General features: G+C 38.0%; 1 protein-coding gene across 1 annotated transcript; it reads right to left on the bottom strand.

The window, feature by feature from the left end:
* Positions 1 to 31,351: 31,351 nt before the first annotated feature.
* Positions 31,352 to 57,190, bottom strand: LOC102040506 (coiled-coil domain-containing protein 169). The gene is given in 9 exon segments (XM_005426353.1): positions 31,352 to 31,454; positions 34,776 to 34,852; positions 38,175 to 38,228; positions 38,427 to 38,525; positions 51,898 to 51,938; positions 52,035 to 52,145; positions 52,594 to 52,676; positions 54,058 to 54,224; positions 57,131 to 57,190. Coding segments are annotated over 9 exon segments (795 nt in total).
* Positions 57,191 to 58,547: the final 1,357 nt, after the last annotated feature.

Below are 58,547 nucleotides of genomic sequence, written 5' to 3'. Positions count from 1 at the left end.
CAGGTAAAAGACAAAAAAAAAGATCACAGATACCAATCCTAAATATTGCTAAAAAAACCTAAGGTAATATACAGGCAGTGAAAGTTTTGTGTCTGAAAGAGCAGACTGTTTTAATTAGCAGTTTTAATGGAATAATTGTGACTCTTGTGGTAACATGACTTAAGGTAAAATTGGATCAAAGTATAATATTCCACAGTCATCACAGATTATGTCAGGGATGCACAGACAACTAAATCAGCATACACAGAGGAAAAAGAATGACAGTTGGAGACTCTCTGAGAGGAACTAAACAGCCAGTAAATGGAGAAGGAATCTAAATGTAGCTGACAGTCTTCTCATCTTCCCCCAGAGAAAGAACTTAAATACTTAAAACTGGACTCAGACTTTAGAAACCTAAATACAAAAGTGAAATCATCCCAACATACTACCCTTCTGGACAGGTCCAGACACCTCCAGTTCTACTGTACCAAACCAGAATTAGCCCAAAATTCTTCAAAAACTTGACCTTGAAAAGTCTTCAGCCAGTCTAAAAGACAATGATCTGGGATCATTCAAAATTAAATAACTTTAAGAGCTGCTATTTTAGAATTACTTGTTAAAAATGTAAGGCAAAAGCTCTGGGCTGGCGTAGATTGACATTTTCTGTAATTTTAAAAGTCTCTGGATTGTCAGCTCAGTCCTTTGATAATAAATAGAGCCACTGTAATCTATAGGGTAACCATGTTTGTGGGGGAAAATTAATGAGGTCTAGAAGAGAGTAGGGTAGCTGGTCAATAACTCTTTTTCTGCTTGTCCATGTATGTAGTTACATTTTGAAGGTTTAGGTGCAGTCAATGTGAAATAAATTCACATATAGCTTTACAGAAAAATTTTGATAAAAAGATGCTGTTTCTATTAATAGCCATAAAGAAGTCAAAGAGAAATCCTAAGATTACATTGAAATAAGTGTTGATAGAAAGGAAATTGGTATAAGAAAGTTAATCCATATGCTCTTAGGTAGTAACAAAAGAAAAACTAATTTGCCATGAAAGTGAAATTCAGAGTCTTCTGTTTTGAACAACTAATTAATTTTGCTTTAGTACACAGAAATTTAGTGTAAAATATCCCTTGAAAATTTATAAGAAAGGCTATTTTGCATCGACAGAATTATTCCTCATTTAAGCTTTAAAGAACTGTAAATTGTGTATAGTTTGTTTGTGAAGCTTCAATAAAGGAAGTTATTTTGAAAAAGTAGCATTTTTTTAGGGTTAACAATTAATTGATGATATTGTAGTAGATAGTGGCATTAAAACGTGTCTTTTCTTTCTTTTTTGTTTTTTTTTTTTGGGTGGTGTAGGCCTAGCGGAAACTGTCTCCAAACAGTTCCTGTTTTCTTTCCTTGGTTTAATTTTACCAGGGTTATTACATTAAGAATTATCCAAACAACAAAAAACCCACTTCTAAGTTTCAAAGAAAAGGTTGCTGTTCTTTTTAATGCTTTGGCGTGCCATTGTGGAAGCAATCAGACATTAAGAAGATATGTGAAGCTTCCGTGGACTCAGAAGCTGTGACAGAAAGTTTCAACCATTTTTCAATCTTGTTAATTCCACAATTATCAGAGAGGAGGAAGGTCTTCTCTTTCATTTGTCAGCTTCCTTTTAAAGTATTTCTAATTCTTTTATTAAATTTCTTTTGTAAGAGATCTCTCACAGTTATGTCAAAATTTCCATGATAAATCAAGGTTTCCCTGTAAAGCCAGGAGACAAACACTCATTTCTCAGTCTGTAACACTGCTGTCTGCTGTGATGGTAACATCTCACTTTTCTAAGTGGCAAGTTATTTTGAGATTGAAGAGCAACCAATGTCAAGGTGGCAGAGAAAGATTCAGCTAAGCTTTTTTTTGGTCACTGAGTCTGCCTTCATTTGTCCTCTGTGGAATCTCACAGTTCTCCTATCCTTCAAGTAGTCTTGGAGTTGAAGCACTCTATCATCCATGACTTACCGAAAAGGATTGGGTGAGTTTGAGCAGTAACCTGTGAAGTGTCACACAGTGAAGCAGGTCCTGCCTCTCCTCTTTATCTCTGTCTGTCCCTCATGCATTTGTGCAGTGTAGCACTTCGCTTTCCTAGTCTGACTATCATGTTCCCCAGAGGATATCTTAGCTCTGCAGTTCCTCTCTTCCCTCCCTTCCTCCCTCTGCTCAATCACATGCTATAAGGTGCCAGACACAGCCCACACCATACCCCAATCTGTACTGCTCTCTCATGCACAGGAGAAAATACTTCAGGAATGTACAAAGATGTGAATCCTTGTTAAAAACAAAATATGATTTATTTTGAAGAAGAAATAAAGCTCTTAGAAAGATTCTTTTTAACAATCTACAGATATGTTTACATTACTTTAAGGCACAAAATTTTGTGATAGTCATCCATGAAGCCTCAGTTTTATCCAAATATATCAAGAAATGTTGACTATGTCTCAGTTTTGTCCTTGCAAACTTGTTTTTGCCTCTGGCTTTCAGGGTCCTTTTTCTGTCTTGCTACCATTCATTCAGCCTGTGTTCTTAAGCTATGACTCTTCTAGCCTTGCCTTCTCAGCAAGGGTCTTCAGGACCTATGGCTGTGCTCACTGACCCTTAACAGCTTATATGTCTGTAAGAGTAGCTACACTGAGTTTCTTTTCTGCCTGTTTCCTCAGGCACAGTGCTGCCAGATGTCTGAATATAGCAAACATCCCATTAACCAAGAAAAACACATAATCTCTCTCGGAACAGCACTAAATTTAACATGGTCATTAAAAAAATGCTGCTAGGGATTCATTTCATAGACCTGCTACTATTCTACAGCCTACAAAACAAAAGACTAGCATGCCATCTTAATTACACCAAATAATTATGAGTTGCAATCAGAGACTCTTAAGATACATTTACTCCAGAAACTGAGGGAAGCATATGAAAATGGGAGGGAATTAAAATGAAGTTGATCATAAAGCTGAGATTTTCCTTACTATGCATGTTACCATGTCAACCTGAGTTATGCAGCATCACATTTGAGATCTATTCAAGACCCCTTCAAAAGCTTAGCAACTAACCAGGATATTATAGATGGATTTTCAGCTGATTTTGACATATTTTGCATGATAAATGCTACTTAACCACATTCTTTTTCTGGTTTAATATCAAATACAACTGAGCAAATGTTTAATTATATCCATGCAGATGGTTTATTATGTAATAGATAATTACTTGTCCTACTTTTTAAGTACTAAACCATTCAGAAAACATGAGGCACAATCATTTTAAGACAGCAAGTAACTTAATATAAAGTATTATTTCTTGCACATAGCAGAGAAGAACATGAAACCTCAATATCCTGTATGTGTATAAGTCTCAGATGGTTTAATGGGGATTCTTTTATGTTACTGTGTGAATACTTCCCCTGTTCTAGCTGCCTTCTTAATGTCTTAATGTCTTAATGGAAAGCATAGCTTTCCACTGCTGTCTGACAGTGGCCTAAAGACTTTCATTGAAAATTGAACCAATGTCAAGTTTGACAGCTAATCTTTCAGAAAATGCACCTTTCTTTATTTTTAAGTACTTAAATATATATATAATGTTCTTTATAATTTAAAATACGTTACATGTGTTATGAGAAGTATTAGTTACAGTTTCAGCATAGATTTGAGCATTATATAAGCTGGTACACAACAAAAGTTGTCTATGAAAGAATTTCAACATTTTTACATGTTTCCCATGTTAGTTGATCTACTTAAATGTTTTGAGGAACAAAAGATGCAAAAAAATATGACTTAAAAGAAAAACAAAAGTACCAGCCTGAAATTGTTTATATTTTCACTCTTAGTGAACAACCTGGACTTATTTTTGTAAAACACTGCATTAAACCTGCAAAAGGGAATAACTCCAGAAGTTATAAATCCATTGCACGATATTGTGGTAATCACTTAGCTAGATGATAGTCACCAAGAATGTAAATTTACCATCAGGTGCAGAAAGTTCCTTCACTCTTAAGACAGATGCTGAAATAATTGTTCTCAGAGCAGCAGAGCAAATGGAGTTTAGCCAGTTGCACATCTTGCCTCTGTTGTTTCTTTGATGTCCAATGGTGAGAGAGTTTCTTAATCTTTTCCTCAGCAGTGACACAAATACTCTTTCTCTCTAGTCAGGTGTTTTATTAAATAACATTTTCAGGAATTCAAAAAAGATTTGTTCTCTCCTCTTCTCCAATTTGATTACAGTTTCCAGTGCCTGCAGATGATCAGGAGGCAGTTGATGGACGTAACTTGTTCAACAAGGGCAGCAAGTTGGCAGTGATCCTCCAGAAAGTGTGAAGAGTCTCTGTGGAAGAATGGTTGGTTCATACCTTATCACTGCCAAAGACATGCTGAAAGTTCAGATAGGTGCTCAGTTTGACAGTGTTTGCTCCTTAATTTAGAGCACACTAATTTTTAATTGAGGCTCACTGAATTTTATGAGTTTCATATCTTCAGCTAAACCACTAGAGAAAATCTCTGTCTCAGCAAATGTCTTCCAGACAGATCCATTTACGCAATCCCTGCATGTTCCTTGGGCAGCTCAGCATATTCCCCAAGCATCCATAATCTCAGTAAGAAAATTGTCTTCCTATGCTACTTCACATTCCAGAATGAAAGTAGGACTAAAGAATAATCAACACTCCCCTCTGGCTCATTTAAGTTCTGTTACATTTGCACATAGATAACATGCAGGAACATAACCATACTGCCTACTCACTCAAACATGTAATTCCTGGGCTGTGGTTTCCAGGGATGCCATCTTTTATCTAATCCCTGATGATGCTGGATACAGAAATAGTCCAGCAGAAGGTGGGTATCTGAACCCAGGATTACTTATGTTGCTTTCCGTTTTTTGCCTTTCCACTGGCAAACAAAAATAGGGAGCAAGAGGGAGAAAGAGGCAAAGGGCAAAGGTGGATTATAAAGGAATAAAAAAAATCAGAATCATAATTACTTTTCAGTTGTGTGAATAGTTTTGAAAAATGTACCTATAGCAAAAGCTGTGCTTTTGTCAGGCTTATGAGACAAAAATAATATTGTTAGAAGTTGATAGCTTTATTTTGCAAGGGAGCTGAAGTGACCCTATACAAACTAAGGCTGAACTCCATATTAAGATGAATCCTTGAATATCTGGTTTAAAAAATGCTTTTTTCTCCTTTCTCATTAAACAGGGATTGCTTTATTGTTGCTGGGCATACACAGTGAGTCCTTCAGTTTCCCCACAGCCACATGGTGTATAGTGCAAAGCTGGAAGAATTGCCCTAGATTCTGCACCTTTTCTGCCCTTCTGTCTGTGTAAGAAGCCATGAAAAGTGCAGAAAGAAATGTTGTAATAGCCATTCTCCAGAACTCCCTGCAGAGTTTTTGGTGTTCATACTTTTTCATTCTCCAGCTAGAGAGGAAACACGAAGCTTCAGGGTGTGAAAGAATAAAAAAGGCACAAAGCTGGATGAAGAAAAAAGAGGAAACAAAGTAAAGATAAGCTTTAAAACTTATGCTGCATATTTTAGTATTATAACTATGTGTGATGACAATATGCCTGTAAAAAACCACCAGTCTAATCAGTAGGAATATGTGCTCTTATGTGTGTCTAATATAATATGATCTCAGAGATGCAAGTTAAAATGAAACTTGTGAGTATAGGTTTTAAAGAACACTAATTTCCACCCATGATGTGTCAACCCCATCTGTATTTCACAGCGTGCCAACTTAAAACAAAGAGTTTTAAGTACGCAGCAGTGTGTCTACCAAACTTAAGTAAAGCAAGTTTATTAGGTGATACTCTGAATAAATCATGTACATAATTGGTTTTGTTACAAGATACTATAGATTAAAATACTCTCCTTTAGGTACATAAGGAGTCCTGGCATGTTTTCTCACAAATAGGATTTGGCAGACAGAATCAGAACAGGTATATTCCTGAATTTATGAAAATTTAGATACGTGTATGTGCTGAGAACTGAGGTACTGCATAGCTATATGGTGAAGAGGGGATGATTGCCTATGTGGAGGCTGAGAGGAAGAAACAGGCTGCTGTGTGGAAAACTGAGGGGGAGAGTGGTTATATAAAGATGAAAGACAAGGTACTGCCTACAAGCCTGATAGAAGAAGATATACTTTGGGAAGAATCAGTGATAATGAGACATAAACAGGAAAAGGAAAGGATATATGTGTATGCCCATGTACATACATCAGACACAATACAAAATAAGACAAGGGAGGTTAATGGTTTAGTATCTGTACAGATCCTCTTATGTTGTACACCCTAGACTCTCCATCCTTTTTATTGTAAGTTTCTTATATGTATTTTTTCCCCCTTAGATACAAGAATGAGCTAAAATTCAAAGGAAAGCAAATTGCCTTGTTTGGTTTTTTTTTGTTTGTTTGTTTTGTTTTGTTTTTAAAATGAAATATGATACAACAGACTTAAAAGGAATTTTGCCTATCCCAAGCAACCATAAATCAGCCCCTCAGAGAGCCAGGGTCAAACCTATAACATATATAATATATGTAACATACCTGCTGTTTGAGAGGTACAGCCCATTGGTTTCTCAGGCTTTCATTTGGAAATGTTTGCCGTGGTGTGATTTGTGCACTACTCACAAGCATATGCTTCCTGTATTAGCATTGCTAAAGAAAATACTGCCATTTATTTTATGATTCACTGTATTGCAGTGGGGGCCCGTTGCACGTGACTGTAATACAAATGGCATATAAATAACCCCTAAAAGCAGAGGGAGGTTGTAATGGGCCACTGGTATAAGATATTCTCTTATCTTCTTAGTCCCAGTTTATGTTGTAATTGGGGAGTTCTTATTCTCACAAGTATTAGGTTATGTGTCAAGTGTTAAGGCATTTATAAAATTAACAGTTCTATTATACCAACAAATGGAAACTGGCATCAGTTGTTAATCAGACCAGTAGCCTGTGGAAATGAGAACTGTGTGATAATGGGAGAGGGGGCTGTGTGTGCACATTGATCTCTGCCTCTCCCTCCCAAGGACTCTGGAAAGCCTATTGTCACAGAAAGCCTGGGCTTTAGCAGAGGGAGCGTGGCTGTGTCTTGCCATGACCAGCAGAAGGCAAACCCTTTACCGTTCTGGCCACACAGCTCTGAATGTACAGAAAGACAAACCAGGTCTGCCTCAAACAATGACAGACAGCAAGCATCTTCTCAGCTTAGTTTCTACCCTAGATCCTCCTAAAGCTTTAATCCTAAAGCTTGTCCTTCAGCCTGGTGCACCTCTGTGGTCATCAGGTACTGTCTAATTGTCTCTTTTGCTTCCATTATCCTGGTAGAATACATCCATGAAGTATCCCTATGTATCCTTGATGGAAGGCTCAGAGTCTCTGCTGCCTTCTTTGCAGACATAAATTTGCAATACAAAATGAAGAACTGTGATGATAGCCTCTGGATATTGTCTCACTTTCCCCAAAAGGGACAAATGAAAACTAAATAGGAAATGAAAGTTTCCACTCCTCTCCTAAGGATTGTTTTTACAGCCCTTGGTTATGAAATTTCAAGGCCTGGACATGTATGTCTGCAATTGCATTCCAGATTTCTATGAAGTGTCTTCAGAAGATCTTTGTTGAATGTTTTCTTTCTAAGATTGGATTTGAAAAAAAGGTGAGGGGATAAATTTTCTGTTTATGTTTCATGTTTTATCTTGACTACAGCAGCAAAAAGGCATCATCAGATTGGAGATGTTTGGAAAGTAATATTTCTGATGATCACATTAATTGTAAAATAAAACCAAGTCAATTCTCCTTAGATTTGAAGCATCTTCCTCAGTAATTACAGAAACTGAACTTTGATGTTCAGCAAGTGATAGAAAGAATGCTTAGATGAGGAATCTGTAAAACAAAAAGGTTTGTTTTCTAAAAATAAACAAAGAAGCAGTTTCTAAGAAAGGAAAAAGACAAATCGAGAACAAATATTAGAGGTATAAGATGAGGAAGACATCCAAAAGTAGAGCTGAGCATGGGTGAGATACAGGATAGATAATGCAATTACTAAAAAAAAGAAACCAGAATTATGACTTAGCAGAACATTTACCTATATGCTGATTGGAGCATTTGCTGATTGATGTGTGTGAAGGTATACTTAAGTCTGCTAGAAATCAGTAAACCTAATTACTTACTTAAAACTTTGCCTTTAATTAAACTGTACACAGATTTTTACTTTGTTTAGAAATAACATAAAATAGCATGTATGCCTAGTAGCTTTAAGAAAGTGCTAGGGATTGAAGAAAAAAGTGTAATTATATAAGGAAAGATTATATGTGCCGCTCAAAACTGTGAGAACACTCTGGTGAATGAAGTCAACTTCTCAAAACATAGCCAAGTTTGCAGAGCTGAAAAGCTGTGTTGAGCTGTTCATCTTAGGTTTGCACATTTATATTAAAGAAAATCCCACCCTGATTCAGCACATTGCTAATAGTAGCAGAATTTTTAATAAAATTTCAAGGGTTACAGGAGCAGTAGACCTTTGGCACATACTGGGGATGGGTATAAGAAAATGTAGTTTAACTGGACACTGTTTCCCCAGATCAAAAAAAAGCATCCATTTTGTTATAGGTAAGTATTTTGAACCATGGGAACTTTGAAGTCACTGGACTGCAGATGTTTTTATTTAGAGGTCATGGTAGAACAAACCTATACCACCTTTAGTCTGAACACAGTTTGGGACCCAGTGCAAAAAACACCTGAGTACACAACTAATCACTGAGACCCAATGGAGCTGTTTGCATTAGTAAAGTAATATTATTGAAGAAGTCTATGCCAAAGACTTTCTGTGGAATGATACACATTAAAGTGTGTGGATACCTCATCAAGGTACAAAACCTGTGAAACAGGCTCTGTGGGACCAAAGCACACATATTTTCTGCAGTAGGGTGGAGCAGTGCAGGGGAAGGTCTGTAGGCAGCTTGTTGCCAATAACACAATTGCAAGTTTGCCATCAGTTGCCTGAATAACTGGTAAAGCTTAGTATCTTTGGCTGTACCTGCATTGCTAAATGCATTTCCTGCAGAGACAACCCTGCACTCCCAGATGGCTCCTGTGCACAGTGGGACTTCCCCTGTCTGAACAAGCTGGCTGCATCCAAACCAGCCCTGGGCTTCCTCCTCGGGGACCTGCATGGTGCCCTGGCTGCTGAGAAACATAATTGGTTTTTAATAGATTGCATATTCTAGCAGAAATTGAAATCAATTGTTTCAGCCTATCAAGATCTGTATTTTTATAACATGAAATAGAACTAATGTATTACCTCTTTTGGGGAGACATGTAAGGCTGCTTGAGGCTGCAAAGCCCACAGAGACTGGGTTGCAAGAATGTAATGCAGGAGTTAATAGCTTGTGTAGGGTCATATCATCTTTGGAGAACACTTTTTGGACTGAATTATCCCCAGAACTGCATCTAGACTTTATTTTGTGGGGAGCTAAATGTTTCAGTCCAAAGGAGTGCTTACCCGAACCAGTATACACCATAAAAGATGATCAGGGAGCCAAGACCCAGAAGATGACTGAAGGAGGAAGATATTTGGTAGTTCTGAGGACCCCCTTGAGAAAAAGTTATGAATACACAATTCCCTTTTAACCATTCAGAGAGCCTAATAGGTCTCTGAAAAAATATAAACAAGTCACCTGTGAAAAATGACAATATGAATCTTATTGCTTTTCCTCATTCAACTGCTGCCATATAAAATGGTTTTTGTCTGACAATCTCTCTGTTATGGTATCCCTCTAGTATTAAAAATAAATGCATTTTCAAATTATTTTGCCATCTGGTCTTATTAGAGGCTCAGGCTGACTTTTAACAAGAAATACGATTTCAAAGAAATCTAACTCAGTGCCTTGCTGTAAATTAATTACAACTGTTTGCAATTTTCCTTTAGCAGTGCTCATGTCATGGAATCAACCACTTAAATGGCACATGGGTTACAGATACCAGCTTCAGCAATTCTGTAATTATGAAAGGCAGTTTTTTATCTCCTGTTTTGAGAAATAAAATATTTAATTAATCATACAAGTAGGTATGAGGAGTATAGAAAGGTGTGAGCTGGGTACTAGGAGATCCATCCTTAAGTCAAAGCTGTAGGAGACCCAAGAAGAACAGTCATAGGAAAGGGAAGTTTAAAAAAGTTGTTTGTGCTCTAGGCATCAGAACTATTTCACATGGGCCTGTGCTTCCCATAAAGTACACATGGGGAACAAGGAATATCAAAACAGGCTGCAAAGCTGGGTGAAATGGATGTTGTCCCACGTTTCTAGATCTCAGTAGGTTTTAGGGGTGACTGCTGCGGAGTGTTTCACCTATGAAGACTGATGCTCCTGGATGTGCAATGACACAGGGTGTTATGAATATGCACAGATAGCACTGTATGCCAAAAAGAAAGGATATCAGTCAACTTCAGGTGCCTCAGTCCTTAGTAGAGAGCTTTATAGGAAGTTTCTGGCATGAGTTTATTGCTGTCCTCCATATATTCAATGAGAGGAGAAAATTGACTAAAAAAATCATTGTTATCTGTGAGAAAATGAGCAGCAGATTGCAGCAGAATACAGCAGATTTCAATCTACCAGGCACACTACAAAATAAAATGTATTAATATGTCTTTAACTGCATAACACAGGTGCAGGAACACTGTATTCTTCAATACTCTCTTTCACCATTATGTAAAAAATTAAATTAAACAACAAGTCTTCAGGCTCAAGAGAATTTAAATATTAATATTTCCTGTATAACTGTGATCTTATTAAAAATACATCTTTTACAAATTAGGTTTTGTGAATGAAGAGCAAATTCAAGGCACATATTTCAAAGTTTCTTAAAATTTATTTCCTAATGGAAACTCTTTATAAAACAGCTTCTCAATTATAAAATTGATTTTTTTAGCAGAACAAGGCCTCATCAGAGAGTAAAAATTATTTTATTGCCTTTGTTTTATAAAGGCAAGTTCTACTATAGTTATTCCAGAAATCATCAAAAATTAGTAGAGCACTATAAAAAAATTATTGTTTTTCAAAACTAAAATGTATGGGGTTAGAAAGCCAGATGACACTGGGAAAAGTTTCAAGAGGTAATTGATTTGTTTCAGTAGAGCTCTAAAACAAGTTCCATTGGATCAAGCAATATTTATAGAAAACAACATCAACAGAAATCAGTTTCATGGCAAAAATAATTACGTCTTCCACAGCACCTTGGGAACCTCCATGCTCTTAAGCACTGTTTGAAAATTGTGCTTTCTATCAATTACATCTCAGATAAATGAAGTTGTTCTTGAACAACTTAGAAAATAATTTAAAAAGTTGGTTATTCATGTTGGATCACCATAGGAAAAAAGAAGATTCTTTACTGGGCTATGCAACATATTCAGAGGCTTTTGGTTCAGTCCCAAAATCAAGAATGGGTCAGGAACAAAATGGGGTAATAAGGAGTTACATGGTGTTCAATATCCAGCCTTGTGACCAGGTGTGACACCAGTAAAATACCTGTATTCCAGATTAATCCAGAATTGCAAAAGGCAGAGCAAATTAGATGGCTCAAGATACTGCTTTGTCAGGTGAGTGATACCAGGCTTGGATAACAGATAGGACTGTACCTTAGATTAACAGAACCCCTGCATTTCTCCTGTTCCTCCAGTGCAGTGCTCCTTAGCAAGAGATCAGCTCTGTTCTCAGTAACTCTGAACAGTAATGATGGGACCTTCATAGAGGAAAGAACAATTTCAACTTTGCAAAGGAAGATCTGTAAACAATGAGCAGCATAGCATGGTTGCATGATTTATTTTAATTATTACACAGTAAAAGCTTACTGAATCATACACAACAATCTGGCTGAGCTTCACCAGTCTGAATTTGGCCCATTGCTTTGTCTAATACCCTGTACATGTTGAGCTCTGCACATTCATGTTCACAGTGTAACAGGCATAGAAAAATATCTGTGTATGTTATTAATATTTGGAAAGCATTTGTGCATTTCAAATTCCAACAATTTAAATTTCATGTTTAGTGCAACAGGTTAATTGTCTGAATTAGCCACAAAATTACAAAACTCTAAATATTTTAATAATTATTTCAGCACAACAGTGATTTTATATCTCATTTTCTTCACACAAATCTTTTAAAAAAGTATGAGAAGTCTTATTTATATACTAAAAAAAAAAAAAAAGGAAAAATGTGTCCATTCAACCAGGTTCATGAATTTAATTAAACAGATTTTAAAACAGATAATACCCAGATTAGCCTTCCATCCTGTATTCCAGACAGAATCTAGATTGTCTTCTGTGCTCTTCTGATGTACATGATGATTCCCATAGGATTCCATAGTGACAAAACTCTATTTGTAGACTATCTTCAGATTTCATTTTGGTGGCTTCTAGAAGAATCTGTCTCTAACTGTGCATGACTCTGCCAATTCCTCACATCAGCACTGACAGTCCACAGGCAATGTAGTGAGCTGAATTAATTAGGAAATGTTTGAGGTTTTTTTTTAATTCTTCATTTGGATACCAAGTAATTTTGGATGTTCTTAGGCATCATGCCTGATTGCTCTTAGGCATGTCACAATATTCTCAGACAAAACAGACAAGGTTTTCAGCACTGTGAGATGAAATCTGACCTCATGTTTATCAGTCAGTGAAAACTTCTATGTGATTGTTTGCTTCACTCAATACACTTTTATAAGTTAATTTTGTTAGAGTCTTTATTACATCCACTTCCCATTTTGACAATCCCCAAGAACTACATGAAATTGTTTCAAATTAATGTTGGGCTTGGTGTGTCGTACTGATTAGTGGTTGTTACTAAGATTTTATATTCCAGCACTGTGAGCTCAATTGTTTTCCAGTACATTGCATGTATTATTTTACAGTAAAGCTTCAAAGACTTTTTTGCTGCTGAAAGCCTCTTGCAAATTCATTCTGTTTTGACTGGACGACAGGATATCAGCAGGGGATGACTAAAAACCAGCAAGAAGAGAAAAAAGTTTCCCTCTAGGAGACTCAGACTCAGCTGGAATGCAGACTTCCCTTTGGATGGGGAAGAATTTTTAATTATGTAGGAAGAATAACTGAAAAAAGAAGAAAATGTAGATAATTAACAACTGGCTTCACCTAACAACAGCAAGCATTCATCTGATTATTTTCAAACAGAAAGTAATTATAACAACATTCAGAATATGAGCAATAAACTATTGCTTCAGGTACTCTTGTCTGTTTCCTAGAATAAAACACCCCAATGTGACTGTGTCACTTAAAATTTGTAAAGAGAAGAAAATCCTCTGAGTCTTCTTATGCATATTCTGATCAGCTCATGGAAATGTCAGAATCTTCACACAAGTAACTGGTGTGTGAAAGTCTTCAGCATTCAAAGGAAAAGGGAAGAAAAAAGCCTGGATAGTCTGCCTTCACCGTAATCACATGGGTTTGCAATCAAATGGTACTACCCCAATTTAAAGAACTTGAAGAGCAAGTCCAGAACAGAAGTTAATCAAAGAAATGGGACAGCTGCTAGAAGTGGCCTTCTTTGGCACAGAGGTGTACTGTTGGCTTTTGGTCATCTTGTCCACTAAAGCCACCACATCCTTCCTGGAAATCTGTCTTTCAGCTGTTGTTCCCCAGCTGTGTTGGTGCCTGGAAGTTTTCTATTCCAGAAGCTCAAGTTTGAATTTGTTTTTTATGTTCTGTTTTGGGTTTTTGGTTGGTTGGTTCGTTGGTTGGTTGGTTGGTTGGTTGGTTGGTTGGTTGGTTGGTTGGCTGGTTTTACATTTAAAAAATTTTTTTAGTTTTTGAGGTTTCTGAGGTTCTTAAAAATCCATAAGTCAACCTAAATTCAACCCTAAACAAACTGAACTTTTTATAGATTAAAAAATAAGTTAAAAATAAAAGCAACTAAAAATATTTTTCTTCAGATGGAAAAATTTCTTCACTGAAAAGCTTATCAAGCATAGGGAGAGGCTGCCCATGGAAGTGGTTGAGCCACCATGCCTGCAGGTATTTAAAAGACATGTGGATGTGGCACTGAGGGACATGGTTTAGTGGCAGTCTTGGCAGTACTATGTTAACAAAGATCTTATCCAGCCTAAAAAGTTGCATCATTCTATGATTCTACAGTTCTTGGAAGCATTGCAAACCTGCAAAGCTGCATTCTGCTAACCACTGAGCAATGTCTGAATGCAACTGGTGATCCTAACAAATAACTCTTCATTATGGAATTATTTTCAAGAAACAGAAGGTCAGTAACTCAGACACAATACTTTAGTTCATCTTCAGACCCACCATTTTGACTTGATAAAGCAGCAGTGTAAAGATTTCATTTTAGGAGGAAATGTAAGGCTGATCTTTCCTCTCAATTTTTTTTTTTCAAGCTTCAGGCTTCTTAGATCAAACATTTTCATACTGAAAGCAGACATTCTTACTTATGAGACTGATATCTCTTCTTTGTGAGACTTAGCTTTATTTACAGCTTGTAGGTATGGGCAGCTACAACCATTTTAGGAAAAAAGTTACTGGCTTCTTTATCATGATTATGCAGGTATTACTGGTAAAATATTTTGCTTTTAGATTCTCCATGAATCACAAATGATGGTAGTCTAAACAGCCTTTAGTCTTCTTATTGGCAAGACTTATACTTCTCTGGAAACTGACTGGAATGCTCTGCCTGGAATAAAAAATAAAGGGAAGTATCTTATTATTGCCATTATTACTTGCAGTACAGTTTCTGCTGCTGATGGCGAGGGTAATCAAGGTGATGGAAACCCACACACTTGATTCTCACTCAGTATATTAAAAGATGTGAAGAGGCAAGTCCTGAGTTCCTTAAATTAGATAAACTTCAACTGAAAAAAAAGGCTCCTGAATAGTAATTTACACTTAAGATTAAATTAGGCACATAGTAGCCATTTTTTAATTTGGGTCTCAGCTTATATTTATGTTGCTTATAATTCTGTTGGCCATATCTAAACCGAATAAAAAAAATAAATCACATTTTACCCCGCTCAGTTAACCAGACATTTAACATAACATATTTATATGATGTGTTAGGAATTTAATGTCAGAAATATCAAAATTTGCTTTATCCTGATAAACTCTCTCTACATATAGATACATATTTCCAACTGTTCTGCAGTGCTTCCAAATAATAACTGGGAAAATAAAATACTCTTTAAAGGGTAGTGATAGATAAATTCCCTGAGGAGAACAAAGGGATGAGGAAGGTCCTTGAAAGACACTGTGGGCCATTTTCAAATGACAAGAACTGTTGGCAGGACAAGAACAAGCAAAAATAAATAATCTTGTAACCTTTTATTAATGCTTACATTTTTGTACCTAAATCAAACCTCAGGACAAAGACTGCATGTTTTGATTAGGTTTTGTTTGTTATTTCACTTTTACTGATTTCCTGTTCTTAAGTAATCTAGAACAAACTATACACACTGGGCTAGAAATGTCTGTGGTCCATCCTGTGCATACCACAGCAAAGAAGGAACTCTGGTGGAAATGGTCCAACCCATACAGAACATCATCCCACCTTCTTCTAAGAACCACTGAGTTGAATGAGTCCATTCCTGTGCCTGTCCTGACTGAGGACATCTGGGCTGTGATGGATAGATGGGAGCTGAATTTAATGGACAGTTGCCTTTCCATTCCAGTTAGCTATATGGCCTTTACTTTCCAGGAGTAATTTACCTTCCATATAATTTTTCATTCCACACATCCTTACACACATTTATGACTTAATTTCAGGGACTCAGCTGAGTTTTCTCAAAGGTGAGAGGGAAATGTCAGTGAGAATGCACTTGCCTCAAAAATGGAATCATTTTCTAGGAGCAATTTTCTTGCTTTCTTGGTGTTGAGAGGGGATCTTAAGAACATTTTCCCAACTTAAGGAGGGATCATAACTCCTATAGGCTTATAATTGGATAATTTCTTGAATGTGAGGGGAAAAAAAAACCCGCACCAAAATCCCCCTCAATGATTGTCTAAGTCTTTCTAAGCTTTCTGGATCTCACTGAAGTAATACTAAAAACATATTTTCATATAATAGCATTAAAAAAAAAAATAGTCCTGACCAGCCAGATTTTGTCATCCCTGACAACTGTGTCCTCCTGCATGCACTCATGAAAACCTGTCTTATGAAAGCTCAACTTGCAAATATGGAGAAATGACAAGGTTCTGCTTGATACTTCTGCATGCTTTAAAAACTGCCTGAAAGACAGTTGTGAGGGCTGAAGTTAAGACAGTCATTAAGGAAAGTGGGATGCTGGCATGAAAAATTAGTGTAACCTGCACTCACCCACCATCAGAGAAAGGAGTAATTTATGGTCTTTTAAACTGCAGCTGCTTTACTTCTTTTTCTGTATCTTCGTGGAACTCAGCTGCAGACTGGCTGGCTGACCTGACAGGAAGGAGAAGATGGGCACTTAAAAAAAAAACTTACACACTGCCTGTAAACCAATACGGCTAAGGTCTTCAGCAAGATCCTCAGGACAATTGAACGCCAAACACATGCTCAAAGCATCTTTAAATTTTATTATTCCATTTTGTTTGTGAATAGAAACCTGAAGGTCACTTAAATCTGGTTTGAGACTCGTAAAGTAGCAGTGCAAGCTATCAACATTTCTTTGACAAGGGTGTTTCTAGTGTCTTGCTTCTGTCTTTGTGCCTCTCTTGTTGGGACAAAGCCCACTTGGCAGCTGGGATGAGTGAAAATTCTCCCCAGTGGCTGTTGTGTGGTCGTTTCCACTGAGTTTCTGAGCGCTGTTTTCTGGTGTGTTTTCCAGCTCATTAGAGAAGGTGATACATAATCCTGGGGCAGAAGTCTGGCCCTGGTTTCTGGAGCCCAAAGCATTGCACAACATAAATATAAAACTGTCAGAACTGTTTGTGGGAATGCTTCCAGGTAACTCACAGCAGGGTGCCAAGGGACTTGGTCTCAGGCAGCATCTGGGACAGATCTACGTAAACTTGGTGCCATTGTGATCACACATACAGCCACACAAACAGCACTCAGATGAACAATGATCCAGGCTATTAGAAGATTAAGAAAAAATTATGTCCTTGACGAGGGACAGGTTATACACTTGCCAACATCATGGAATCATAGAATCCTAGAATGGTTTGAGTTGGAAGGGATCTTAAACATCTTGTTCCAATGCCCCTGCCATGGGCAGGGACAGCTTCTCTAGACCAGGTTGATCAAAGCCCCAAGTTGATCCAACCTGGGCTTGAAGATCTCCAGGGATGAGGCACCCACAGCTTCTCTGTGCAACCAGTGGCAGTGTCTCACCACCCTCACAGTAAAAAATTTCCTCCTAATACCTAAATCTACTCTCTGACAGTTTCAAACCATTACCTCTTCTCTTCTACCACTACATCCACTTGTGAAAAGTCTCTCTCTTGCTCTCTTGCAGGTGCCCTTTAAGTCCTGGAAGGCTGCTACAAGGTCTCCCCAGAGCCTTTTCTTGTCCAGGCTGAACAACCCCAACTCTTTCTCTTAGACTGTCTTCTTGTGCATGATGAATAGACCTGGTGTATTGACACTCAGCAGTGAAGAAGCATAATTGAGATACAGATCCTGAAGGACCCACATCTGTCAGGAATACCTCTGTGACATGACATAGGGTGGTGGTGATGGAAACCCAGGCATCAGATTCCTCTTATGAGTCCTTTCATTGCTTTGAAGTGTTTTTGCAATGTAATGATAGGAAGAAAAACCAGTTAGGCACAGGGAAATATTTTTAGGCAGGGTGTACAATACCGTAAAATATCTAGAATGAGTTCTGAGTGTCTGAAAAATCCTATTTTGGATATACTTTGTATAACCAGATAGTACTTGAAGAATTATTAAAACATCATTTTCCCTGCCTTCATTTGCTTCAGGAGATCAAAGTAATAACTTTATAGTAATACCTTCATTTGATCATAGTTGGAATACTAAAAACTTCATTTATTTTCTAGTTAAAATAATCAGAAGAGTTTATATTCTCCTTGAAAGCCAGTTGTGTTGTAGTAGTTGCTTAATGAATTAACAACACTCACCATCTTGGATTCTTCTGGTAGAGAGAAAGCAGCTCAAGTTCTTCCCAAGGAAAATAATCCCATTTCACTACAAGTGTCCTTGTTTAGTACCACAGTGGAGGAAGGAGCTCAGAGGCAAAACTGTTGCATTCCTTGAAAACTAGTGTTCATAGATATTGTACATTATGACATTTCAGCATGATCCAGTTAAATTTTTCCAGTTAAGCCAACTTAAATATATTGCTTAGTCTTCTATGTCCTTTACAGACACTCATATGCAGTGTTTGCTCTTTACTCTTTTCATTATTAAATTATGAGATTGTAAAACCAGCATTCAGAAACTTGGTAAAAAGAAGAACCAAAGAAATGATGAGTTTGAAAATTCTTTAACCTTCATTTTAAGCGCTCCGTATGGCAGTAACAAATCATAATCTGATAGTGGGAGACCTTTCACTGTGTTGTTTTGGGATTTTTTTCTAGAAATCTTTCATGTTGGAGGTGATTTAAGCATGTTGCATCTTTTCCCTGCCAACACATGGTAGTTTCAAACCAGCCAGGCTGATGTGCGTGGCAGTTCTGTAGGGAACTCTGCAGTGGCAGTCATGGTGTTTTGTTTCCAACAGTAAATTCCTGCTAACATATTACTGGAAGTTTGAAAATGCCTTGAAAGAAGACAGGCTTTCATCCTCCCAAAAGCTGGGGGATAAAGAGTGTGTGCTATCATTACAGTCATGTGGTATTTATTTCCCATCTAGCTAAATGTCAACCTTTTAAAAATCCAGCCTAAGGACTCATTTCAATAGCACCCACCAAAGGTAGCTTCTCAGGTGAGTTCGATGGTGTGGAAAAGTAGGCAACAAACAGTGATTTACAGACATGGAGAGTGTCCAGCTGTGAAACCACAATTCTGTTTTAAAGGGAGTTCAAGGAAAGCTGAGAATTTAATCTGCTTTTTGTAGTTCTGGTCTATTTTTGCTTTGGAATGGGGAAAAAGTTGGCTTCACCTTTCAGTTCTTATGCAAGAGAACAAATTTATAAAAATGTTTACATTTTTTCCTGAAGGTTTTTGCTCTGATTGTGCCTATTATAAAAGTGTGGTAACAACAAGAGCTTAAAAAAATGTTTCTTGCCCTCAGGTTGTGCAAATAGCAGCACTGTGTGCCCTCTGCCAGCATGACTCAGTGACTTTTAAGATGAATAAGAGGGCCTTTAAAACTCAGTTGGTTCTTCTTCCTTAATAACTACATTTTCCTAAACCGACCAAATATTTTTTCTGATTTAAAAAAATTCAAAGAAAAAAAATAAAAAAAAGAAGCAAAGAAATGGAGGAAAGTATAGACCAGAGGCAAGGCTTGTTCAGTTTCCAGCTCTTTGAAGAAGGAAGCAGAAGGCAGCAAGCAGAACTTTGTCACATAATTTTTGTTATTTCCTCTGATTTTCAAAGCACCTTGGCTATTTGATCTCTAGCAGAGAGGCACTGTAGCCATTTTTACGCCAGAGGCTTGTCTTTATATACCCCTTTTATACTTCACAGTGAATGGCAAGAGAAACTACTGACTGATCTTCAAAACCACTTGCAAGCAAAATGGCAAGCTATCACACCATTGTTCTCTTAATTTTTCTTTCTGAGGCTCACTTTAATTTTTTTCTTTTTTATTTTTTTGGATTATTCTCTCCAAATGAATGAGGTGCTTTGACCTTTAAATGTCAAAGTCCCTTTGAATGGCATTACTGTGAACTCTGGAGCCATGCACCACATGTGAATGGCTAATATACATAGGATGATGCACAGCCAGGCTTATGAATTCATTTTATTATTCCTATCACCTCCCCATCCCCACAAAAACAAATTTTCAACTAGATACTGCTATTTTAGGAAGGGAGTAGGGAGAGAATATACTGGCAGGCTGATTGACATAAGTCAGCCAACTCTTCCAGCTAAAGGTCTGAGTCTGCAAGCTGTTTCTTGTGGGTGGATCTCTGTGCTTAGATTGAGAAGCCTGAAGAATTCAAACTGAAATCAGCTACAGCTAAGTTATAATTCATAAACTCACACTTTAAAAGTTATTCAAGTGAAGAAACACTTACAGAGTGAAGTCACTTTACATATTATTATTATTACCATTTTCCCTTTGCTCCCAATCAGTTTTAACATAGAATGTTCTCTGTATTATTTGTGTATCTCTCACTTTGGCAGTAAGTAGGGGTTTCCATCTCTACATCTACCTGGACAAAATCCAAAATCTAAGCCAAATACCCTATCTCTTTTCTTGAAAAGGTATGGAGAAAGTGGATCAGAGCAGTGGATCAGAGATAAGGAGGGAAATGAAAATATTCCCAGTACAGTTGACAGTTTCATTCAGGCTCACATCTCTAACCCCAAGGGTGTTTGGAAATGATTCAGTGATAAGGATGTTCTGTACCAATCTCAGCTAGGACAAAATAGCAGATTTTGTGCAGTTCTTATGCCAGTAAAGAAAGGAAGATAAAAGGGCCCTTTCCTCCATCAGTTTCTGAAGCAGAACATGACAGATTTTGAAACCATTAATTCAAAGTAATGCCCATGGCTCTCTGCAGAAGAGACTATGTGTTTCTACTTGTGGCTGTCCTTTTGCCTGCAAATGAGGGCTGCTCTGTTTCACCCTTTGGAGGATCCTTGTCCCTACAGAGAAGACATTTAGCCTTCAGGAAGAGAGGATGAAAAACATTATTAACTTGCCATGATTTCTCACACTCATTTGGTCTAGACTGGTGGAAGTGACTGTCACAAAGAATCAGGATCAGGGCTCTGCTATGCTGCAGAAGCAGTCCATGGTCTGAGCAGCCTGCAGGAAACTAGGCACTGCAGAAACCTGGGTATTACATCTATCTGGGTGGCCAGCCAATAAACCAAAATAATCCCATTTTTTTGGTGTATGAAAAATATAAGCATGCACAATTTCCACCATTCATTAAATTTTCTTGTGCAATTTTTCTGAGTTAGAGGACTCTTGCAGGATTTAACCGGCAATGCTTGTCACGTTGAGCTGGAAACACCTCTATAACATGACAGAATTATAGTGCTTACAACGCCCACAGGAAACAGTTGTTATCCCACAGACAAGTGAGAAATTGAGTCACTGTATCATCATCATCTCCTACAGCCCAGCCGAGTGTCCTAATTATAACATCATTCCATATTCAGAACTGTCTAAATAAAATGACGCCTTAAAGGTAACTACCTCCATATACTGGGCTGTCTTATGGTCTCACATTTGAATTACAGACACCTAGACTGGGTCACCACCTGCAGGGTGACCTTGGGAGGTGGTGTAGACCAAAGTAAGGGCTGTTCAATATTCACCTAATGAAATCCTTTATCCTGAAGAGAACAGGTCATGGCTATCAGTGGGAACTTTCCACTCAGCCATGCAAAGCTCCCTCCTGTGTGCTCACTAGTACACATGCTGACCCAGCACTATGTCGGTTTACTGAGCTTTCCTCCCAATCACAGGAGCTCATTTGATTACTTAATGGCCCTTGGAAAGCAAATTCAGAAGTAATCATCTATTCTTAGCTCAACCACTTCTCCTTTTAAAAATGTTTTCCCAAGAGCCGAGCCCAGATGAACAGGATGTCATCCACGGAGCTGTACAGCTTGCCTGCAATTTCTACCCACCAGCCTGAAGAAGGTATCCAATAGTTAAAGGTACAATACAGTAACAAGAATGAAACCCCTCCTTTTATGAACCCAAGAAAATTCTCTTCCAGTTAGATAACTGTCACCTGAGAATAAAACCACAGGTATTGCAGTTTTTGTGGTTTTTCATACACTAGCTTCAAGTTTTCCCATGGAAAGCACATCTCATCCAAGTGGGCAGACAGGCTGTACATTCACTCCCTACCAAGCATGATTCCACTGGTAATAGTGATGGCAATAGTTAATCCCAGAAAGCAATACCTGGATTTCTCCATGCCAAAACCACTGCTTCCAGCAGCTGAAATGGGGTCTTCTACCTGAAAAATCAATGACAAAACAAGGCTGATAAATATGAGTCATTAAAAGTCATTGAAAACCTTTGGTACAAAGTACTTTCCACTGATGTGTCCATTCTGAAAATAAAAAACCATATTTTAGAAAAATAATCATCAACATCTAGTAGTATATTTTCTTTTTTTTTTAATTTATTTCTTTCCCTGATATTAAATAGTGTCTTTATTCCAGAAAAGCTGCATGCACATGTTGTCTAGACCGACTTCAATTTCCTAACTTTTCTACCAAAAATCAAGCAGATAAATCAAGCGGAAAAACCAAGAAATTTTCCTTGAAAACTATTTGCATTTATCTGGTTTGTGTTTCCACTACCCAGCTAAGAGTCAGATGCCACAAAATAACTTTAGATATTGCCACCTTTAATGCTTCCTGCACAGCCTTGGTTTAAAAATGCAGGACAAGATGTATACAAATAGAAAATGCTTATTTGATAACAGTGTCACTCGTGGACAGAAAATCTTCTGGTATTCCTACTCTCACTGAAGAAGCCTGAACTTGTCAAGAGTCACCAGCCTGACTAATCAACTCATAGACAAAAGACTTTTGATATCACTGCTTTGTTAAAATTGTCAAAATCACAACTTCAGGCTCTTAAATATCAGTTATTTTTAAGGTCAGTGAAGAAATAGAAGAGGGAGACTGACCTGTTATATTTAAAATAATGATTCTTGGGCAACAACAAAGTGAAATAACTAAACTGGTAAGAGCATCACTCACGGAGATGTGCGTAATCGAAATGTTGATTTGAGTGGGTGAAAAGGTCACACAAAATCTCTTCAGCATTCCTTAATAAGGAAACCTTTTTCTTTCCCTTGATTAAGATTACTCTCAGTGTTTTTATATACATACATTTCAAAATGTGAAATAGTATTTGAAAAAAAGGCAACTACTAGCCTATTTTATTTAACCATTTCAGCAGAGTGTTTTCTGTTTGCCAAACATCAGAGAATTCTGAATGACTGTGAAAAGCATGTGTGATGCAATGTACACGCAATGACATCAGCGATGCCTTCATTTCTGCTCTGTAAAAGACTCCAGTAACAAGAAACCCCCTAAAGGCTAAACTATTCCAAGGACATTTGAGAGTTCTGAAATGGAGCACAGTGAAGAATTTTCTGGTTAAGTTGCATTTCATCGTGAAGTGGCCAATAACTGAAATGGAAGCCCTCCCCACCTAGGTTGGATAAGATAAAGCAGTTGACAGGAGCTCTCCACCATTCCTGTTTGTCATCCTGGACTACTGGCTGGCTGGCTTATGCTTCCCCCCATTCAGCATCTGAGTACTGCAAATTTTGACTTTTCCCATCTGAGTACTACAATTTTTAACTTTTCCCATGCAACCCATAGAGTGTCAGCAGTACATTCCTGTTCTGGAAAATAACATGTTAGTCCTATATAATTCAGGCCCTCTTTGAATCTACTCTACAAAGTCCTTTGAAAATCTGGCTCTTAGCATAAAACATATTCTATGTTATCTGGACCATTTTTTTGGGGTCCAGAATTCTACTAGATGCTCTTAGGCCATCTTCACAATGTTATATGGGGCAAGTACCTCAGCTATGCTTACACTCCATGACTCAAAAGAATACCAAAAGCATGCAGGTTTACTTTAGAATATCTCTTTTTTTTCTTTATATAAGAATATTACCAGTCCATTAAATATATTAAACTTTATCTTTTCAAGTAAAGAGAATAGGGCCTGAGCGAATGCCTTTTGTTCTGTATCAGAAGTATATTCCTTGCCTCTAAGCACCATTTTTGATTTAAAAGAGTTCCTCAAAGGTATTTCTTAAGTAAACCTTTCAAAGGCTTTTATAGGGTAACCTTCCTTCTCTTCCCCGCTTTGCACCAATGCTTATTTAAACTTGAAGTTTATATGAATTTTGATTCTACAGCGTTTTTATAGTCATGCTGAACTTTTCCTCAAAACAACTCAAAACTTGTATAGACCGGTTCTGTCTTTCACTACATAAACCTGTTATTTAGATTTTAGGGGGGTCATTTTGGGTTGGGGATTTTTTGTAAGCCAGTGGGGTTATTTTGTTGTTGCACCTCATCAGAGCACTGGCTGAGAAAGCTGCAGGGTGCTTTGCTCTCTGTAGTGTTAGCATGTTCTTTCCCCCATTTTCTGTATCTTTGGGCACAGACTGTTACATCTTTCCTACTTGGAAATGCCAAGGGCACTGCTCCTAAGTGGTGGTTGTCCATACAGCCATCCTAAGCAGAACAATTAAAGTAACTTCCAGTGAAAGTTTTGATGGTGAGAGGAGAGAGGACAGACAGTTCAGAGAGGACATAGCAGGCACCTCTGTGGCTGGTGCTGGCACTAGGAAACAGATGGTTACCAAGCCAGAAAATAATAATGGAACTCTTCTATGGCTCAGGCTGCAGGTGAACAACTTTAATAAAACAAGTTGAATCTCTAAGTCTGCAGCCCTGTGAAATGCTACAGTGAGAAAGGATGCACTGCAGACATCAGAAAACAGAAGAACCAGCAATTTAAGCAATTAAGTAGGCAGGGGAGATTACCAGGAAGAGTGAGACAGCTATTTTTGCCAAGAGTTTTGGAATACGTGCCCTAAAAACTATTATAACTTCCCCCACTGAATGCCAGCCCAGGAGAACAGTGTGAAATGCCAGATGTCTGCAGAGCCTTTAGTACAAGCTCCATCTTTGTATCCTTCTTATCCTTCTCAGGAAAGGCTAATGGCAATGATATCCACGTAGTGACAAAATGAGCCAAGGGTGGAGAATGTGCTGTTATCCTGAACCATGAGATACCGTCAGATGCTGGTATCTACCATTAAAAGCCCTCAGGTTGAGTTAATTGTGAATTTTTTTCTGATTGTCACATGCCTAAAACCTGTGGTTTCCAGTTACATGAGAGATCTTAGCATGAAGTAGGGTCATGGAGAGGACAGAGCAAGTGCATGAACCCACCACCCCTGTAAGGTAACTCTTACACACGTGCCATGTGCTAACACTGTAAACCCTGGGCTGCCGGGAACAATCTGGGGCATGATAATCCTGTAATGAGCAACAGCAGGTGCTAAAGTGCTTAAAGTAAATCACTCCTGCAGTCAGCGAATTGTTATTTATGTCAGCACCACCAAAGAGTGCAAATCTGACAGGATGGGTGGCAGCCAGTGACCCCTGGAAGCTGGGAGCTGCAGGGGATCCCTGGGCAAGCAGGGCAGGGCAGGGACCATCTCACTGCCCCCACCAGGAGCAGTACAAACTGGGGACAGAGCACCAGGGGGATCTCCCTGGGGACAGGGACAGCCAAGGCTGGGGCAGGACACCTGCCTGCAAGTGGAGCTGGGGATCAGGGAACCAGAGTCAGGCCCAACCCAGGATGACTGAAGTATCAACGCAGAGCCAAGGAACTGAGTGTGGTTTTATAATATTGTTTTTTGTTTTCTAATTTTGATCAGGCTGGAAAGAGATTTCTTCTATCTCCTTCAAGCCTTTTGTTGATTTGGATTGCGAGGAATTCCTATTACTTTTCCAGTTCAGCATGTCTGTGGGTACACCCAGAAACTCCAGCCACTGGAGATACTGATACAATATTAGCCAAGGCAGCAATGAGCACAGCACAACATAGTATGTTTCCAGGATTGGTGCTTTGCTCCAGATGTCTGGAGTAAAAAATTCAGAATGAAATGGTTCTCCATTCCTCTCCTTTCCAGCCAGTGAAGGATATGGGGCTCTCACACCTCTCTGAGCCATGGCATAGGAGCAGCCTCCTGCACAGGTGTTGATGAGACTGAAGGTCTGGCCTGATAAGGGCTTTCTGATGGCAGCCTCAGGCAAGGTAGATTATTTCATCCAAACATTTTAAGTGTATTTGGACAAATTATTATTGCCCTAGAAATGTATTATACTAATGAAATTATGCTGTCAGCCATTGCAGGCCTGGCAGGAATTGCAAACTATTTTAATCCTCCAAGAACACATTTGCCCAGGCATTAATTTGACATGTCATCAGTAAATTCTTCACTCAGCTTTTTAAGAGATAGGAACACACAAAAAAGGATTGATCTCTGGGTTACTGATTCCTATCACAATTGCATCAAATTTTCTCCTAAAGTCTGTAGCAAATTGATCTATGGGCTGCATTTTCCCACCTGTATATTGGAGGTCTACAGGCTTTAGGAGGGCTTTTTAGCATAATATAGCAGCTTGTTGGTTTGATTTCAAAAGAACATGGAGGTTGCCAAATGTACTCAAAGGCAAGATAAAAAAGAAAGGTAATTTGTCCTTGTAAGTACTGATGCAACATGAGAATAGATCTCTGGGCCTTGTAAATTCAATGCCTAAAGAACAGGTCCTTTGTTGAGTGCTGGGCTGCTGTGAGACAAAAAGATCAGCCCAAAGGAGAGTCAAATTGCAGCTTAGTATCACTTCTTGGCTGAGACCCTCTACTGATCTTGGGTGTCACTGTCCCTAGCTGGAGCAAGAAAAATAAAACAAAAATTACAAGAACAGGGTTCAGCTTATCTTTCTACATGCTGGACAGGTTATTCTGAATTTGGCATCCTATATTCTCTTTCCAGTCAGGGGAAAGAGATCCAGTTGATGTGTCATCTGATCCATTTTAAGCATCTCTATAAGAATGAGAGGACCTGCACTCTGAGGGTGTCTGTTTTGGTTTTGTTTTTTTCCCCATTGACTACCCATTGAGTATTAGAGTGATTAGCTCAGATTTAGGTGTATGGCTTTTAAGCTACGAACTGGGACACATTATTCCCAGGCTACTTTTCCTTCTTTTCATCTTTTTAAAAGATTTCTCAGTATCCTGTTCCTAATCAGCACAGGACAAGTCAGGAGTGCACAGCCTTGTTGCTTCATGCTTCCCCCAAAATAACCCTTCAGCTGTGCCAAATTTTTCTGGTCCCCAGTCTGCATCGCTGTGTTACACCACACCATTCCTGAGCAGATTCCACACAGGACACTTGTTGTGTGGAGGGATCAGACAAATGCAGGGGGAAGCGCCTGCTGCAGGATGGTGTGGGAGTGAGGCCAGTCCTGGACCTCACATGGGGTCCTTCTCTTTACAGAGCTGACATTTTTCCCTGTGACAAGACATGCAAAGCTACTGGTGTCACTGCTGAGTCACACTGGGTTGCATTCATCAGGAAATACCCTGACATCAGTCTTTACTGGTAAATCTCTACAATAAGATGCAGCAGCCACAGCTGTTTCTGCACCAACAGAGCACCAATATTATCCATCTTCATCGTAAAGACAAAAGAAAACCCATTTGATTTAGGTCAGGCTTACTTAGATTCATTGTGGTTTTACCAGCTGGCTTCCCTTCACCAGTGTATGTATCTTTGTGTTACTTCTCAGCACCAGAAACATACTGTTCTCCCCAAATTACAGATGGGATCCTGAAGCAGAATTAATCTTCTCCCAGGCAACAAAGATAGGGGTGAGAAGTTACATGTGAACCAGAGCATAGGAACTTCACCAGCCCAGAAATGGAGCCAGTGAGAGCCCTTTCTGTGGGGTGGTGCCTTGAGCTGCTCCCAGAACCACAGGCAAAGCCTGGCCCCACCTGCATGCTATTCCTGTAGAGTGAGAAACTCATTTGATCTCTACATTGTTCTCATTTGGTACTTTAGAGCAAAGATTAGTGAAGTGCAGGAAAATTGGATTCTAAGATGTAACCTATAAGGTATTAAATCCAATGTTTGTATTTTTGGAAGAGAGGGTTAAACTTATCTGCCAAGTAAATAAGGTACTGCCACCTTTGAAAAGCCTCATTATCCAATCTAGAGCTGTCTGCCATTAGTGTGACACCTGTGTGTAAAATTATAAAACTGTGGCAATTAGCTATAATTTTAGTCCATGTACATTATATCTGCTTCCAACTAGAGTTAGTTCAAAGTACATGTCATGTTTGAGACCAGTCTGGCAAAACCAGTAGAAGCTTAATAACATAGAGATTGACTTGCTGATTTATTAATTTATTTATTTGCTTGCTACTGTGTCTGCATCACATTTGTAAAAAGGCCTGCACAGCATCCTCCTCTACTGGAAATGTATTAAGCCTAAATGATGCACTTCAGCTTTGCCAGTAGAGATAGAATATCATAGGAATCAGGGAAACTGTCAGCTGTACCACCTAGTCAGTTTAAATACAGAGAACCCATTAAACAAAGTATTTAAGCAACAAAATATCGTGCTTATTATTAATGATATCCTGAACATGAGGAAGCCTATCACCCCAGTTCTCTGCAGCCTGTGGTTATGCTGCATAATTACATAATAATCAGCCACACAGTCAATGCCTGTCCAATAAACATTTTAATTTTATTCCATCATAGAAGAGTACACTGCTGCTAAACTGATTAATTAAAAACAGATATCACGACTCAATATCATATTTAATCATGAGACTCTAAAACAAAAAAAGAAAGGGGTTTTTTTTGGAAATAAGAAATGTGTGCTTACCAGCATTTGAGATTTTAAATTTATATTTTCCAGAAACACTATGGGGTAAATAAATACTTAAAATGTCTTAGTTACCTCAAAATCATGACTCATCTGAAATTAATGGAATTACATGAGTAACCATGTAAAGGCAGCATACTCTCAAGTGCCGAGTTAGGATATCAAATTTCCCAGTCCATCAATTAAAGCCACTTACACACTACAATCAGTATATCTGGAGTATCAAATACATTCTACACTTTAGGAAGAAGTTTGGCCAGACTCAAACCCTCACCTCTGATCCTGTCTTCCTCTGATGTTTAGCTCCATTCAATCACTGACCACAACTGTCAGCAATCCAGTTTCCCATTTTTGGTTTCAGATTCCTTCAGTGTCATGTATGATGCACGGAGACTTAAGAGGAGGCCGACTTTATCTTGGAATAGTTGGCAGCATTACAAAAGATCACCCTGTTGTGAAATCAGGGGAAAACCAGACATCACTACACTTCCATATCTACTTTAAATGAACCTGATTCTGTCTTCTAGGCCTAAAATAATACTGCACACTATGAAGTATTTGAAGGATTAATTAATCCTAAATGTGCTGAAATAATCATATTGAAGATATTACATAAAGCCATGTAACTGTTCATTTTTGCAAATGTTAAAAAAATGCATTTCACAGGACAACAAAACAGTAAGAAAAGCCCACACAAGATAAATCCAGGAATTTCAAAACACTCATTCATCCAACCCCATCAAATCAAACAAAAAATTCCTATGTGTTTTGGGAAAGCTACAAGTGTAAAAGTTTTATTTTGATCCAAAGAGACCTACACTTTTGAAACCAACAACTCTCTTTTTGCTGTTGCAAAGAAATTGGAGTAGTCAAATTTAGTTATCAGGTTTGTCCTTATTTTCAGAAAACCAGGAAGAAAAGGAAATGCCAAGTAATTAAGAGTATGAGTGTTGAACTATAACCATTTTGCCTAACAAAGATTACAGCTGGACATACAATTAGAATGGTCAAACAGCACATTTTAGCAACTAATTATCATACTACTGCATTTCGAATCCCAAATCAAATAAAATTGTTCTTGGCAAGGTGAAACAGGGACTAAATAGGACATAGTCTGCTCTTCTCCCAGGTCATTCCTGTACCAATAAATGTCTCTTTTAAGGCTTCAAAAAAAGTCTCTTTTCAAGTCCTCAGTGAGGAATATCCTTGAGGGAAGCATCCGAGTCTCCTGCTGTGAAAAAATGTTCTGTCATATTTGTGCAGTTTTTCCAGTTATTCTGAGGTGCTACACAGACCAGACTTGAGTGCACTAACATTTGATTAAGAGACAGCAGTAGGAAATGCTTGCTGCATGAACCAAGAACTGGATCTTCTTTACTACTGCAGATGTCCCTTATCTTTTATGCCAATAGAGCCATTATGGTGATTTTTCCCCTCTCCTTCACCACAGTGACAACCGCCAGCACAACGAACATTTGGAAATTTTTCATGTGAAAAACACAAACAAGAGTGCTAACCTAACCAGCTGTGCTATGCTGTGAGGAAAAAACCGGCCAGGCAGACCAACCTGCTTATGAAAGAACGATACCATGTGCATCATGGTAACATGACAAATATCTGTAATGAATTTCATACTATGTAAGAGAAAAAAACCCAGGGATTTCCATACTGAATATGCTGTACCATGCTGCAGGTCTTTGCTCTCTGCATTTCAGAATGACACCATTGGTTTGTCGTTTACTATGAATTAATTACAGTGTCACTTTAATGCTGCCAGTAATAAGGAACTATTAGTACTGCTCTTAAAGAGGGAAAAAACCTTATTGCAAAGAGTTAGGAATGCTCTTAAAATAACAAAGGGCAGTCAAGCAACCACATTTGCTCTGCCAAGAGCTTTTAAGATGTAACCCAGAGGACTGAAGCTTCATTACCAAAACATTTTTCCCGTTGCCACTTGAAAAACTTTTGCCGAATTTAATGACTAAAATGTAGGTAATAAAACTGCAACGATAATTGCACGCTTAAGAATGAAGAGACAAAGTAGTTTTACTTTCACTGAAGAGATGGCTTTTAGGACTGGCACTATTTTGGATCCAAAAAGTACAAGGATCAATGTCACTGAAGAAGACAGAGATTTTTATGACCCCAAGACTCTGGATACAAGGGTTCATCTGAGAATTCAAATTTCGAAGAGCAACATACCAATATCAGGATATGTGTTTCTGTATAGAACATATATAGCGTTTAAAAGAAACAACATTCCACAAGATAGGCTCTGAAGATTACTTAATAAAAAGTGCCCAATTTTTCTGTCATTTCTATCCATTACTAGAACTTAAAGCAGCTGGAAATGGTGCTGTGTTTCTAAACCATGCAGACAGAAAGTGGTAGTCAACACGGGATCTATAGCAAGCCAGCTTTTTAAAAAAGTTATATTTAGACAACACTTCAGGTTACATCAATCTTCTTCTTGGATTGAGAGGTCAGAAATGCTAGAGGCTTCTCTGTTTTCCATGGCTGCATAGTTCAAGGATCTACACGGTGTATAAGACATTAAATATTCTCCAAGTTTTCCAACAGCCTCAGAATCACTGATGTGAAGCAGAATGGAAAAGGTCAGAGGTGACCAGTACAAAGAGACAACTAGAAGAGCAATTCCATTAGGCAGAGGAACACTTAGACTAAGGCAGCCAAGAAGACATTGGGGTCTGACATTGCAATAAGACACAAATACTTTCATTTTCAATATAGAAACTTTCAGTAAAATTAATTTTTTTTAAAAGTGACTGGAAGTTCTTGGCATTAATATTAAATCAGTGCTTTAGCTGTGGAAGCTGGTTCACTCCTACAGTCTTTTTAATTGATCATTTTTGAGGATTAACCATCTTCAGATTTCCTGGAACACTGTGTCTTCCTCTGAAATAAAATGGGTGAAGTTAGTCAGCAAATGTCACATTGCCTGTATGTTTTAATGGCTAAAAATGTGCATGCTTTCTATATTTGCATATCTGATTACTACTGTGAATTAATAAACCTGAGAAAGGAAAAAACAAGTATATTTCTAGGTTCGCAGGTTAGCAGAGAATCTAATTATTCTGCTCATGATTCTTGTTACCTAAGTGATGTCACTTGGAGAACATGAACAGAATACTAAATATTGGCACTAGGATAGTGATAACTGGCTACAGAGACATTTTCATCAGTTAAAGAATTCCCACAGAAAGGGGAAAACACTTCCTGTAGATGTAGTTACAGCTCTCTGCAGGTATTCCACTCTGGAAAGCCAGGCTCTTGAACCCATGATCACCAGAAATGCCTGCAGGAGATGCTGCCAGCAGATTTTGAAATGGTACTCATCATGGATACATACATCATCTACATGAAACCAGCTAGAGCTTAATCTTGATCATCTAAGAAATCTGTGGGAATATAAAGAAATCTCCAGGGAAAAAATGGTGCTTCCTCAAGCTGGAAGAGTCATTCTCCTGACCAAGAAGGCTGTCTTTCTGCTCCTATGCAATGTCCCTTTGCTTCCCTTCTTGTTCATTACTGCAGAGGGAAGACAGCACTTTACATACTCTAACAACAATATACAGAGTTTCAGTGTCCTTCTCAAGCAAAGGCATTTTGAAGGAAAATGTATCACAACATCACACTGTTATATTTATCGTGATACCCAGATATGTGATAGAAGCTACAATGATGATATAGGTGCAAGTTTCAGACTTGTGTGGAAAGAGGCAACAAAGTCAAACCTAGGGCTCACTAGTCTTCTTGGGAGCGACACTTCCTTTGTTCCAGCTCTTACAAGCAGTCTTGGTCTTAGAGGGAGAACTGTGCCCATACAGACATAGAAGTACTTCTACTCAGAGTTGGAAGATCACAATCCAAGACCCCAGTGTGCGTGATAATCAATTATTCAAATTCAAATCAGTTGATTACTCAAAATCAATTGATTAAACTGTAGATCACTGTACAGCTGAACAAAGCAGAAAATGCCTGTGTGGAATTCTGCAGGCAGCAAAACCTCTTCCACTCAAAACCAGCTAGACTTACAGACTTAGAAGCCAGGTAACTGCAGCAGTGCAGTGTTGAAACTGAACTAATAAACCCCACCATAAGTCTCAGTGTAACAGCAGGGGTCAGAATGACAATAAATTGGCTGCTCAAATTGCATCAGATATGAGCAATCAAGACACCCATGTTCTTCCCAGCTGTCAGCTAGCCTATCTTCTTGTCCTGTAATAACCTCAAAAAGGACCTCTGCTGAACTTGCTTCTGTTTTGGGTGGCCAGGAAACTGAATGCATCAACAATTAGTTGTTGGAACTCCGGTTCTGAGAATTTTTGACTTTCTGTGCTGACAGGCACTGATCTCTATACCATCTCACACATTTAATCCCAACCTTAGCAAAAAAAAAAAAAAGCAAAGAATCCATATTACTGTTCACAACTACTACACAAAAATGTTTTCAGTGTTCATTTAATAAACAGGTTGGGCTTTCTGTACCTGTTCCTATAGTTAAAACAAGCATTAATCAGTTTCTTAGTATGGTTTGAATTCCAATGCAGGTATTTTGTAAAATGGCAGCGAAGGTGAGATAAGAACTCTAGACAGAAAATGTTCAAATTACTCTCAAGAACATGCATGTCTTCTCTTATTTTAATGAAATTATTTCTCATTAACATCAGCTTGAACTAAAACCCCCAGGCTATAAATCAAAACATAATTTAAAAGGAATAATATAACAATGGCTGTAGTTACCTTGTGATGTTCATGAGGTGCATACTTATAGTCTAGTATTTTCTTAAACACAAACTATGCCAAATCCCCACTCTTACATCCATGTTGCCCGCAAACATTGAAGTTTGTCCTGAAAGTTCTAAGTCACTGGCTATAACAGTCAATCATCTGAAAACGAGGTTCTTATATACTAAGGACAATTTATAAGGATGAAAAATTATCTTCATGTGTTTAAAGAACATTTAAAAGTAAAAAAATGTCCACTTAGGGAAAATGGATTGAAACAGGATATTTTGTTATACCACACATCTTCTGAGACCAGCAGTTACAGGACACTTTATTTTCTTTTATACTTTATTTTCTTTTGTTTGATATAAAGAAAATTACAGAAACACACTGTCATATAATGGCAGGGTAAGTAATGATCTACTAAAATAGATTGTAAAAAAACCCACCACAATCACAGATCAGTGCTAACCCTCAGCAAACCTCCATATCTGGCTGATGGTATTTAATCTCACTGCAGAGGCAGTGAATCCTCCTGGTTCTAACTTTCTGACCTTCTCCATAGGAACCATGCTAAATATCACTGGGGTCAAAAGTGATACAGTAGCATATGGGGCATTTCAAACCCACACAGTGTTTTTTATGTATTGAGAAACTTCAGTTATAGAACTGAATTCATATTGTACTGCATTAATTCATATTATTAATATACTCTCCTGGAACATGAAGATTCACTATTCCAATTTATGAAATCCTATGATTCTGTGCTTACACAGAATGAAAGGAAAAGGCTGGTAAGCAAATAGGTCTACACAATATCATGTTTATAATTTACTCATTATATTTTTAGATTATTCCAATATGTATTGTGTATGCTCATTTTAATAATGTAGGTAAGTGGGTTTGTGGAAGAGTATTCACTGTAAGACACTAAATACATAGAAACCATACTATCTTAGGAAGTTTCCAAATATAAATTATTTGGGAGAGTTTCAAAATTAAGTATTATATCGGCTTGCTCCCACACTTTTGTAAGCATCTGTTTATGGCCACTGTAGGCAGGTGACTGGATCCAACACATTTTTCATATATACTCCTTATAATCTTCACAGTTTATATTCTTAACATATTCAATTCAGTTAAAAAATAAATCTCCTCAAATTTCAAGCTTATCCACAAGTATTGCAATCAGAAATTAATTTTATTTCTATGTATCTCAGAGCAGGTGGACTTTTTTCAAATTTATATTTCTAAACCATGTAACTAAACAGAAGTCTGTTAAACAATGATTTAAACATATCTATTTTCAACATTTGCAATAAATAAAACTGATGAAAAGCACTATAAAAATTATGTTGAGTAATACTTTGTCAGTGGGCTTATGCTGTGATATTTATCATGAACTGAAAGTTGCACTTACAGTACTTAGCAAAACAGTACTTAGCAAAAAATAACCAACCACTAAACAGGAATATAAAGGAAATTTACCTCAGTATCTGTTTTTCTCCCTTGTCAGTCAGAGCATCTGGTTTTTTCCTTTCAAAAATTTTAGGTCTAGCTGAGGTCTGTAATAGCCAAATTTTTACAAAATAAGTTAAATCTTAACCCCAATCACAGTTACAGAAGTAAATGGGATTTGCACGGATTTACTTTATTGAAGGCAAGAATTTTTTGTAATTGAGGAACTCCAGTATTAAAGATGATGGCTAGTATAATTTATCATATTATCATATCTGAGCAGATGTGATTCTGTGACACATGAGGCAAGAGCAATGCCAAGGTTGCCTTCACTGTTTTTGTAATTTATATGACTATAGAGTGCCGCTATATATGATTATTATCCATAGCACAGTTTTTGCTGGTACAGTTTACTCCAGGCCTATCCCAACTAAAATTAGCCATTGTTGTACAAGCAGTTTTCCAGCTGTAGCAATCTATAACCTTGAGCCTTTTCTGCAAAGAAACCACAGTCACAAGTCAGATGCCATTCTGCTAGCAACAGTTTGTGGCAAAAATCTGGCCTGAAAGAATGGCCTTTATAAAGAACCACTCTAGCTCTTCTTTGCTTGGCTCTCAAACTGATTTCTGAACACCACCAGTGCCTTTAAGATCTGTTGACTCCAAATCCTAAACCAATGCTTTGCCAGACTGAAAACAAAACAAAAAAAGCAAACAAGAATACACCAGAAACCATTGCCCCTAGCATGAGCTCTCAAGATCGTGAAATTTTTTATTTATTTTAAAACTATCATTTAAAACTGACTGCATCCTTACAGGCCAGATACGACAAACATCAAAAGCGCTCAGAAGATAAATAAATATATTCTGTAAATAAAATTTTTAAAAAAACAACAGAAAAGCACTCAGTAATAAAAAGGTAGATAAAAGAAGTGGCTTCTCAGAAACATCTTTGTCTTCTGCTTCTGCAGCAGGCTTCTGGAGGGATCCAAAACAAAGCAGGAAAAACCTGCTGGTTTTTCACCAGCTGGTATTTTCTAATACCTACCAGTAAAAACTTCTATGATTTTTTTTTCTTACCATCAGCTATAAAAAAAATTACAAACATAATGAGATAAAACAAAGGCTTAAAAGAACTCTATCTATTCTCTGTAAATAAGAGGGTGTCACTAGGATACACTGTTGTCACAGGACAGCAATACCTTGTGGGATATTTACTGTGCAAGGTAAGGATATTGTTAGCCCATGGGTAAATCTTTCTAACTCAACAGCAGCCAATATTACTGTGCAATATTACTCTAGAACATAGATATTTTAGTACAGTTGAAAGAGTCTGTACTGAATGTACATCTATTTCTGCCTCTATTGTTAAAGTGAACTGTTTAAAGAGAAGGCAGATTTTAACATATACAGATTTTAACATATGAAGATTTTAAAATAATATAAAAGTCCAATCAAAGTCATGGCAGAAAAAGACCTGAAGGGAACAGATAAACCACTGATCCTTTTGAAATCAACAGTAAACCACAGAATAATAGAGTATCTCAAGTTGGAAGGGACTCATAAAGATCATCAATTCCAACTTCCTGCTCCTCACAGGACTACCTAAAATTAAAGAGTGTCATCCAGTTGCTCCTTGAAGCCTTAGTGCTATGACCAATTCCCATGATTGGGGACCATGATCCAATGATTGACCACCCTTTCAACAAAGACCCTTTTCCTAACATTCAGCCTGCACTTTCCCTGATGCAACTTCATTCCCTCTCCTCATGTGCTATCATTGATCACCAAGGAGAGGAGATCAGCACCTTCCGCTTCTCTGCCCCCTGGAGGAAGGTGTACTGTGGGGTGAGGTCACTGCTCAGCAACGTGTTCACCCCTCAGCCTTCTCTCATCCCAGCTTAACCAACCAAGTGACCTCAGCGGCTTCTCATAAATCTTGCCCTTGGGGCCAGACCACACAGTTCACCCTCCCTGGAACACACTCTCATAATTGGATGCCCTTCTTAGATTGAGGTGCTCGAAACTGTACACAGCAGCTGGGACGTGGGGGTGACTGCCCTGCTCAGATCAGCAATGTACAATGCAGATGTTTAATCTAAACTACTCACACTCTGCTTAGAGCTCAGGAGGAAGGACAGAAAAGTCCCCAGGGAAAATAATTTCATCTTGTCCTAAAACAGATGTGATACGTTGCACATGATTCTTTCTTCATGGATTACAGAAGATTCCTCTACAACTACTTTAGAATGGCTATTTGATATTTAGAGAACTAAAGATAGGAATATTAATCTGAGGATGACTATTTTGCTCTCATATGATACTGAAATCATGAGAGTAAATAATTAACTGCTGAAAATATAATGTACTAACTACCTCGAGTGTTGATGGCAAAATCCTATATCCCAGTGCCTCACTAAGCAACATGCCAGTGTATATACCTCACTTCAAATGGTGTCTTATGCATATTTAAGTGTTTTTATAGGGAGCTGAACATAGGCACTCCTCTTGCTAGCATGTTCAGTAATAAAATCTGCTTTTATTTCCTTTCTTCCTCCAGAAGTTCTCAGTTTCACTGCTAATGTAAAAATATTAACAGTTATCATGAGCATTTCCTAGGCTTTTTCTTGGTTTCATGCTGGAAAGTTCATTTAAGCAATTCTTTTAGATTTCCCAAAGTAGCAATGAACCATGTAAGGGAATCAGTTGCCTACTGTGCAAACACATGCTAATTACAGGCTTTCACCCCAGTTAGCTACGAAAGGGACTCAGTGGCAGCAATTCTTGAATATCACACTAAGCTCTTACTTTTACATTATTTAGGAATTTAGAGCTTTTCTAGAACTATAAATCTTTACAGGTTTCTTTACAGGTTTCTCCAGTTTGTAGTATTAAATTTCATGTATCACATAATTTGCATCAATAAAATTTAACCTGGGATTTCACCAAAGCAAGGTGTTTTATCCCTGCTTTATAAAGTTAACGGAAATATATGCTGTATTTAATTCTGAACTGGATGAATAATTTATCTTTAAAAGAAAAAAGGAGACATATGAAAAGGAGAAATTACTACTTAAGGTGGCTGTCCCTACTGCTGACAATTCGCTTCTGCTCTGTTCAACTGCACAGCAGTCTTGTGACTAATGGATGGCCAAGCATCAGGAAATTGCTTCAGTTTTCTCAGTTATGGGCACTTTACTATGCTAGGGAACACTGAAACTCCAATTGATACAAAAGCAAAAAAAGTATTTAAAATAAATAAACTGGATGAGCTTTCAATTTATGGCTCTTAAATTTTTTGAAAATCAGCTTTTGTAAGGTATTTGGTATACAAATGAAGTAATAAAACAACCTGACCTAATGGCATTACAGATACTGTTTTTATATTAAGAAAGCATTAAAAGTTACTGAGTCACATATATTTCTTACCTGTAACATCTCTGAGAGGTACAAGCGCCGCTCATCATTAACTTTGTGGTAAGCCTACAGTTAAAATGAGATACAGGCTCATTATTAAGAATAAATTTTAAAATCTGATCATACAGAAGATTCAGATATACAGCAGAGCCTTTTTCAGTGACACATTTTTTTGGAACTATTCTATTGTGTGTTCCACACACAATCTGTTTGCCACACAACGTAACAGTTTTTACAGTCTAGAGGGACAGAGTGATTACAAACCTTTGCTTCTTGTTCCAATCTAAGTTCATAGTCCTTTAGCTGGTTCTGGAGAATTTTCTTCTCTTCTTCTAGCTGTTTAAGAACGTCCTTTAAGGAACCCTGTGATTATGGTAAATAAAACAGTGTTTTACATCTATTTCCATTCTCTATAAAGATGGCATCACCATAGTCCTTATTCTTCAAGCATTATGATGTTTGTCATTCTCTTTGGTTCCCATGCATTTTTTGTTTTCATGGTTCTAGCTGGCACACTGCAGAGGCAAAAGCAATTAACCATACGCTACAATTACCAGCTATGCATTACACATTTCCACTGTGTTAAAATGACACAGGTGCATATTCCACACTGCTGCTCCTTGGCATCTTAAGCAAATTCACCTTGTGGTAACCAGCCAGAATTGCTCCTTTGCTCTAAGCAAAATTCCCTCTGATGGCTCTTTTTTAGTAGGAAGAAGCTTTCACATCTTACCAGGACATCCACTTTCAAACTACTTTCTGAGAGAGCTGCTGGGCTGGTTGAAGAACCACATGGGACATCAAAGGTAACTCATACCAATTTGTCTAGAAAGTAATACTCTGTGGGGAGACTGTCTTAGGTATGCAGCCATCTACATTGTCTACAATAGGAATGAGTAACACCAGTAGAGTCCATTTTTGGTTACTGGCACTGGCCAAATCTTTGCTTGTTATGCAATGGGATTAAAACACACACCCACACTTGGGGAGGACCCAAGGAGGTCCTCTTCTACTACTAACACAGGGAATTGCTTTTCATAATCCCATTCATAATTTGATCCATTCCATCCAGCAGAGACATAATTACGTGAGTTTCTTCCTCCAAATTCAGGAACACTGCATTACAATAAAGAGGAATTTGGGCAAACATACCAGGAGGCCTGTGTGGATGAACAAGTAGCTCCTGAACAAATTCAAACACACAAAGGAAGCCTAGAGGAAGCCCAGAGAAAGCCTAGAGTGCCTAGAGGAAGCCTAGAAATGTAGACTGGTAATCTGGGAGGAATACAGGGATTGTTTGAACAGTCAGGGATCAGTTTAGGAAAGCTACAGCCCTGACAGAATTAAACACAGCCAGGGATGTCAAGGGCAACAAGTAAAGCTTCTATAGGTATGTTAGTGATAATAGGAAGTCTAGGGAGAATGTGCATCCTTTCCAGAGAATGGATTGAGAGTGGTCTTTAGAAGGAGGACTTGGGATGTTGGTAGATGAAAATCTTGGCATGATCTGGCAATGTGGCTTGCAGTCCAGAAAGCCAACAGTTTCCTGGGCTGTATTGCAAGTGTGGTGAACAAGCTGAGGGAAGTGATTTCCATCCTCTGCTCTGCTCTCTTGAGACCCCACCTGGAGTACTCCATCCAACTCTGGGGTTCCCAAGATAAGGATCTGGACCTGTTGCAGCAGAGACGGACCAAAGAAGGACCACAAAAATCACAGGGCTGGAGCACCTCTCCTCTGAAGACAGGCTGACATATTTGGGGTTGTTCAGCCTGGACAAGAGAAGGCTCTGGGGAGACCTTACAGCACCTTCCAGTACCTGAAGAGGGCCTACAAGAGAGCCAGAGAGGGACTTTTTATGAAGGTACGTAGTGACAGGACAAGGCGTAATGGCTTTAAACTGCAAGAGAACGTGTTTAGATTACCTATTAGGATGACATTTTTTACTGTGAAGGTGGTGAGGCACAAGTACAGTTTGCCCAGAGAAGTATGCCCCATCCCTGGAGGTCTTCAGGATTGGATGGGTCTCTGAGCAAGACAATCCGGTGTAAGGTGTCCCTGACCATGGCATAGGGGTTGGAATTAACAGGTCTTTAAGGTCCCTTCCAACCGAAACTATTCCATTATTCTACTATTATTCAAGGTTGGTTTACACCTGTTTGTTCTTGTACTTAAATGTGTTTTGAATAACTGTTCTTCTTCCTCCCCGTTGTTTCTCCCCAGCATGAATAGACTGAAGACATGAGCATCTTTTTTACACATTCATTTTATGAGGATGATTAAGCTGAACTTGCAGAAATTATCTTTCACACACCAGGCTGTCCTTTCATCCTAGTAATCCCTTTGTGCACCAGGCTGGAGCTCAACCTTCTTATGGCTAGAGAACAGAACTGGCCTACATTATGCAGTGCTCCAAAAGCCATCTCACTGCCTTGAACAATCAGTGATACTTCTTTACCTATATAAATTTTAGGATTGCATTTTCCTTTTGCACAGCTGCACAATAATGGCTCACAGTCAACAAGGCATCAGCTAGAATACCCAGATGCTCCTCTGCAGTTGTATCAGTTCTCAATTCATAACATAATTTCTTTACTCTTTTCTAAATCCTTTGGTCTACACTATTAAATTTTACTCACATTTTTAATAATCTAGTCTTCACTGTCTTTCTTTTTCTAAACCACATCCAGATCCCAATTATATTATATAATTGGTTTCAGGAGAGAGATATCACAATCTAATTCTACTGTGTGTATCAAGGTCATGCATTAAATATTAAGGTTCATCTTAAACCTGGTCCTGCAAGACCTCTGCTTGTACTCTCCCAGCAGACTCCTTCACTAATCACTGCTCTCATGTTCCATTTGCCAGCTCTTTACTCCTCTAACAAATTTATTCATTTTCATTTTCTCCAAATTAATCAGTCACTTCCCATGCGACATGATATCTTTATCAGAGGTCACAGTGAACAAGATTACTGTATTTATTGTGACAACAAATATATTGTTTTATCACAGAATGTCAACAGGTTTTCCCACCATGAGCCTCTTTTAATAAATCCATACTTCAATTTCATTTTACAACAGCTATTCCTCTCTTTAAACTGAAAAAAGTGCTTTTCTCCAGGGCACACAATGTGCACGTTTATTAGAAACACTTGCTATCATATCAGTGATGTGACAAGCCAGTTCTTTCAGAATTCTGAGACATGGATTACCCATTTCCCTCATTTTAAGCATATCCAGCTCTTTGAGTTTTCCTTAGGATTTGGTTATTGTCATTTCTTCTTCCAAGCACTTGCTGACATTACCTATTTTTTCCTCTCCTGCATTTTAGTGTTTCTGCCTTTACTTAAAACTTAAGCAATATGTACACGTTTAGTTTAAAGTGAATGAATTCATGATCACTTGATCTGACAGGTTTTTTGACTGGCTTTTCTGCAATGTTCTGGTAGATCTTAAAAATCTAAAATAGCATTGTGTCCCTTTTATCTATTATTTTCTGATAAAATGTGTTAATCATCCATTGAGTTTTGTGCCTCATCATTATTAGCACTTCTTTTTAGTTTTTATTTACAAGTCTAACATACAGTATAATTTCTGTCAGTAGTCTAATAATATTACATTCAAATTCATCCATCCATCTATTATATTTATATGTATATTTGACTGGATGGATTCAGTCTGAGGTGAGGATATCTACATTTGAGTGTGCAAATGTGAACTGAACTCCTACTAAGAGTCAGAATGAAGACAATCAATGATGTGCAGTGGTTCATTCAGCTAAGCAGCTAAAGAGCTCAGCCCAGTTCCATCTGAATTGTTCTAGAGAGTCCAAGACATTCACATGTGGCAGATATGACACATGGGTTACACAAGACATGTCCTCCTGGGGCAGTAATGGGCTACTGTGCACTGAAACATCTTCAAGACTCTTTGCTTACACAATTATTCCACTGAAGATGCCAACCAAATAAATCTAGATGCAAACCTCTTTACTTAGCTGACTGTATTAATAAGACCTGTAACTGCCTCTAGTAGGAATTAAAAGACCTAGTGAAGAGGTAGACAGCTACATACAGAAAAGTAAAGTATTTTTTTATTACCATAAAAGAAAAATATTAATGTCCTAATATTTAAGAGAGTCATATTGTTCAATGTACATTTCAATATTATTTCCCAGTACTATTGTGACTAAACTTTGTTTTCCAATCCATCTTCAAGATTAATTAATCCAAAAGCTGATGAAGAAAGAATCAACAACATTATTGTCAAAGTCTCTCACGTCTGCTACATACCACATCTATCTCTGTTTTGTTCTTTCCTGGCAAGTGTGTACCTTTAAATGCTTGTTATCCCTTCACAGTTCTGCTATCAATGCTATTACATTCCTGGACAGTCAGGTTCTTCCATTTGTTTGCTCAGGCCCCCTGTGTAAAATAAGTATCTGGTTTAGACTTTTTTTTTTTATTTCTAACACAAGCACCTCCTTAGTCAAAATAGATTAATCCTTTCCTTCCTATACTGATTACTTGACCATTCCCTTAATAATAATTTATTTCTTCCCATGATCTTAATACTTTGCTAGGCCTTTGTTTACCAGATTTTCCTGGTAAACACTGAAACAAGATAACAATTCTCCAAATATTTTTCCCTTCTTTTTCCATGGGAATTTTTAAATTTTTCTCTTTTTATCATGCTAGTCTCAGATCCAGAAGGCCAGTATCCATATATGGTTTATTTCTCAGAGAGTTTATGAATGCTTGCCGTTGGTAAAAAATTACATCTGCCTGTTTTAAGTCTCGAGTCTTTTCTAGCATCTACAGAATATTGCAACTTTTATTCTTTTGCATAATTTTCTGCATAACATGTTACTTTTTGGCTCCAAATCTTATTTTTCATTTTAAAAATTCTGGGTTTCCCGAAGATTTCCCTAGGGATAGTTTCTATTAAAATCAAGATTTTGCAGGAGCACAGTGAAAGGCACAGTACTTTTAAAACGTTGCAAGAGAGAATAACCCCTCCCATTGTTCAAAAGAAAAAAAAAAGACATACAGAAGAGTTGTATCTTTGAGGAGTATTTTGCCCCTGATTCAACCATTATTAACTTTAATCTGTTACAACAGGCATACTGGAGACATGAAAAGAATTGAGGAGTAGTTGCAGGTTTTTTTCCTAATTAAAGCAGAAGTGCCTTGGATGCAGATAAAATCTTTGTCCAAATACAGAAGGCTCCTACAGTCAATTCAGGCAATGTTGGCCAATTGAAGGAGAAAAAGTAAGCTGCAGATTAAAGAGACGATTTGGCTTAATTCCACTAGGGTCATGTGCTATTTCATTTCAAACATCAGTGTCTCTACAGAATTGAACAAGACAGAGAAGATCTCAGCACTGTTGAACTAGGAAACTATTTTTTTTTTCTTCTTGACCTTAGTGCATGTTAAAGATTATAACCACATGACAGAATATTTTGTACAAAATCTTTTGTACCACCTACTACATATTTTGTATCACCACAGTAAGCTCAAATACAGTAAATACAAAAGTTCATGCTGCTCTCCAGATTTGTTCTTATGTAATTCCACAACACACTATTTATTTCTTTACTAGATTGTCCATCATTGTTATATAAGACAAGACTTGGTGTTGCAGCTGTTACTTACAATAGAGCAATTTGGTATCTCCTCAGTGATGGTACTCATCTAATTTCTTTGAGTTCTTTCACTTACAAAGTAAACTACTTTTAGATCTTTTTTCATTAGTCCTTTCAGAAGCACTGTCTATTTTTTGCTGCCAATGCAGCTGGTCCACTGCAGATGCCTGGGCATTCATTCAGCTCTGGAGCAAGGATGTTATCCAAATGCAAGCAAACAAACTGTGCATTACACTGCTTTTGATGAGCAAGCAGACGGAAATAGGTTGATAATGTGACTAACAGTACACAGTTACCTCATAAACTGTAATAAATCTACCTCATAAATTGTAATAAACCCATGATTACAAATCTCTTGTGAAATAAGAAAGCTATAAAATACTCAAAATTTACAGATTGGGAAGTGAAGCCCAAAATCAAAGTAGTACTGGAGCTGCAATTGCACTTCCGGCAGAATTTAACATCTTAGTGCTAATAAAGCAGTCTATGCAATGTCTTACATTCTTCACATCTGCTTTTGTCAAATAACAGGGAGGCATCTGAGCTGTTGCTGTTGTGATTGCCCATATGACCAAGATGAATCGAGCTGCCTGGTTTGCTGCTGAAAGCCTTCATGGAGTATCAAAACAAAGCTTTCCAGTGGTCATCCCTCTAACAGGATACAACCTGGGAAGGATGTTCTACACATATTACCTGGGAAAGAAAGCCTCTTCTATCTAACAGCCTAAAATTTAACCCAGAAATAAAGTAGTTGAGTTACATTTCAGTTCTCTGTTTCCCCAAGAGCTTGAATTCTCATATCTCATAGCCTGAAAATGCCCTTGCCACCATCATACTTAACTAGTGCTGACACAATTTTTGAAGCCAGGCTGTCAATGAGTCAGAAATACAAATATTTGCATGGACATAGATGGAAAAAGTGAAAAAGGCTGAAAGGTCATGTCTATTTCTGAAGCAAAGGCAGGATTTCAGGCACAGTTCTTGGATTTTTCTTACCGATTTCCTATTGGTTTTCCATCTCTAATATGCAATCTGTTTGAATCCCAATCTAGCTGCCTTTCTCACAGCTAATACCTATTAAATTTACTCAGCTAACCCAGCCTGAGAACTTCTATTCCTGCATCCATGAATCTAATTGATGACACAGAGCTCAGTATGGCAGTACTGATGTTCTTGTGGAAATCTCATGACACAGATGTTCCTACTCAACTAAAAGACCTCTCCAAGTCCCCAAATACTATAGAATGCAATTTCAAAACCAGACACTAAGAAACTTTAAAGGACAAAACATAGGGGTTCTAGAGGTCTGCTTTTAGCCAGGACTGATTGTAAGTTATCTCCCACTCCTACTTTCAAGGCAATTATTGGGGAACTAGCATAGTCCTTGTTTATCTGCAGGTTTTAGCTGCTGTACATCAACACAAATCAAGAAGTGAGAAACAACAGCATATCAACTCAGCCAAATAATTCAGAGCTGGATTTGCCTTCCTGAATTCTGTGGGAAGCATGCAGAAGGAAACCTCACCAAAACAGATGCAATTCTCTATGATCATGGTTGTATAATCAGCTTAGTACTTCATACTGTAAAACTACAAAAAGGTTCACAGAAAAGAGAACTTAAGGCACACAGTAACACCAACTTGTAGCAGAGTTCTTATATCATGAAAAAGACTGAAAACGAAAGGACCAGTGAGAGCTCAAGAGAATCAGAAGGAGCTTCTGAACTGTGCAGATTTCCCCCAGAATGAAAAATTGTCTAGAAAACTCCAGGATGAACCAGTATGATAAGTTCTGGAAATGCTTTTTAGAAGTAGTTTAACTGAATCCTGATCTTTTTTTTTTAAGATAGATTCATTACAGGTTCTTCTACTAAACTTTGAATAGTGGGACATTGTATGCCTGAAAAGAAGACATAAGCTGACTAAGGCATTTAACCTGAATTTAAGATCCTTAGTTTTCAATACATCATCCATGTCAAATCACTCTGAGCAAGCTGGTAAAAAACTAAAAGACACAGTGAGATTTTAAATGAATACTTCCTCTATATAACAGAATTTTGTGGTGCTTAGCATGACTCACTCTCAGAGCAAAGACACATTAATCTTTTGTCTGGAAATTACCAAGTCCAGAGTTTTACAAAGGGAACACCAATTCTCCAGTTTTTCCCACTATTTTCTTTTCACTTGACTGAAGTTACACATTTGGCTTAATATTGCAAGAGAATGAAATTATATGGAAAGATACTGCAAGTGAATTTTAAAGCCACCCACACAAGTTGCTCTCATTCTGGATTTTTCCTTGCCCTGCTCTCAGTGGCAACAGAGGTGACAATTTCTAACAATCATTTCACAACAGACAAGGTGGAAAATCCATGGCATCATCAAGCAGCTCAAACTTGTTTTCATCAGAGCCCTACTCATGCAGACTAATGATCCTTATGGCAATTTGCTTCCTCTTTAATTTTTCTCCATGATTTAGAACAAAAGCAATATATCTGACAGTTTGGCTTAAAAAAAAAGCAACACAAGAAGCCTTTAACATATCATTTCAAACTCATTAGTAGCAAAACCAAATAATACATCTTTAGTTTTACTGAAATGGAAATGGATTTTAGATTGGTATCAATAAGTTCACGAGTCATACATCGTATAAAAAATTATACCTCAAAATTATTTAGCATAGCGTATTTCTCCACGCAACATGCACTTGGATCCTGTAAAAGCGCCAGCGCAGGCGGGGAAAGGCTCCCTGCACTTGCCTAAATGCCAAGTGCCCCCTTGTGGTCAGGACCATCCTTAGATTCCAAACCAGACCCAGAGCGGCATTGCTTTAGTGTGCTGTACTAGTGCTAAGGGGTGGGATGCTCACTCCCTAAATCCTTATCTCAGTGGTCTCTGCACAATGCTCACAGGGGTTATGCGCTGACTTGGGCAGGGGAAGTTAAAACGGAGACCTCCAGAGCTGTGGTTCAGATTGATAGAACAAGGAACTAAGGAATTTTTGAGAACAGACAAATAGGAATGTCACTTGACTCCAAGATTTTTCTCTGATTGTTCTCTTTGAAACACAAAGTGTATTCTGCCTCTGGGCACACCACAAAGTGATTTGAGTAAAACAATCTCCTGGTTTGAGCAAGGCCACCAGGAGGAACAACTAATGCCAGCTTGATAAGGAAAAGAAAAAAGGCCTCTTGGAGGTATTTGAAGGTCAAATGAAAGGCGTATGAAGGGAAAGTCTGTGAGGAGTCAGGATAACAGCTTAGGGCAGCCAGACCAGAGACAGAACTTTCTCCAAAATACTTTCAAGTTTCATGAAAAGCTAGGATACCAGATTTCTTCTTTCCATAGAGCTACTCATGGCTTAACCCAGGAAGAGCAAAAAGGTTCATTTAAGAGTCACTTGCTAGGAGAATTGTCAACATTTCCTATGACATTATAAGTGCTGATGTTCCCTATAGGCAGTTATCAACGCCTACTGAAATACAGTCTTCACTGCATGTTTCCACAAACCCAAGATTCCCTTCCTGTCATATTGCAATCACGTATGTCTCCAGAGTCACACTGCCACACATTCTGCTTATAGTTTAAAACTGACAGCAAAAACTCTGAGGTGGTTGTGTGAGGTTATCAGCTCTGTGGTCACTGTCCTTATAGAAAGGCAGCTTTGCATAGCAAGTATCTGGCCCTTAATGTCAGAATTTTTTCCTCTGTGGTGCTGGACATTATGAAAAAATGGTGATTTATCCCAGAAGCCCTGGTTCCTGGGCTAATCTTAACTAGAGCGTTGCTAAGGCAATGCTATCAAGAGTGTGCTCTTCTGAACTGATTTCACAGTGTGCTTTTCAGTATTTGCATACTAAAGCTGCTATCTAGGGATTCGTTCCTGCAGAAATGGTGTGAGAGAAAGGAATAGTTTTCTTTCTGCTATATGGGAAATTATGCTTAGCAGAGAACATGTATTTTACCAAAACTCATTTTATGAAAAAATGCAAACAAATGAAAGCAGCATGTTTAAAAGACACAAGTAAAATTCACATCTTGTTACACTTTAGAGAGAATGCATTCCTTCTGTAATTATTTCTGAAATACTATATGACATTTGTATTTTTCATTGGGATATAAAGGAAATTACTGACTAAACACTTTTCACTGTTGGAACTCCCTTATGCTTGTCACTTTTATTTTTAATCTGCCCTCAGTATGCAAAAATTAATTTCCAGACCCTGGCAGTAAGAATTTCTGTGTTCAAGGTATTGGTTCTGCATTTATTGCTACATGACATCTATATAATTTTTCTGAATCAAAAAAAAAAGGATTATCTCATATCAGTATAAGGACTTCAGAATAATAACTGTATATATAAATGGTGTAGGGGTGTTTTTAATAGAAAGAAATTATCCTTCAGTTCAATTCTAATTCTAAAGCAAAAATAGTGCAAGCCATCTGCAACAATTACTGCAATTTTTCAACACAGAAAATCCTCTGTACTTCCTTGTTCATCACTCCAGAATTTGCATTTGTATTCTACTCTTTCATTCAGGTTTTTATAGCTCGCTGACTGCAAGGTCCCTGATGACTAATATATATATATTTATTTTTTTTTGCCTGTAATGCTTGATATTAAGAAAATACTTTACACTACTTATATCTAAAGAGGTTGAATTACTCTATAGACATGTTTTTCTTCCTCTATTCACTATAGTAGGACCTTAAATAACTAGCTGTAGTGAGCTAAATCTCTTTAGCATCTTTGAGATAACTCCTCTGTTAAATACAGCTGAAATTGTTTAATAAATTAAGAATTGTTAGAGGTCCTTCTAATAACCCTAATTATAATTCTAAGTTTCTTGGGAAGGCAGGTTATAAATACTTGGAAAAAACATTTCATTTTCTAAATACGGTGCTCAAAACAAAATCTACTGAAAATCTACTGTCTGCTGTTGCCACATTGCAGGAATTGTATCACCTTTCTGAAAGAACCACTTTTCAGTCTTTCCATAGAGTTCACACAATCACAGAATCAACTTTTTTGAGATCCTCAAGTCCAACCATGAACCAGCAGTGCCAAGTCTACCACTAATCCATGTTGCCAAGCACCACAATACTTGTCTTTTAAATACCTGCAGAGATGGTGACTCAACCACTTCCCCTGGCAGCCTGTTCCTGTGCTTGACAAGCCTTTCAGTGAAGAAATCTTTCCTATGCAATACACTTAGGAAGTATATTTTCATATAGGAATATATTTCCTATTCATATGCAACTGCAAGTTGAAAGCTGAATATCACAGTGTACTTTTGATTTTACAGACACATACGCCATGCTTTATATGCCTACCCTCAGCATTTTTACTTTGAGCAAATGTATATTGATGACTGGCTGAAAACTCTTTGTTTTTCTACCACTCACATCTGCTTTTTATTCTCATCTGTGAAGAAGCTAAATATTCTCCCCTAATCTACTGAACAACCCTCAAAAACCCCAAGAAAACTTTAACAAACCTAAATGCTTGAACACCACAAAAAATTATCTGTGTATTTTTACAATGTTTTATCTTCTAAAATTATATATATAAAAAGCAAAGCAGCTCTTCATTCTCCAAGAATATCTCCAAGAGTATCTGTAAATAAACACTTTTCTAATGACTTCAGTTAAAAAAAAACTAAAACCAAAACAAAAGACAGCAAAACCCACAAAATACTTTAATATTCTTCTGCTCTTTCCATCTCCCAAAATCAAAACAAGAAAAGAAATGAAACATTTCATTAAATCCTTAAAGCACTTCCCTTTCTGATTAGCAAACAGGAGGATTTATTAACTCTAAGGTGGAAGAATTAAGTAAGGACTTGAAACTGCATGGCCTAGCACATGGGCTCCAGACTTTCCCAGGCTTCACTGAGCCTAGGATTCCTCAAGCTCTCTTCTGGACTCCTGGCAGGATGAACCTTTCAGTTGGGCTGGCATTCTTCCCTTTATGGGAACAGGAATCAAACCTCTGAGAACCACGGGTCATTGGTAAGCAGGCAATGCAGTGCATAGCAGGGATTAGAAATGTACTGGGCTGGTGGGAAAGGAGATTATCCCTCTGGTAATGCCTCCTGGAGTGCCTGGCAAGGATTGGATTGGTTAGGCGAGTACTGGCAATTGGACTGAAATAAATACTTGTGATACTGTAACTATGCACGCCCGTCTGTGCTTTACAGGCTGACAGGAATAATATCGCCCAAAGCAGACTCTGCTGTAAATTTTCTAGATCAATGTTCTGTCTTCAAGACTTTTCTTTGAACATAATCCCAGCTGTGTTATCAGATGAACTCAGTGAAACAGGAAAGTGGGATGGGGAAGATTTTGTTCTCTTTTTAATTGGCTGCTAAAGAAAAAAATCTTGCCTACCTACAAAGCACTGTGGTCTCTAGGACAGCACTAAAACTGGCAAAAATGTTGGCTGAAAGTCACTAATCAGATCAGAAAAAGCAGTTAATTATTCACACTCTCTTTACAGCAGATAATTATCCTTCCCACTAACAGAGCATGTAGCCTCCTCTAGGGTCACTAAACTCCCAACAATCTTCAGATTCTGAAGTACCAAAAAAGTCAGATGGTAACACTTCTGTAAGTATAAGCAACAGGAATAAAAATCACAACAGCCCTGCTTCATAATGTCCATTATCACATGTCACAAGGCATTATCACATCTTTATCTACCTTCCCTACTTCTAAAAGTGGGTAAGAGGCTGAAAAGTTGTCAAATATTTCAGCAGATGACAGGCTATGGGAAAAGCAGTTCTGAATCTACAATGATTTTTTTACTTCATTTACTACCTTAGAAGACAAAATCACCATAATATTTGCTGTGTTTTTTCCTTGGCAATTTCTCCTCAAGATTGTAGAAAAAATATTTTATGCTGTGTTGAAATAAAGGACATGAAGTATGACTGCATTAAGGAATAAAATTTAAGAAATGAAAACAGATACTTCCTTCAGTGATGCAAAAACTTACTGTAAAATGAAGAGTCTTCCTGTGACTATATTATGCAAAATGTTACTCCAACTATTCACCTAGGTTATCACAGTTGATACAAAACTGGGATTATTGACTGATACAACAGAGGATTGTGTTGCCATGCAGAGGAGCCTCAAGAAGCTACAGAAGCAGGCAGAGAGGAATCATGTGGAGTGTAAATGCTGTCCTGCCCCTGAGGAAGAAATAATCCTAGGCACCAGTATATGCTGGAGCTGACTGGCTGGGAAGCAGCCTGGGAGACGATGTCTTTGGGGTTCTGGTGACCCCAAGAAATCAATGCACTCTTGCTGCAAGGGTGGCCTGTGGCTGCCTGGGCTGCATTAGGAAGATGTTGCCAGCAGGTCAAGGGAGGTAATCCAACCCTTATTCTTAGCACTTGTGAGATGTAGGGGCAATGCTGGATCCAGTTCTTGACTCTTCAGCACAAGAATGATATGGACTTCTTGGAGCAAGTCCAACACGGGGCTATGAAGATAATTAAGAGACCAGAGCACCTGACAGATGAGGAAAGGTTGAGAGATCTGCAACTGTTCAGCCTGAGGACGAGAAGACCCAGGTGTTCGTATTGATGTGTATAAATTTGTGATGGGAAGGAATGAAGAAGAAACAACCAGGTTCTTCTCAACAGTGCCCAGTGATAGGACAAGACTGAAATAGCTGGAACTCCACTTGGTCACAACTGAAGACATCTTTTACTGTGAGAGTGGTCAAAGACTAAATGATTCCATGAGGTTTAATGTTTTCCCATTTATTCACAGATCTAGTCCAACTATTCCATCTCACAAGCCTTACTGCAGATTCAATTATAAAACCTTCACTCAGGGATAAATTTCACTACGTAACTCTTCCCAGCATTCAGGTTTTATGTACTTCCTACATAAGGATTTTACTCAATATTTTATAAGCAATTGCATATATGAAACAATAAAAACATAAGCAGAACTGATTGTTTTTTCTTCTAGACCAGACTGCTGATATTTTTTGTCATGAAAAAACAAAGACTATATCAGTTTTCCAACTAGACTGTGATTTGTTGTTAAGCCAACTAAATGTCACAGTACTTACCACAGGCATTTTATCAAAGGTGCGAACAAGGGACAGTTTATCTACAAATAAGCAGAAAATTGTGACCTGTTGATACAATTTCAACATCTCCAATCATCACTAATTCTACTGAAAAAGTTACAAATATCCCTTTCTACCTGCTGGATTTCCACGAATAAGCTTCACCTTATCTCGAAGAATATTAATTTGCCTTTCCAACTGCTTGTTCCATTCTACTTGTGTCTCATATCTGGTTTTCCATTCATTATCTTAAAGAACAAATACAGAATTATTATATTTCCAGATTAGTTCATGTCATTTTAAGCAAAAACATTTTTAAATCTGTTCCTTTTAGCTAACTGGAGACTGAGAAAGTCTTCACTTAGTAATCCTCATAATAAGCATCTTTGCACATAAAAGAGTTTGAAAATATAAATCAAGGGAAATTTTCACTAGGCTTACTATGGTCAGAATATTAATCAACTCTGTGAATTTATATTATTCATAGTTTCATTAATAATTAACAAAAAAAAGCTAGCATGGCCACACATAGTATTTCTTAATTTCACCTCTGAAGCACCACAGTTATAATAATCATGTTTGAAAAGCAAAAATTTAAATTTCTAAATAAAAATTTGAGCCCCTGTAGGTCCTTCCTATAATAATTATTTATCTTTGTTTCCTAATCGATTAGAAAGATTGTTGTAATTCACTTACCTTCATTTTCAATACTGTTAAGACTTTTTTCCAGTTCTGCTACCGTGTTTCTCAGTTCAAATATTGAGCTTTCAAGCATCTGCCTGTGGTATTAAAAGAAGTCAATAAATTGCTACACAAGCCAATAAATAGCTCTTGTACTAGTCCTATTATTGAAATTAGAAAAAATAGATCAAATATATTTTCAGAAGATTGATTCAGAAGATTCAGATCTATTGGTCATTTCTATGTAGTTACATTATCTTGTCCATTCTTAAATGTATTGAAAAATGGTTATTACAGTGGTTACTACAGTGCCTTTAAAACAATGAAGCATTTCTACTTTGCAAATAAAACTACTTCCACAAAAACCCAAGATAGATATTTCCTAAAATATAATATTTTCTAGCCATCCATCAGAATTAAAAAAAAATGTAGAGGGGACACTGACTAGATTTTCATCTAAAAGAAGATGCCCAGTGAGTATGTTTTTTAAAACAAGAATTCGCCTGAGAGATGTGCTATCTGAAATTCTGAATTAGTTCTTCATTTTGACTTACTGCTCAATGATTAATAGTCATTTCCTAAATTGCACCCATATTAAATCCAATCAAAACAAATGATGTTTTATGAGTATCAGAAAAGAAAGTGAGTAATTAAAGTAAGATGAGTATTAAAAAAATACAGGACCTCAAGCCACCATTTTTTAGGAAAATATATTTTTGCCCATCCTGTATACTGATCAGCCAGAAAGCTGAAAGGTATGATGAAAACCAGGCTCTTTCTGCCTTGGAAGGTATGATCAGAAGCAGAAGGTAGCAGGGGACTTTGACACGAGCACAACCCACCTGGCATGCTTCAGACAAGGTGCTGGGCAACTCTCACCCTTCAAAGTGGCCAGATGGTAGTTCAGTGTCTTACAATGATCTTGATCAAATCAAGAGGACATTACTGATAATTTATTGACCATATTCATGCTAACAGCCTGGGGGATGTCTATGGAGAAATGCTCCTGCCTGTGAGGTCTCAGGAAGCCAGACCACAGCAGGACAGATGCAAGCAAAAAACTACAATGCACAAAAGTGCAGAGGCAGTTTGTGGTTTTGTCCTTTAAAGCCAGGTTTGGAAGGCCAACATTTCAAAAAAACAGTCAATGGTTCTGGGGTACCTCAATTATTCTGTGCCCAAATTAAGATATTCCAAAAGAACTGAGAACACAAACTCTACAAAGAAGGCCCTTTGGGAAATGTTTTACAATGCCAATATGATGACTGATGTCTTTGAAACCTTAGCCATTAAATGAGAGAAAATTATTAGGCTGTAGTATTTTGGGTGGGGGGGTGTTTAAAGGACAGCTTCCATTGTCAACACAGATATTCATTTTCTGGACACATCCATGAAAAACACTCTTCAATAAATAATTATCTAATCTCTGAGAAATCAAATCTCTGATGATAGAGATTGATTACTGAGAAATTGCATCACCTCTTGCACTCCTTGTGCTCACATTCAGTTGGTTTTGCACTCTTTGCGCTCACAATCACTTCTCTTTCATAGCTTGAAACAAAAGATTTCAACTGCAAGCTGCAGAAGCAAACCAACTGCTCATAGGGAGTTGAATAGGTAAGCTTGGAATAAGGAGGGCTGAAGAGCTGAAATTGCAAAGAAATATAAAGAAGAGTAATTTAAGGTAAGCCAAGTTTGTTTTCAGTGAAAGAGACACACTGGAGAACAGTAGTACAGACATCTTGAATGGCAGGGGGGAGGTGGTGCTTCCAAGCCCTCCTTGCTCCATTGCTCCTTTTATCTTTACCAACACCAAATTAAGACAGGGGGCACATTGGCAAAAAAATAACTGGTAACTTGCTAGAGACAAAAAGGATAAGGTGAAACCCAGCCAAAGATAGCCTTGAAGCATGACTCAAAAAGCTTTAGATGCAGGAAAACCAAAGGAAATCTGACTGCTGCTGCCTGTTTTCTCCCACTCCAAATAAAAGAGGCAGATAGCTAGGAAGAAGACAAAATCTTACTACATTGCTGCTATCATTTCAACACAAATAGATAAGGTTTCTGCAAAGCAAATTTCTATCAACTTCCCAGAGCTTGGAGAAGAAGAAATTATGATGACAGTGAGTGCTAAAATGGGAGTCATTTTTTAAAGGCAATAATACTGAAAATTAGAAACAGTCAGAGCTGTAACCAGAGCTGAGCTGTATCAAAATGAAATTGTTTTTGTTTTCAAAGAAATCTTAACTAAGTGCTCAGATGCAGAGGGAAAACACAGGAAGAATAAGCTCTTTAAATCCAGTGTTTCCAGTTTTCAATTTCTGTTACCATTCCAAGACTAGATACAAAATTTCTTTCATTAGATTTTATTATCCTTTCTGCACCATTAACAAAACTAGAAGCCAAATTCCAATTATATTTTGCTCTGATGAATATATGTACGAAAGTGTAAAATTATCAGGTGTCACACTGCAATTGCTAAACTGACAGAAAGTCTTTTTTCCATGTGGCAACAGAAACCAGTTTTTTGTTTTTTTTTTTTTTTAAATATAATTGTTATTCAACATTTAATAGTCTAGTAGCACCCAGAATGCACCCAGGGTGAAACCACTCTATTTTAGGCGGTGTGTATTCAGTAAAATGCAATCCCTGCCCAGACAGAGAAGGGACATAGAAATAAATCACTTTGAGTGGCTTGGTAAGTATTGCTGGGGTTTAATGTTAATTTTGCATTTCTGGAGTTATTTCTAATTGTGACAAGAAGTGAAGGTCATGGCATGTATCTGTTAGTGTGAATTTAATGCAGCTGTGCATAGCTGGCTACCTGCCCAGAGACTTGGTCTTTGCTTAGAGGGACTGCATTGCACTTTTTACCTGCAAACCCACATAGACATAAATAGTCTATTCAATGCCTATAAATCTTCTCCATGTCAATGGACAATTTACAGTCATCACAGAAGAACGCCTGTAAATCCTGAAACCTCACATTTAAGTTATCATGAGAACCTAACCACATCCTTGCATACTAAGCATAACAAAAAAGCTCTTACAAAGAAAATGAGGAAAAAATATGCAGTTCAGATAAGAAGGCTCTGATTGAAACTACAAAAGAGAAAAAAATGCTAAATTTCTTTTTAAGGCTGTCTACAGGTGTTATTTTACTTGACAATGGCAGCCACTTAGGATGAAAACCATTTTCCTTCACGTTTTGCTACCCAGGTCTGGATATCTGGAACATGTATCAGGCAAAAGGCTGCCTGAAGCAATTTTCTATAGTCAAGAGAAAAACTCAGGAGAAAAATCAGGAGAAGCTATGGGCAAGTCATCAGCTCTAGGGCATCAGCTCTAGGGCATCAGCTCTATAACATGGCAGATCTTTACTGAGTCCTGTAGAAGATAAAATGCACAGATGCCTTCAGAATCTACAAACAGAGCAGAAACAATATTGCACAGTGCAGGGGCACCACACGGAAGAGCACACTCAGTATTGAAAGCTCCGGACTCCTGACACTTGCAGGCAGCAATGTGCTGGGAAAATGCTGCAGCTTTCCTGGCAAGGAAAGCCACAGGAAATGAAATCTCACAAGCTGAAGTAACATACAATTCTATCAACATTACTAAGTAGCTGACATGCATAAATATATGTCTTTAAAACCTCTTTGTCTAATAAGAAGTGCACTGCAGTATTATATGCCTTCTCTCTCTCTCTCTCTCCCAGAAACATTTGCCATGACATTTCCCAATCAAAACGTGCACTGAAGCTTGATCACAACAATACAGAGTCAGATTTGAGCTGACTTTCATTACAGTCAGAAAAAAATTTGAAAGATTTCCCAGTACTACACATCCACAATCATCGAGAATCAGTAGGTACATTAGGAACAGACCCCTTATGGACATGGATGATTCAATTTACTCTGTGAAGCAGAAATCTCTTCATGACTGCTAAATGAGAGTGGTAGGTGGGCTGTTAGCAAACTGCCTAACTGGCACAACAATCAGATATGCCAGTAAAAAGAAGACAAGGGTGAGATGGCAGTGAAGGAATGCAGACATCTACCTGCAAGCCACTCATCCTCAGCTTACTTTCTACCCAAGGGAGAAAAACTGGCACCTCCTAGGGTGTGAGTCATCTCATGCTAGAACAGCCAGGCAAAGTAGGTCAGATGAACCACACCTCCAAAAAGCTTTTCTGTATTCATTGACTACACATGCCACTGGTTTAGATGGAGATATCTAACAAGCCTGGTCATTGGCAATTAAGCTGAATAAATAGCTCCTGGGAATCAGACAATAATAATACTGTTGATTTGCACACAAAGAAAATAGTTTCACTTAGAGCTGAAAGTTTTTTACTGCCATCACCATAAAGATTTTTATTAAACATATATTTTGCTTTTATCCATACGTAAGTCACCACAACTCAACTTTTTACCTGATCATCATTAATACCATGTGTCAGATAAAAGAACTGGTGCATGCAGAGGATAACTGATCTACCTACCCTGAGGCACTACTAAGTCAGGAGATTTATTAAAGGTCATTTGCTTACACATTGGTGCAAGCATGTCTAAGCTACTTTTTGTGCCATTTTGAATACATAAAGTGCCATTTTGAATCTGTTAGTCCTGGGTTTTCCTTTTCCATTTATGAATGAATGTTTTATAAAGTCCACAACTGCAGGACTAGTTTGAAGAGGTCTGCAGCTCAGACACTGAAAGAAACATTGTTCAGGCAAAAAATCAGTATGAATAGAATGCTTGAAAAAGGTATGTAAATGTAAATATCAAGGGTCTGAATTAAGGCAGCACAGGAGCTTCTGACATTTCCTGTTTCCATTTATTAACACTCAAAAGGCAATCATGTTGTTCAACACAGGGAAAAATGTGTAGCTTCCTAAGCAAACTGGGGAAAAAACCAATCCCACCAGGCATGAGCATCAACAATTATCACAGCACTGAAACAATTGCTGCTTTAGCAAGGGGACTGACTGCTAAAACACATCCTCATCCCTATAATCTACATGCAGAAATGCTGTACATTACTTAGAGGTCTCAGAGATATTTACCAACCCTAGAGACAAGTGAAATCCAGCTTTCCACTTGTACTCAACATTGTAGAAAGAAGGGTCCATAAAGACACCTCATTCTCCATTTTATTTGTCTTCCCCCAGTGAGGCATGCACCCATGTAAAAGTCTTCTCTGTTTTTCCCCCAAAGTGGCTTCCTAGCCCAGTCTACTGTGCTTGCCTTGGACACATATAATTCACTCCATAGTAGGTGGTATGAGACTATGTTTCAGATTTGTGATGAAAACTGTGCTTACAGCACAGTGATGTTTTGGTTACCATCGAGCATTGTTTACACTGGGTCAAGGCCTTTTCTGCCCCTCACTCCATGAGTGAGAGGGCTGGAGGTGCGCAAGGTGTTGGGAGGGGACATGGCCGGGACAGCTGATCCCACTGACCAAAGCAATATCCCATACTAAATCATGCCACATTCAGAAATAAAAACTAAGGTGTTGGGACTTGCTGGGGCTGCTTTGCCTCGGGAAAGGCAATGTCCCACTGGTAGTGACCACCGGGAGGTTTTTGCATCAATTGCTTTTCTTGGGTTTGTTTCCTTTTTGTTCTTGTTGTTACTTTTTAGTTATTAAACTGCCTTCGTCTCAACCCGCGAATTTTCTCTCTTTCACCGCTCCTTCCCTCTCTCCCTCATCCCACCCAGTGGGAAGAGAGGGAGGGAGCGGCTGTGTGGTGCTGAGCTACCTGCTGCAGTTAACCATGCCAGCCAGCCGAATCTTCCTTTTCGCCTGACATGTTTTATCCCACTTCTTCGGGCTCCCGGTGCCACTGGCATTCCTCGGGCCAGCCCTTCCCGGCGCCCAGCAGAGCCAGCGGCGCTCCCCCCACAGCCGGGTCGCGCTGAGGGGCTCCGGGTACACCGTGGGCCCAGCCCGCTCCCCTCGAC

The sequence above is a fragment of the Geospiza fortis genome, unplaced genomic scaffold (genome assembly GCF_000277835.1).
Source record: "Geospiza fortis unplaced genomic scaffold, GeoFor_1.0 scaffold181, whole genome shotgun sequence".
Taxonomy (NCBI): domain Eukaryota; kingdom Metazoa; phylum Chordata; class Aves; order Passeriformes; family Thraupidae; genus Geospiza; species Geospiza fortis.
The sequence above is the reverse complement of the archived record's forward strand: the minus strand, read 5'-3'. Positions and strand labels throughout refer to the sequence as shown.